The sequence below is a fragment of the Musca domestica genome, unplaced genomic scaffold (assembly GCF_030504385.1).
Source record: "Musca domestica strain aabys unplaced genomic scaffold, Musca_domestica.polishedcontigs.V.1.1 33, whole genome shotgun sequence".
NCBI lineage: Eukaryota > Metazoa > Arthropoda > Insecta > Diptera > Muscidae > Musca > Musca domestica.
The window spans coordinates 10,603,500-10,674,751 of NW_026712312.1; the positions used below are offsets into that span (position 1 = coordinate 10,603,500).

Sequence of the window (71,252 nt, forward strand, 5' to 3'; positions counted from 1 at the left end):
AAGCCAACAATAAAAGTATATTAAGAAATTGAATCTGTTGTTTAGGTTCTTGTTCGACATTTGAAACAATGTTTCAGGTTCTAGAACTAGGGTATTTTAAAATTGGAGACATTTTTTTCGCACATGGTTTGATCGACATTAATTATGCTGGAAAAATGAACCGAGCCGTGAACCAAACCAGTGTCCAAAAAATTATTGTACAAAAGCGAAACCGTATTTCAATTAAAAAAATGTTCTGATTGGTTCAACAAGTTGCCTGCATTTTGTCAATTTTGAACCTCATAAAGTATATATTCTTGATCGGCATTCTGTTAATACAATTTTACTCGGATGTGTTCAGTGTGCACATTTTGGTATAGGCCCCATATGAACCAAACCAGTGTCTAAAAAACTGTTGTACAAAAGCGAAACCGTATTTCAATTAAAAAAATGTTCTGATTGGTTCAACAAGTTGCCTGCATTTTGTCAAATTTGAACCTCATAAAGTATATATTCTTGATCAGCATACAATTATATATTCTTGATCAGCATTCTGTTAATACTATTTTACTCGGATGTGTTTCAGTGTACACATTTTGGTATAGGCCCCATATATAAGCATGAAGCGCTTGCTTGGGGTGATCGACACTTGGGTATTTTTTAGTGCCAACCTTGCTTTCCAAAATTCTCCAGACACAATAGTCCAACGGATTGGTATCCGGAGATTTTGGTGACCATTGTGCGCTCATTTTGTAACAATTCTTGGGTGGCGCATGCTGAGTGCGGTGGTGCTGAGTCCTGTTGCTATGTCCAAGGTCTGCGACCAAAATATTTGCGTGCCCAGGGCTTTAATACACCCTCCAGAATATTTTTGCGATAATATTCGACATTTATTCTAATGCCACGGTCGATTAATACGACCGGAGAGCGACACCATCACCATGGCCGGCGCTTGTGTTCTGGTGGCCAATCGAAGGTGTACATTTTCAGCTGACCTCTTTGGCAAGTAAACACGATAATTTTGCTTGTTTACAAACTGGTGACAACTGACAACGAATTTTTTTTCTCTAATGATAGCCACTTGTGGTTTTCCAGCCAAATATAAAGAAATCAAACTATCACGCTTGAATTCCATCACGAATAAATTTTTTCGTGGAAAATTCTCACCAAAATGCTTTTGTACGCTTGTAAGCAATATAATGAGCTACCACTGGAAAAATTTTAACAACTGTCGGACAAGTCGCTTAGAAATGACAACAGTCTGAAGTTTGTTGCAGTCATCTTACCCTGTATATAGGTCCAATGTTTGGTATATACCCCTTATAACTGCACCTCCAGATATGCGGTACTTTTGATGATTTTTGTGTCACTTTTTTCACCGGAGTTGTTAAAAATTCTCCTATGATGGGTAATGGGTACTACCTCCATAGAAATTCACGTCTTAGTGTAGTCCCGATAACGGTACCTTCACGTATTCTGTATATTGATGATTTGTTTGGTGTTCGTAATAGGTACCTCCTTCTCTGGAAGAGAATTTGTTGTAACGGTCCACGTTTTCGTATAGCTGCATTTCTCAACGGATTTTTTTTACATTTTGCAATTTCCTTCCAAATGGTGGAAGGTATTAAAAGTTAGGCCCGGCCGACCTCAGCTACTCTTTTACTTGTTTCTCTTCCTCTTGTGTGGTAACATTTAATGTAAAGAAGTAAAAACGTATCCAATGTAGTGTGTTTCTCTCTCTTTGGAATGTTTTTGTGCGTCATTCGTATTAGATCCCAATTAGATCCAAAGTAGGCAAACATTTAAAAATACCCACATTAAAATTTTTTACGAATACGATTAAAAAGTAGGCACAAAATTAAAAATACCCACGATACATCCTGCGAGTTCAGTCCGAAATCTCAACCATGATATTTCTTCTGAATTTTCCATAAATATCATGTGATTTCGGTCCGACTTCAGTTCGAACGTCAGCAACAACTTCATTATTGCGTCCAACCCTTTGGTGCGAGAACACGTCCGCTCCTCATAACTTTCCGTCAGAAATTGAAATCGGACAGTTCGAACTTATATCAGACTTTGGTATGTTTCGTGCAGGAAACTTTTTTCGAAAAACATATGTCTAGTGTAAATATCAGACATATCGGTCCATAGTTTCAGGTTCCGCCGCCGGACGGCGTTTTAGAATTAGGAAAATTTTTAAATAAAATTTAGAAAAATTAAATAATCGGTTTACTAAAGTTTCGAGTCTTATATGTTTCCTGACGGTGTTTCAAAAACGCCTCTAGATTGTTTTTCTTTGGAAGATTTCGCTTTTGAAATTATGTCACGGAGCACTGTCTAAATATTGTCCTTAGCATTTTGACCAGGGACATTTGCCCAACATTTAAGCACTCCGTCGTGCTGTTAGTTGTTGTGGTCCATTTTACTGCTAAATATAATCGAATGGTCATGGAAAATGCTTGAATTCTTCCCTATCCTTAACTCTGTTCTCAGGCGTGTCGATTGGGTTCAATTGTGTGATCATGAAAATTTTCCTGTTGTTGGTTCATTTGAAACCCTAAATATTTTTCAATCATCTTTAAAAGCAAGAAGCCCGTCTGTTTCTCCAAAATCATATAGATGATTTGCTTGTCTACGATATTTGGCTATATTCGTCACCGAAATCAGTATAAAAAAGCCAGTAATTCCCCGTTGTGTATTTCAGATATCGCCTGTAAGTAATTTTGGTATTCTTTCACACAAAAGTAGTGGTCCGCTGTCCTTAACTCTAAATTTCATGCGAGATTTCGTGTTTTGGTTTCTATTTATCACCTTTATAACGACTGCAAAATCAGGAAGATTTTTAGTTGTTTGTTCCATTTCAACCCCTAAATATATTGCGGATATCTTTGAAAACAATAGGCCAAAACCTTCTGAGCCTAATCCTATCCTTATGAAAATTTTCGTGAGGATCGTACGATAATTGCAATCTGTATATAATATCACCAACCTATGTTACAAGGTGAAAAAAAAATATTACAATAAAAATATACACTTCTATATTATAATTAGCTTTAAAACATGGCATGCGATAAAAAATATGAAAAAAATGAAAAAAATTTCCCAAAATACTACAAAATCTATATTAACATCATTATTGGCATCTTTTTAGGCGATTTTTTAGATTTTATTCTTTTATGTCATGCCCTCTTGACATAAAAGAATAAAATCTGAATTGACAAAATTTGTCAAAATCGGTCCAGCCATTCAAGAGATATATGCATTCCAGCAAACATCCCTTCCCTTTGTATATGCACATTGTATATATTTCGCTATATATATCCGATATATTTACTATCGGCATCTACGTAACGGTCAGGATTGACCTGTTCATCTATTAGTGATTTCGACGGGATTAAAAATATTCGCGGTTTGATGGAAAATATGAAATTTATTTAACACAAATGTTATGGTCTATTTCACTCACTAAATATCATTTGATGACCACCAAAATTGGAAGGCTTCTGCCCAGCCCTAAGCTTTAGCCCCATGCTAACTTCCGCTTCGATTGGTCTATAATTGCGACCTGTAGAGCAACTGCAACATCAGGAAATTTTTCAGTTTCAACCCCTAAATATTGAGCGATCATCTCCAAAAGCAATAGGCTTCTATTCTGGGTCTAGCCCCACCTCCATTCTGAAGATCGGGCCATAATTGCGACCTGTAGAGTGATTACAAATTAACATGGACAGACGGACGGACATACATACATAGCTAGATCGACTCAGCCCGACGAGATACTTTCCTATGTGGGAAACCAATATTTCGAGGTGTTACATAATATTTGGCCCAATCAAACTTATAATACCCCCAATACAGTGTTGTAGGGTATAAAAACATGTGCAATTTTATATAAATATCATAAATATCAAGCTTAGGACACGTGTAAAACCCAAAAATATCCCTACGCTCCTTCTGACACCTCTCCCACAAGGGGTAAACATTTTGAATTATCAATAACACCAAACAATTTTGAAATAAGTCATCAATATTCTTCAAACTTCGTACTTCCAAATACTATTTCCAATATAAGACCAAGTATGAAGATGGAATATATGGGTCCACTCTGCCTGCTGCCTCTTTTGTAAATATATGGTCAACAGTTTAAAAAAAAACATCCTGGGCAATATTTTTTTGCTAAATTCTCAAAGCTCTAAGCAAAAACTCAATAAAGGAAATATTACAAATATCGTTTTTGTTTGTATATTTAATATATTTTTATGACAGTTATACTAAGACTGATTTTATAATAACATTGGAATTCGAAAATATATAAAATGTAGAATAGAATACCTTAAATTAAAAGAGACGATAATAGAAATATATTTTTTAATTGTTCGATTAAATTATTAATTCCACCATTGTTGCTGAGCGCGGTAAAGATACGATGACTTCGCCAAAAAAATACAATGAGTCATCTCCTTAATTGTTTCCTTAAAAACATAACATTTTATTCTTTGCTAGTTTATTGTAAAGTTGTTTCACTAGTTTTTCTTCATGTTTGTCCTCTGCCGTGAAGCCTTTAAGTGTTGCGTATTTTACCGGGAACGTAATTTTTATCAATTGAAGTTTCCTGCAAGAACATGTGTAAACATCTCTCATTTTGGGCTAGTGGGTGACCCGCGATTTTATTTATGAAAGCTTCTAAGCCTTTGCGACGTTCTTCGATAAAGTTTTCATCAAAAATTCCTTCATCGTTTCGGAAGGGCATTTGACGTTTCCATGCTTTTCCAGGTAGAGGGGGCACAACAATCTAATGAGCAACCAGGTTATATAATAAGGAATACCTCTATATAATTTACAAGGCAAGACTTACTTTGCTATCACGTTCCAGTTCGTTTCTTAGCCATTCAAAATCACTATAACGACGTCTTACGCTTGAATCTTTTACTTTGAAAACGGGAAGATTTGTCTGCAATTAAAGCAAATAACTCAATGAATTTGGTTCGGGCAAATAAGTGAAATTATTTAAAGTATTTAGGGACGTATCGACCACTGGCAATTTTGATGAGATTGAAAAATATTTTTTTATTTGTTTATTTTCATTTAATACAGTTACCCTATACAAGAAACAATTGATTTTCGGCAGTGAAATATATATTATATATTATATATATTTTATTTGTTTGTACATAATAATGAATTAAATTCATCACATTGAAAGGTTTCCAATTTCGTCTGAAATTAGGAATATTTGTATCAATCTTGGTAATTCTGTTACCCATAACTCGCTACCTATACATTTCAAAATTGCCTCTGACTTGGTATCTCAAATGTTGAGAATGTTTTTGCCTGCTGTCACATCTGGTCTTTTATTGCCTCTGATCGAGTCCAATGTTCTTTAAGTTTTTCATAATTTCTTAATTGTTGGTGTTATTAATATAATAATATCAATAGTAGTAGCACGTCTAATATTAATGTACAGCTTAGTTTCTCGATTCCCTTGCAGCTAATTTTGTATTTTATTTCTTCCCATCGGTCCGAATAATGGTGAACTCTTTGCGTGCTATGACGTAAAAGAATTATTTAAAATGTCAGACGCAACAAAATTCTTTGAAAGTGGCATAAGAAATGTAATGAAAAACTGAATGTCTGAATTGAATGTTTCTGATTAAGAACATTTGAAAGAAGCCTATGTCTAGGGAAGTATGTTCCTAGCTAAACGTTGGTATGTTAAGAGCAGCAGGAAACATCCAGGGTAAAAAACTAGAGAAGGATCTGAATACATCCATGAGCAAGTAGACAATGTGATTTGAATATGATATTGCCTTTATTTACACATTCACTCCAAAATTGATCATATATGTATATGAGCAACAATTTCACTGATCCTACACTGACGTAGTGCCAACACTTGTCGGTATTGATGACTAATATCTTTCATTACATTCATATATCATTTGTTTTCTGATATGCACCAGCATATTACACACATCTAAATAAATACAAATGCCGGTCAGCATAAAGCAATTTCGTTATCAGTACATTTCGGGGTTACTTTAGATTTTTTTTTTTTTTGCAGTACAAATCACAATTTTAAACAATGCACAGGCCGTTCTAGTTTTATCAAAATGGACGCCCATTAGCATGTGAAGGCAACATGTATATGTGTCTTTGTTGGAATAACTAGTCCATTGCCACTCCCCTTTCCTATGTGATTTCCCTATTGGCCATGGGGAAAGGATTAACTTTTCGACTTACCCTCATTTTGACCTCGTAATCTGTATAACGTTTTTTTCCCGCTGTCATAGATGTCTGTGGATTGACCACATCGATTTCTAAGAAATTTGCAGGGACAGCGTAAGCATCATCTAAAGTCTGCTTCTTCACATTGAGGCGGCGGGTTGCGTCTGTGGTTCCATCTGATTCCACCATCATATCGGTGATGCTTTCAAGGCTTTGTGTTTTTGCTGCAAACAATAAAGAAAGACAATAACAATGACTTGTTTCTACGATTTTTAGATATTGACTTGATTTGATTCAATACTTGTTCTTCCAGAAACTTCAAAAGTTGTAAATCGCGCACTGTAGGATTGCTCAAATACGCCTCTTTATTTTGCTTACGAATCAAGTATACATGTAAGCCTTGCTTATACAATTTTTCGCCACCAATATAGAATGACAAATTCACTGAAATATCTTCAAATTTAATTATACTATGACATACAGGCAAACTCAAGAAAATATCTCTGCCAGAGAATAAAGGCGAACGATTTGTTTTTGTCGGCGGTAATTTGTGAAACGCATTGGACAATGACTTCCCTGTTGTATTAGTTCTGTTCCTTGGCATAATAACAAGCTGTTTCAGCAAATCTTAAAAATCGGATTTAATGTCAACATTTCTTTACACTTTGTTGGCTATTAGTTTCTTTTGTTCTGCGATTTCAATCACAATAATGAATTTTGACACTAAATTTGATAGCTTAGAATTAGAGTGTTGTCGTCGTTTTAATGAGACGAAGCCTTGAATAAGAAAGAAAAATTTTCTAGCAAACAAAAACACTTGATGTTACCATTAATTTTAAAGTTATTTTATGCTCTGTTTCAGATCCTGCGAAAGTCTACTAGTTTTGCAATTTTCTTCGATATCATAAAGGGATAATTGGTTATCGTAATAAAAAATGTACATTCTTGCCGTACTGGAACAGAGCATTTATACTATTGAAGATTAATCCACTGGACTTAATTTTGATTACGGCCATGGTACAATATGGAGCTAGAACATAAATTCAGCCCTGAAGCTATACCCGCTTCCTGTTCGAATTATACAAATATATATGTACCCATGGCATAGTTAAAGAAGGTAGAACAAAGCTACCACCTAAATACAATTTTTTTTCTTTTGGTGCCCTTATTCTGTGTATATTGTTTTGAAAGAAAAATACAATAATTTGAAATTATTTCAAATTTGGTTGCCAATATAAGAGTTTTGTTAAAAATAAACAAAGCAAACTATTGAATATTTGAAAGTTAATTGACACTACAAGACTCCAGCACAGAGTTGCATTTTTCTAGTTTCTTTGAAGTTGAGCAACCTTTTTTATTGAGCCATGTATGCAACAAGAAGTCAAGCGCACTCAGAAAAAAATGTAATCAGCTGGTAGCTGCATCTTACATTTCTAATTTCCCATGGTTACAGCAGCATTTGATCTGACCAATTATAACGGTTAACCAGGGTAAAAATATTTTCTGTAAGATGTAGGCATAGCTAATTACCAAATTTAATGCCGAAATGTATCAAAATATAAACAAATAGCCAACAAATGCTTTGTTCTAGAAACTGTAAGAATCTACCTTGGTACAATGAAGAGAAGGTAGGTCAACTTTGAAAAAAAATATGCAAATAATGTCAGAATTACTATCAAAACAATAAAAAACAAACAACTTGTTGCATTGATTTTGAATAAATAATTTAAAACCGAGAAAACTGAATGAATGATCAAAATTTCTTTTCAAAATCATGTTCTATATATCTCTTATGGTTTATTTCGCGACAAAAACTGTAGATTTTGTCGATGCATTCGTTGCAATAAACATTTTGAAAACACCCGAATTTGAATATTTTCTGAAAATTTTTTTATTATTGAAAAGAAGACACACACATAAGCAAATGAAGTTGACATATTAAGCCAGAAAAATAAAAAAATTTAAATCATATGGTAGTTCTGCCCTACCTTGAATTCATTGTACCATGGAATCTACTATTTTTAATTTTTTTTCGATAACATAATGAGAACAAGTAAAAAAGCTGTAAGTTCGGCCGGGCCGAACTTTTAATACCCACCACCATTTGGTACAAATTTGGCAATTTCCAAAATTAAAACCCGTTAAAAATTCTGTTAAAATCTTAAAAATACCGAATGCTTATACGACGACGTGGGCCTGCATAGGCAACTTTTGTCATAAATTATTACAATATTTAAATGCGAAATTTGAAGAAAAATCTGTTTATAATGTAGCTAAAATCGTCAAAATACCGAATATGGGGGGTACCGTTATATGGGGGCTATACGAAGACGTGGACCTGCACAGACAATTTTCTGGCATGGGCTGAAGTATCCATTACGAACTTCACATACGAAATCTGAAACAATCCCTGTAAATAATGTCGCTAAAATCATTAAAATACCGAATATCGGGGGGTACCGTTATATGGGGGCTATATGAAGACGTGGACCTACATGGCTCATTCTTTGACTTTTGATGAAGTATCCATTACGAACTTCAAATACCAAATTTGAAACGATTCCGGTAAACAATGTCGCTAAAATCATCAAAATACCGAATATCGGGGGTACCGTTATATGGGGGCTATATGAAGACGTGGACCTACATGGCTCATTTTTTGATTTAGGATGTAGTATCCATTACGAACTTCAAATACCAAATTTGAAACGATTTCGGTAAACAATGTCGCTAAAATCATCAAAAAACCGAATATCGGGGGGTACCGTTATATGGGGGCTACAGGAAGACGTGGACCTGCACAGATAATTTTCTGTCTTAGGCTGTAGCATCCATTACAAACTTCAAATGCCAAATTTGAAATAATTCCGGTGAATAATGTCGCTAAAATCATCAAAATACCGAATATCGGGAGGTACCGTTATATGGGGGCTACATGATAACTTGGACCTACATGGCCCATTTACGAACTTAACCTGCCTACTGGGAAAAAATACATGTGTGCAAAATTTTAGCCTTCTATCTCAATTTGTTCGAAAGATAGCGTGATTACAACAGACAGACAGACAGACAGACGGACAGACAGACAGACACACAGACAGACAGACGGACATGGCTAAATCGTCTTAGAATTTTACGCTGATCAAGAATATATATACTTTGTTGGGTCTGACATGAATATTTCGAGGAGTTACAAACGGAATGACAAAATTAATATACCCTCCATAGTATGGTGGAGGGTATAAAAACGGTTCACATAGTAGAAACATTTACACATTACATTCTTGCAATTCTGGAATAGACCAAAAGTGTAAACAAATTTTGACATTCAATCTGGTTTTGCAAAATCTGCCAGATTACCTTGTTATTGCGACATGGTTGCAGGCAAGGTAGATCTAACAGGTAACCGCATCGGCGAATTGCTACAACAAAGCAACTTTTGTGGTCCCCTCAAATGTCAAAATTGGAATTCGAAAAACATAGATTCGCCATGACATTTATAGGTTGCGGCAAATTTGTTTCAACCAATCAGAAACGAGGTGTTTGTTTACATTTTATTTTGTGTGCATCTCGTCGTAAACGAACGTCGCAATAAAAGTTTTTATTGTAAAACAAACAAGAGTAAAATAAGTATTAATTGTAGTATTGCGATATTTTTTAAACCAAGAAACTTATAATGACTATATTTTACTGGTTTAAACCGAAAGTTTTCCGGAACTGCAAATGACAAGAGTCCAATTCTTGCACTACTTCCCGTGATGTGCTTTGGGAATCTTAGATGTTGAGACTAACTTAATTCTTAAAGCTGCACTCCATTCTAACCTCCTTCCTTCATTTTCTTTTAATTTTTTTACTGGTTTCACTCTTAACTTGCTCTTAAATTATTTGAAATATTATAAAAAGGTACTTTTAGGGAAGACAACATAAACAAATTTGTTGTTGCATTCATTTAGGGCGAATTCTTCATTACAACAATTTGTTTTGACATTTAATGGTGCCGTCAGCTGGACTGATGCGATTACCTAGTACATCTACCTTGGTTGCAGGCGTTACGTGCAGCCGATTCTGGAACTGTTCAATTCTTGTCGATAATAATACTTACAAATCGCAAAGAAGCTATCGGCAGTAGTATCGCTTGTTCTCTCTGTCACACAACAACAAAAAACAAAGGTTTCTAAAGATCGAAAACTGAATAATTTCATGTAATTTATTTCATGCATCTCAACTATACAAAACAATCAATCTCAGTCATATATAAGTGTCCTAAAGAATATTCTTCCTACTACAACTATGGAAACGTCCGAGTCCGTGGATATATCAGCTGCTTCCGACGCTCATGATTATCGGCTGCTAACGAAAGCTAGTGATGAATTCGATTTGTGTGTAATGAACGTAATCAAGCCATATTTTTTTACTGAATACGAACATCTACTTTTTAGGGGCAATTATGATGAATGCATCGGAATTCTGCAGCAGTTGGAGAATCTAAAAGGCAAAGATTGCAAAATTCACCACAACCAAATGGTAGCTAAGTTTTACAAGGGCAAGTGCAAGGACTACATGGATTTACTGAAGTCTTTAAAAGAGCTGAACAGTAGCGAGGTATGTATGAGTGTCGGTTGGCCAAGTAAAGAGCACTAATATGCAAGTAATACACTCTTAAATATATAATAACGGATTTAAACCCCCCAATTTCCTTCTAAGTTGAGTTTAGGGGATATGCTCGATCAAATTTAAAATGTTTATTATTTATTCATCATGGCTTATGTTGAGTTTAGGAACTATACTCGGATTGGCCTGAAATACGAAAAAATACGGGATTTATCTGCTTCTACTTACAAAATGGATTTCGGTTGATAGCTTATAGAAATACTTACCAATATACGTGTATTGTTGTACCGGAAATTTGGGAAGAAATCCAAAAAATCGAAAAATCGAAAATGGGCCATTATCGGATATTAAGGTTTATAAACTACATTATAGTCTACAATTTTGCCTTTCCAAAAATCAATGTAAATCGACCTCTTGTCGTTCCAAAGATATTAATTTTAAAAATGTCAGTTATGGAAAGAAAAGTCAGTTTATGTAATGGACATAAGAATTTTGCTTACTTGCTTTGTTTTGTTTCGATATGATAAAAATTTCAAAATGATCCGAGCATAGCCGCTACAATCAACTTGTTCCTTTCCTAAGATATTAGTCATAGAAATAATGATATTGAGATTTTCTCCTCTTATTCACGTCAAACCTTAATAATGTTGATAGTAGCAGGCCTGTGTTTAATATCTCAAACCGACTTCGTGATCCATAGTTCTACTAGTATTAATTTTTTTTATAAGTAAGAGGTCTTCCGTCAAGTATTGAGAATTTGTCTTCTGGCAAAATATATTGGCATATGTAGCTCCATTTGAGTAATAAAATATAAATAAAAACAGAGTATAATTTATTATATATTCCTATATTTGTTCCCATTTTCGTCTTGGCTTACGGTACGAAAATAATGATTTTCTTGTACTACTCGGTATTGGAAATAGCCATCTAATATGACAGGTGTTGTACTGATAATTTCAGTAAACAATTCACCTGAACAATGCTCTTGTTCGTTATCCTGCTAAATATCTATACGCCAGGGATATTAACATCATAGTATTTATACATTAGCAAATTTAGAAAAATGTCGATTAAAAAGATGTCTGTAAAACCTACCTAATATCCAACGTACCGTACAAAAATACTCATATTACATATTATGGAAATAATGTAGCACCATGAAATGTTTTCAGAAAGATTACATTCCTTCAATTTTATCCTTTTCCGGTTACCCATGAATCACAATAAGAACATTGTTGTTATACAAGTTGTCAATCGAAAAAATTTAATAAAAGGGTGTTTCATAAAAGTTATTTTAGGACAATGGTAAATTTAAAAATACCAGTGAACAAATATATTTTCTAAATAAAAGTCGTAACAAGAAGAGTGTCACTTTGAAGAAATATAGAATGCCTTCAGACCAGTTAAATTAGCGGTCATATTATCATTATCGTAAAAACCTTCACAATTTCTATATTTTGCTGGTGAAAGAAATGATTTTTCATCGAAAAACAAAGAGGTTTTAATATGCATTTTCAGAAATGGTTACTTTTGTATAAATATATATTTCTACCTTTCCTTTCAGACCTGTAAAAGTTTGTCTTCAAAAACCCCTAACGTTGCACCATCTTCCCCAATGCCATTATACAACATGGCGGTGATTTACTACCACCGACACATGTACCAAACTGCTATAGATACTTTGAAACCGGTTGTTGATAAAATAGAGACCTACGATTCGAATATAATGGCAATGGTTGGTGTTCTCATGTTACGTCTATTATTGGCTACTAATCAGCCCCGTAAAGCGTATTTTTTCCTGGAAGAGGTGCTGGGGCATTTGAGTATTAACATTACTACCATGGCAGCAGATGAAGGTAATATTCAAGAATCTGCGCCAAGATTGGAAGAGAAGTTTAACAAGCACTTGAAGTTGTTGTCGTTGCTAACGCATCTTGTAAATCGAAAGATTGTTCAAGTTCCGGAAGATGGGGTAAGCTCAATGAACTTTATATGGAAAATATATATCTATTTATGTTATAGTCCCCAGAATTTGCAACCCTTAAGGCACACCAATATTACATTATGAAGGACTTCCAAATGGCAGCTAAGCAATTGAAAAAAATCAATGTGGACTCCTACATGGGCGGGTAATGTGTACACACAAAAATTGTGCTTTGTCTAACTTTCAGAACTCCATATTTATTTTTAGCATTTACAATCACGAATTGAATACTCTTATAGCCAACAATATGGGTGTGATACATTTGCGTGTGCGTCACTATGCCATTGCAGCGAACTTCTTCCAAAACGCCATAAATTTTGATAAGCATATAGCGTCGAATCTACGCAGTGCCGAATTACACGATATGTGCTCAGCTAAATCGTGTGAAATATTATATAACTTGGGCATTGCGATGTTGCATTTAAGAAGACCGAAGGAGGCTTTTCAATGTTTTTTGGTGCCTTTAAAAACCTACCATAGTAATCCTCGACTGTGGTTTAGAATTGCCGAAGCTTGTATAATGGAATACGAAATGGTAACAAAATGAAATCTCGCCAATGTACTGTATGATATAATTGTTCTTTTTAGAAGAGATCAATTGATGAGAAAAGTAGGATACGCACGGAGACAAGATCCTTATTTTCGAATAGGATAGACTATTCGTAAGTTGATACCAATCAGTGTTGCTTATATTCCTGTTACATTCTTTATTTTTTTATTATTCAAAGGCAAAGTAGTCAATCTGCTGCGGTGCCAGAACCAACAATGCCTTTTGCGGCTTTAAGCTTGCGTAATGCGTTAACTTTAACACGGGTTTACATGGCTCAACTCTATACACCTTCTGTATCTGAAGAAATTAATGAGACGACAGACAGCCAAGAATCCAGTTGGCAAAAGACAAGGGACAATAATTTCTGTAATCCATCAGGACCTGTAACAAGAGAATCTTTCGACACAATGTTATCATCCATATACGCAGCCTATAGTTACGTGAGCTTGCGCCTAGGTGATTACGTTACGGCATTAGAAATGGCAGAAGAATTATTAAAAATGGAAAATCTTTCAGATGCTCATAAGTAAGTAAGAAGCCGACATCAACGGTCAAATGATTGCAATAGAATCAACAATATATTTATTTTAAGAATGCTGGCTCATATGTATGCCGGCGAGGCATTTATAATGATGGATAATTTAGCCGATGCTCGACCACATTTGGAGCCTACTTTTGTTTCGGATTTAAATACGTTCGATTTCGAAACTAAAGACTGGCAAGTCAAATCTTTAGATGCCGCTCAAAACGTAGTTCGATATAACTTGGCCGTAGCATTGACGTTGCAGGGCGAACTGGAAATGGCGCGAAGTCTTCTAAATACATGCACCCATCCCATAGTTGCTCAAAAAGTTTTTAATTTGAAGAAAACTCAAGCAGCTATTATTGCATCTACGATGCAACAGCAAACCACACCACTAAGAGCTATGTAAAAGAACTTAAAAATAAAGTATTTTACGTTGCAACTCCATATGGATTTTAATTATTGTAAAGAAGTATTAGCGGATGGATCCTAAGCTAATCAGTATGTTGATACAATCATAACAACATTATGAGTCAATAAAAACTCGATGATGTGTGGGGGGTATAGATTTCTATTAATACCGAACTGTTCAATCAAGTGTTACTGCCTGAAGGCGATTAGATAATCTTTACTCTCTTAAATAGTGGCGGTGATACTCTGGTCCGCATGCAGTCTTAACTGAGGCATTGTACAATGAAGACATTTCTCGTTTTGTGTTGTTTGGCATTTGCAGTTGCAGAGTTTGCAGATTCTGAAACTAAAGGCAGTACTCCTTATGTCGATATTCCGTTAAAGGCAGTTAAATCCTCGGTAAATAAAGTGTGCAATAAAGTAAGAGCAGGGCAATGTATACGCTAATTTACTTTCTAACATTTTAGGCGGATCGTATACGTGAACATGGATATCCGGCAGAGTCTCATTTTGTTGAGACACCGGACGGTTATGTCTTAAACGCGTTCCGGATTCCCTATTCGCCTAAATTGAATAATGCTGGCCAAAAGAAGCCAGTTGTATTTATTCAACACGGCCTATTCGCTTGTTCAGATTGCTTCATTCTCAATGGCCCCGACAATTCAATAGCGTATAACTTTGCCGATAACGGTTATGATGTTTGGCTTGGAAATGCCCGTGGCAACATATACTCCCGCAACAACACGAAGATTTCCTTAAATCATCCCGACTTTTGGTCGTTCAGTTGGCATGAAATCGGCACAATTGACATTCCCACACTGATCGATTATATACTTGAAGTGACGGGCGAGTCGAAGATACATTATGTTGGCCATTCTCAGGGCACAACAGTGTTTTTCGTTATGACAAGTCTTAGGCCTGAATACAATGAAAAAATTAAGACAGCCCACATGTTGGCACCGGCTATTTTCATGGGAAACTGCACCAATGGGCTAGTTACAAGCTTGGCACCTTACGTTGGGAAGCCCGGAAAAGGTAGTGCAATATTGGGAAACCAAGAGTTTGTATTCCACAACAAGTATGTACAACGTGCATTAGATACGGCCTGTGGTAGTAACCCAGCATTCCCCAAGTACTGCAGAACTCTATTCTTCCTGTGGGCTGGAAATGAGAATACCAACTTGAATACGGTAAGTTGTAAATAACCATCGTTAGCGAAACTAATTTATATGTTCTTCATTCAAAAGACACTTCTTCCCCAAATTGCCGAGACCCACCCAGCTGGCATATCTTCTAACCAAGGCATTCATTATATACAAGAATATGTTAGCAATGAGTTCCGCCAATTCGATCATGGTCCAAAGAAAAACAAGAGAATATATGGCCAGGCTGAGCCTCCAGCATATCCTCTCGAAAATATTACGGCTGAAATGTACGTGTACTACAGTTTGGCAGATGCCTCAGCGGATCACAGAGATGTGGAACGTCTGCCATCATATCTATCCAGCCTGAAAAACATGTACTTGGTTGAAGATAGTACTTGGGACCACATTGATTTCATTTTTGCACTCAAGGTTAAAGGTACCATCAACGATAAAGTTATAAAGTTCTGCAACGATTACGAACTACTTCACCAATAAAACCAGTTACTTTGAACTGAATTATATCAGAAGATTTTCCATTATTGGTCTGATATCCTTTTACTTCTGCTATGGCTGCTAATCAAATGGCAAACAAAACTACTTTTCCCAATGTAAACACTATTATTTGTAAATAAAGTAGAATCAGCAAGGAATTATATACTAATGTCTCATTTTAAACTAATGCTCTTTAAGCAATGTGTCATAGATATAGCTTTCTGGCATTAACACTTGTCTGCAATGACAGATCGTCCATTACGTTATAATTTCGACGATTTAACAAATATTTGTAAAAGCTTTTGTATAAGACCCCCTAAATTTTTTTTATCAAATTATAAAAATGGAAAGAATATTTGTTTTTAGAGATAATCAATTTTAATATTTTTTAATTTACAACTTTAAAAAATATTTATAATCTAAATTTAGATAAGACTAAGAACATTTCATCAATCAAACACTTTAAAATGTTGACAATGGAGCGTCAATAAAGAGCAAAAATAGTTAGTTTTCAAGCTATATGCAAATAGAGTTACGAGTCTTCGATGTTATTCCCCACCACAGTGCATTTTTTTATTTTTTTTTCAAAATTATATTCAAGGCCTATAAATAAAGGTCGACCAGGAATACTAATTTTGACAATAAACTTAGTAAATTGAAGAAAGTCGAATTCAATTGACATATACTATCTGATGCAAATTATTGTTTTAATTTTGAATCATTCGACATTTTTTTGCTGAATTTGGAAAAAGTTAGTTATGGCTATGGTACAATAAACAGATAAGGTAAAGCTACCAGCTGGGTAGTGGGTCCAACTTCTGCCTATTTTGTGTATGTATTTACTATTTTGAAAAACAACAAGTAAAAAAGCATCTAAATTCGGCAGGGCCGAACTTTTAATACCCTCCACCATTTTGAAGGAACTTGAAACATTTTCAAAAAATTCCGTCTAAAGAAACAAACGTTATATGGAGGCTATAGAAGACGTGGTCCGGCATAAAAAGGTAAGGTTACGCAATTATATGTTTACAATTTTTGTTCAAAATTATTTATTTGTCAACATCCCATTGTCAAAATATATATTTATAAATCTTTTGTGCGTAAAGATGGGAACCTGTTTTCTATGCAGTAAAATTTGGCATAGAAAATGCAGAGAGGGATATGCTTATTTGCATTTGGTCGTACACCTACATAAAGAGCTTTTTTAATGGCTACGTATTATGACTGGAATATTTTACAAAAATAATAAATAATCTATTAATTTGGACATTGAACATTTAGGTCAGTCTATAAGAATAACCTGTTGAAAAATATTTCCAAGATCTTCTCAATATCTGCTACATGGATTATGTTTAAAAACCAAAACTTACGCTGACAATTCCATATTTCATAGTTCACATTTCAATTCCATATTTCATAGTTCACATTTCATATGGGCTAATATTTTATATTATCCTTGTAAGAGGGACGGGACAGAAGGAGATGAAGGGGTTTAAGTAAAATAAGTAAAAATACAAAATAAGTAATTCCCTCAGGAAATGGTAGGTAAAATTATACACGAAAACATGAACCTACATAGACTTTATTCTACCACAAGGGGAAGAACTCGTTCTAAACTCTAAGTACAGAATTTTAAGCTTTTGCGTTAGAAACTGTGGCTAAAACATTCAAAACTTCGAATATGGTGCAATTAGAAAGTAGAACGGCTTCGTAAATCTACAGAGATATAACCCTGAGGCTATGCCCGCTTCCTGTCAAATTTGCATGCAAACAAGTTGTTTTCATTCATTCAATATTTTCTTAATTTTTAAAATCAGTTAGACAGCGCGAAAATTGTATTAAATGCCAGGATTTTCTTTCAAAAATATGATCTAAATAGTTCGATTTTTCAATTACATGTCAAAACTGGCGAATAGCTTCAATGTGTGTCGGGCAATATACGCGTCTTCCAATCATTGATTTTGAAAATATTTTCTGTTTATTTTTCAAAACAATAAATATATACACAACATTGGCAGAAGTCGGACACACTTAGAAAAAAATTGTAATCAGCTGGTAGCTATTGTACCATGGGTACAATTATATGGATACTATATGGCCTAACTCATCTGTGAACTTGATCCGCCTTCAGACAAAAGATAACTCCATGTTAAATTTTAGCTTTCTATCACATACCTCTAGCGTGACGGACGTGATCACATAAATAATTTTGCTATGCTTTCAGCTTACAATTGATTTATGCTATTATTATAGTCAATAACGTAACTATTCGGAATATATTCGCGAATGGGCACAACATTATTTGACTTTTTCCAAGGACCGATATTTCCTTGGACTATTTTCACTACCAAAGGATCGGGTGTAAATTTGATCGATTTTCTGAGGTGTGATGGGCATGAAACATGCAACTCTTCATGTGTGACCTGAAGCTCATTTTTCTTTCAACATCACCGTAGGTACCCGTAAAATAGATAGGTTCCCAGCCATAAATCATTTCGCATACCCAAATTTTCTGTTCGCAGGAATACAACAATAATTTTGATCGATAATACAATAAAATCATATTACCCCTCATGGACGGGGATTAGAATTGAAATGTTGAAGCACTGACTTGAGTGGTAAATTTAAATCTTATCTCCTGATAAGATTATCCGTGTCGGAAGGTGTTTTGGCACACGAAACATTGATAAGTAGCGGTTCCAGCGTCAGAACCTCAGTGTATGCTAAACGCGCGGAACGACAATGCCGAAACAGTTGTTGATCTTCGCTTTATTGGTGGCTGCAGTAGCAGCTGAAGTAGACGTCGATCCCTACATTGATATTCCCTTTAAGCCGGTGAAGACGTCGGTAAGTGATCAGATTGGACAACATTGCCTATTAATGCGAATATACTGCAATTTTTTTGTAACAGGCTGACCGCATAAGGGAGCATGGATATCCCGCCGAGTCGCACTATGTCGAAACTCCTGACGGCTATGTTTTGAATCTTTTTCGTATACCCTACTCACATAAGTTGCAGAACGAAAACACCAAAAAACCGGTTGTACTAATACAACATGGTCTCTTCTCATGTTCGGATTGTTTCCTCCTCAATGGCCCGGATCACGCCCTGGCATACAACTTTGCCGATAGTGGCTTCGATGTTTGGTTGGGCAACGCTCGCGGCAACATATATTCGCGAAACAATACCAAGATTTCAATAAATCATCCCAAATTTTGGGAATTCAGCTGGCACGAAATAGGCAGCATAGATATTCCTGCAATGATTGATTACATTTTGGAGACGACTGGCGAGTCAAAATTACACTATGCTGGTCATTCGCAGGGCACAACGGTGTTCTTCGTCATGGGAAGCATGAGACCGGAGTACAATGACAAAATTAAGACAGCCCACATGTTAGCTCCGCCCATATTCATGGGCAACGTCACTGACGGTTTGGTCGTAGGTCTGGCCCCTTATGTTGGAACTCCCGGAGTGGGATCCGACATTCTAGGCTCCCAGGTGAGTAATAAAGTAGATAATGTTATTTCTTTGCAATCTGATAGCTTGGCAATATTTGTTATGACGATCAAAGTCGTCATGTCCAAAAGCTAAAGAAGCCAAACGATCAGTAAATATTAGGTGTGTCTGGTTACCCTAAAATTTGTAACAATTGTTACAAATTGTTACTGGAAGCCGTCTGTTAACCCGAAAGTTCTGCAAAAGGGAGCGGTTGGGGAGAGAAATGTTGACAGTTCTTTCAGTGAGAGTTTGCAAATTCTTGCTGGACAAATTTCTTCTTGCAATCACTTGCAACTCTTCTTCTTCTCATTTATCGACATTCAATCAGATGTTTTCTATTGTTTGTTTATTTATTTTTGTGCTTTTAATTTGAAAATATTTTTTTGGAACTTGAAAGACTAATTGTTTTTGGAGAAAAACTTTAAAAAATGTGGAAAACGTAAATATTAATATGTAATAAGGAAATAAAAGACTATTTCCAACATTTTTATTTAAAAAACTTGTAAAATTAGTATTGCTTCCTTTGTTTTAATTCTCCTTATGGGGGACAAATTGGTTTGTTTTGACAAATCAGCTGATTAGTTGCAAGCTTCTGCAGGAATACCGTCTGTTTACTTTTCGCATTTTCCTTGCAAAAGAGAATAAAACTACCTTACTCTCTCAGAAAGAAGTTACTGGACAATTCCTGCTGGAAAAGTAACCAGACACACCTATTGCAAATCTGTATATTACGTATATGACTCTGTATATGACTCTGTGACGGAGAGTCATATGATCTAAAGTCAATGGAAGATTTCATTCGTAATTTGATAGCACTAGATTTCTTGATAGATTGTTAGATTTCTATTCAATAATGAACTTAGGTTACAACTAGATGAACGTCCTCGAACAAAACATGTAACGCATGGTATTAATTTATACATTCACGATTGCAGGAATTCATTCCACACAACTACTACGTACAACGACTGCTCGACACGGCCTGTGACGGCAGCCCTCTTTTCTCCAAATACTGCGAAGTACTCTTCCTCATGTGGGCCGGTACCGATAATACCAATCTTAATTATGTGAGTTTCATTTTGTTATTCAAGTCGTACGATTGCCTTCGATTATTAATTTTTTACGTTTCTCTCTCAGACAATATTACCCCAGCTGGTCGAAACCCATCCAGCTGGCATCTCATCCAATCAAGGTATTCACTATATTCAAGAACATGTGAGCAATGAGTTCCGGCAGTTCGATTACGGCTACTCCAAAAACATGAAAAAATATGGACAAGCTGAGCCACCAAACTATCCTCTCGAGAATATATCTGCCAATATGTACATATACTATGGTATGGCCGATGGCTCTGCCACTTACATGGATGTCCAACGTTTGCCCGAACACTTATCCAACATTAAATACTTCAAATTGATAGATGATCCTAATTGGGGCCATCTGGACTTCATTTTTGCAAACCAAGTCAAAGAAACGATTAATGATCCAGTCATTGGATTCTGTATGGAATACGAAGCTTCTAATGCAATGCGAGGTTTATAAAGAACATAGACTACAATAAAATATAAAAAGTGGTAAAAACTTTTCAATTTTTTTTAACAGCATTACCTACAATTCAACGTAGCGTACACAAATATTCAATTTCACCACTATGTAAAATGATTTGTACGACCGTATTACCCAAAACGCCACGTCCATTTCTTATAAATGAAAACGTTGTAAAATTTGATACTTTTTTCAATTCCAAATTTTCCAATTACAAACATTCACATGTTTTGTATCATTCATTTCTATTTTTAATATAAAGCAGAAAGTGGTACGAACTACAAAACTAAGTTGTAAAATGACAAATACTAGCCCTGTTGTGCGATTGTCTTCATTCACATTTTTTGAGTTACCGAAAAAACGGTAAAATTAAAATGTTTATAATTTCGGCAATTAAGTAACTTGTTCGGCAAGTTAACGGCCAAAATTAAGAAGTCACTAAGTCCTAACGATTGCAACAGTGCTGCCAACTCTAATTTAGACTTTTCATTCATAATTTTTTGGTATAAATTGTACCGATATTTGTCGGTAACCCAAAAAATGAGTTAGAGAATGCCACTACTGATCTAGACTAGGCGAGACTTTTATCGTTCTCTTTTAAAAATGCCTTATGGAAATTTGTTTTTTAATTGCAATTGTAAAACAAGTAACAAAATAGGAAAACACGTAACAAAGCATTTAACATCCTCCACCATATGGGAAGAAAAAAGAAAATCTACTTATATTAAAAAAAAAAAAAAAAACATTTAAAATTTTTTGACATATCAATGCTCCCAAGCGTTGATGCATCTACCTGTATTCTTCTGCCATGCATGGTACAATAAAACTCATTCAAAACTGTCAAATCTGTGCATATTTTTTTGACGTTACAAAGGTACTATCATGGTACAATAAAAAGGTAAGGGAGAGCTACCAGCTGATTACAATACTTTTCTAAGTGTGTCCGACTTCTGCCAATTATGTGTATGTATTTATTGTTTTGAAAATGTTTTGATATTTTCAAAACCAATGAATGAAATACACGTACATTGCTGCTCGCGCATTGAAGTTATTAACCAGTTTAGCCATGAAATTGAAAGATTGTACAGTTTGGAAATGAGGAAAATGTGAAAAAAAATGAAAACAACTTGTTGCATATAATTTGGAATGAGTCTGACAGGAAGCGGGCATAGCCTCAGGGCTGTATTTCTGTACTTTTACGAAGCTGTTCTACCTCCTTATTGTACCATGGGTACTATAATAAGAAAATGTACGCTTGGGAACATTGATTTGTCACCATTTTTAAAATGTTTGTGCAAAAATAAGCCGAAATTGTGAGGAAATTCCTTTCCCAACAAATTGCACCTCGAAAGAGAAATAAATAGTTTTTGCTAATATGTTCGGAATACCCATGGTAACATTAAGAAGGTAAAGTCATTTCAAATAAACATTTTCTGTAATTTACCTTGTCAAATTTCACTGCATAGAAAGCATGTTCCCATCTCTGATTTGTGTATGCATGGATGGTTTCACAAGTATAAATCTTGACAATAGGTGTGTCTGGTTACCCTAAAATTTGTAACAATTGTTACAAATTGTTACTGGAAGTCGTCTGTTAACCCAAAAGTTCTGCAAAAGAGAGCGGTTGGAGAGAGAAATTTTGACAGTTTATTCAGTGAGAGTTTGCAAATTCTTGTTGGAAAAATTTCTTCTTGCAATCACTTGCAACTCTTCTTCTTCTCATTTATCGACATTCAATCAGATGTTTTCTATTGTTTGTTTATTTATTTTTTTGTTTTCAATTTGAAAATATTTTTTTTGGAATTAGCAAGACTGATAGTTTTTGGAGAAAAACTTTACAAAATGTGAAAAACGTAAATGTTAATATGTAATAAGAAAATAAAAGACTATTTCCAACATTTTTATTTAAAAAAACTTGTAAAATTAGTATTGCTTCCTTTGTTTTAATTCTCCTTATGGGGGACAAATTGGTTTGTTTTGATTTGATCAGCTGATTAGTTGCTAGCTTCTGCAGGAAAACCGTCTGTTTACTTTTCGCATTTTCCTTGCAAAAGAGAATAAAACTACCTTACTCTCTCAGAAAGAAGTTACTGGACAATTCCTGCAGGAAAAGTAACCAGACACACCTAATGAGATGTTGTCAAAGGAATCATTTTGAAAAAATTGTAAACATATGTTTGCATGACTTTACCCTCTTCATTCTATAATGGCAGTACCCTTTCATATTTTTTACATAAACTATTATTGTGCCATGCTTTTTTCTAGCCTTTACCAAGGCCTATATAAGGTCGGTCCAGAAGGTTAACTCGTTCTATGAATCTGAAATCAGTCGACATTTTTCATATGTGTAAATACATAGATTTATATGATTTTTTACCACCTTGATAGTTGGTTGATTTTAAGATATAGACCTGGCGTATTTGAGAAATGCGGACGTACAAAACATTTTACCATTATTTGAATATTTGTGTACGCTACGTACAGTCATGGTAACATTAAAAAGATAAAGTCATTTCAAATAATAATGTCCATTTCAGCATTTTCTGTAATTTACTTTGTCAAATTTCACTAAACAGAAAAAAGGTTTCCACCTCTGATTTGTGTATATACAATGGACTCATAAATATACCTTTTGACAATTAGATGTTGTCAAATGAATAATCTTGAAAAAATTGTGAACATATGATAGCATGACTATACCTACTTGGTTCTACCATACGTCTAATTTTAGACAAAGTAGTTACAAAAAATATGTCCCTGGTCTTTGTTTTTATTTTTAGTACATAGATGCCGCGAATTTGAAACCATAAACAATATTACATCCATTGCCACAGAATATTGAAAGATGATTGAAATTATGAAAAAATGAATATATGTAAGCATGTTAGCATATTATGGTAGAATAATATAGGTAACAGCAAGTGTTGTTGTACAACAATCGTAACAACAACCACATACAAATTTGTTTGTGTACGTAATACAAGTGTCAGAGTTATGTGTCCAAAATGTAAACAAAATAATTAATTTTCAATAAATTATTTTAATTTCAAAAATATAAATTTTTGGAATTTGGATTTTTAAATTTAAAATGCAGAAGAATAGTTTTTTAAAATATTTAATTTTAATGCTTTCACATCATTCCCCTGAATGTATAGTTGTTAGCTTTTGGTCCTAATCTCTCAACACTTCAAGCAATCGCAAGAAAATCGCGGAAAAGGCAACATCACTTTCAAGCTGAGACCAAACAGCATACATACATAAAGTATTCTACATTTTGCAATTTTAGGAAACATTAAATATACGAATATATTATCTTAAGTGATGTCGCTGTTCCTTAACCCCAAAAAAAGTTCCCAAGCCATCGTCTTTGGCGTTTTGTTAAGTACAACGGTGATTTTTTCTATTATTAGGCAAAACATATGTTCACATTGCCCAAAAAGGGTATATCTATTGTATATCAAGAAATCGAATTAAATCACAAAACGTCATGTCGAGTTTGACTATACTATTACTAAAGAGTCAAATCAGCTGGGACCTGCTGTTACCTGTAATAATTATACCTTGGGACAATATTTACCTATTGTGTGACGAAATAACTTTTAAAGATATACAGCACAGGATTTAAGAAAAATATCTTCACATTTCATTCAGTTTTCCTTTTTTTTGACAAATATAAAATAAACATGCTGCATTTGTTTTGATAATAGTTCTGACGTTGCACAACTCTTGTACAACTTTCCTACATTGTCTTTAATAAGGTCGCACAAAACGCGAATTCTAGATATATTCCTCTGTCTGCGAACATTAATATAGTCCACGCTGACGTTTATTCTTAAATAAATTAATGGGTTTCTTCCTTTTTGGCGGATTTTTCACAAACAAATAACCCTATTAAATTGGTGACACAGTAAGGCCAGCTGGAACTAGAATGTTGTTCCATGAAAAGAAGTAATCGAAAATATTTTTTTATAAAATGTTTAATTTGGCATTTCTTCTGCAAATGAACGAATGTTTCGTTGATCTTATTTATTGCCTCTTGGTTTGTGGCATTTTGGTAAGTACTTACTTTATATTTTGTAAGTAGTTACTGGTGTAAAAATGCACTCGTAAAATCCATGATGATATTTTTCTGCGAGCAACTGGGTATTTAAAAAAAAAAAAACGACGTTTCATTAAGAATTGGATTGTATTTTGCATTGGACCTTTGTTTCTGGAATGTAACGTTCAAAAATCCAGCAAATGCAAAGTACTTCGGGGCTTCGATAAGGAAGGGAGAGACGACTTATGGCGATAACATTCTTAACATTAGTCGCGGGGCTGTTGACAATAATCTGCATATCCCCCACCCTCTTCACAGCAAATCCGATTATTTTTATTGCTGTTTATTCTTGATTTGCTTGATAGGCAAATGGTATTTATAGAGGTAGCACTAGATGTCGAATCGTTTAGTATTCTTCGATTGAGTATCTAAAAATGAACATATTTTGCGGACTGCTGGCTGCTTTGCTACTCCAGAGTGCAGTTGGACAGCCAGTTATCGGGCCTGAAGACGATAGATTTTTGCGAAACACTGTAAATAGCACCTGATTCGTACTTTTGTTAAACAATTTAAGAATTCTTTATCCTTGCGTAGGCTGATCGTGTCAGGGACCATGGCTATCCGGCCGAAGTTCATATGGTCGAGACAGAGGACAATTATGTCATTGGTATGTTCCGTATACCCTATTCGCACAAACTTCAAAACCAAAATGAGAAACGGCCGGCTATACTGCTGCAACACGGCCTGACCTCCTGCTCGGACGCTTGGATCCTCAGTGGACCGAACGATGCGCTGGCGTTTCTTTTGGCCGATGCGGGCTATGACGTTTGGATGGGCAATGCTCGTGGCAATACCTATTCCCGCAACAACACCAGACTTTCCACAAACCATCCCTACTTTTGGAAATTTAGTTGGCATGAGATTGGAGTCATCGACATGGCCACAATGATCGACCACATTCTGGAAACCACGGGTGAGAAGGCTATTCACTACACTGGACACTCTCAAGGCACAACGGTCTTCTTTGTCTTGATGTCGGAGAGGCCGGAGTACAATGAGAAGATCAAAACTGCCCACCTGCTGGCGCCTGTTGCCTTCATGAGCAACATGAAGACAATTTGGGCCAAATATACCAGACGGTTCATTGGCCGGCCCAACACCTTCACGCGGTTGCTTGATACCACGGAAGTGATGCACTCAACATTCTTCCAAGAACTCTACAACATATTGTGCACCAATCACCCGGTCGTCGAATTCATGTGCACTAATATATATTACCTGTTAAATGGCGAGACCGATGGCGGCAACATGAATAAAACGGTATCGGCACAGCTTGAAGAAACACACCCCGCCGGTGCCTCATCTACCCAAGTCCTACATTATATGCAGGAGTATGAGAGTGGGCGCTTCTGCCAGCTCGATCACGGCCCGGTGAAGAATCGCAAAATGTATGGACAGGACACGCCCCCTGATTACGATGTCAGAAAAATAACAGCGGATCTCTACTTCTACTACAGCGATGCGGACACGTTGGCTGACGTCATTGATGTGGAATACTTGGCAGCGAAGTTACCCAAAATGCCCACAATGACTCATTTTCCCGGCGACATAATAACCCATGGCGAATTCGCCTGGCATATTCGAGTAAAGGAGCTGATCAACACACCGATTATCAGTGCCTGCAATGCCTACGAGGAATCGAATCGAGTTGATCACTTGGGCGACTAAATCGAATTTTGAGCAAACAATAAACCAATTGCTAATCTCGTCGTTATCGACGCATCAAATTTTAGATTAGGTCAGTTGTGCCATTAGAAAATGTCCGAAAAAATATCAATGGCAAATGGTATTCACATATGGTATTATCTACCAGAGTTTTGAAAGAATTTGAATTGGAATAAAGTCATTATTCTTAAAGTGAAATCGACCAAAAAACACTCTTGTCTAAACTATATTCACAAAACTACTTTTGTGGAGCCATGTTAACCAGACTTGGTGTGTCACACTTGGCAATAATATCTTTGGGAAATCTAAAGGCGCTCTTAGAGAAATGGCATTAAAGCTTCTAATTGAGAGTGGTATACAAAACTTGTAAATAAGATTCTAAGTTCGGCCGAGGCGAACTTTTGGTACCCACCTTTGAGAATATGCGTTTCGAACTATTTTTGACAGTCTTGTGTTTGCCAGCAGAACTTAATTGTAATACAGGATTTTGCTATCACGAAACTTGGCACGTTTCATACGCAATGAAATACGTGTACATTTGTGGCTAATAAATGAATCTTATTGGAATTTGTACGAAAGGTATTTGTACGTTAGGATTAATAATAATAGAAGACATTATTGTTTTCCCCCCCAAAGAGTTCTTATCTTTCATATAAGAAGTTTCATTCATGTTTAGAACTTTTTGTTTAAACGTTGACAGTTTACCATGGTGAAATTAAGGAGGTAAAGTCATTTCAAATAACCATTGTCCTCTTTGCTTTTTCTGTAATTTACCTTGTCAAATTTCACTGCATTGAAAGCAGGTTCCCATCTCTGATTTGTGTATGTATGGACAATGAGACGTTGTCAAATGAATAATTTTGAAAAAATTGTAAGCATATGATTGCATGACTTTACCTTATTAATTCTACCATGCATTTTACACATATTTTTGTATTTTTCTGTTTTTTGAATTCGGAGGGAGAGTAACTTTGTCGATACAAAAATTTTGATAAAAATTTCCTCTTTTGTTTCCAGTTTTCTGTCGACATTCCATCTCGCGGACATAAACGTAACCCAAATGGGATAGACAACCAAATTTAATTTCGTTTGAATGCACATGCGCCATTCAACATTATATCTTTCAGTCATACCGTTTGTACACCTCGAAATATATATTCTTGGTCAGCATAAGATTCTATGTCGATTTAGCGAGTTGTCCATCTGTCCGTCTGTGGAAATCACTCTAGGTTCCGAACGAATTGAAGTAGGTTGATACAATTTTACTCAAATGTGTATTACGTCTGCAGGATTTTTGGTACTGAAAAGGTCCACGTTTTGGTACAGCCACCATATAACGGTACCTCCTAATGTCCGTCTGTGGAAATCACTCTAGGTTCCGAACGAATTGAAGTAAGTTGATAAAATTTTACTCAAATGTATATTATGTCTGCAGGATTTTTGGTACTGTTTACTGTTTCAAATTTGGTATTTGAAGTTCGTAATGAATACTACAGCCTAAGATAGAGAAGTGTCTGTGCAGGTCCACGTCTTCGTATAGCCCCCATATAACGGTACCTCCCGATATTCGGTATTTTGATGATTGCTACAAATTTGGTATTAAAAGTTCGTAATGGATACTAGGAATGGCACACATTTCATCGAGAGTGATTTGAATGGAACAAAGAGCAAAAATTTTTTTCGCTCAGAAAATTGTGTGTGGCAAATCAAGTATATATTTCACAAATCAAGTATATATTCAAACGATGGTAATGTTTGCCGGGGGGTAAGGCAGGGAATACCTAGGTTTCGGATAGAGCCACCAATCCTCATCAGTTCCCTTGTTTTTATCAGGGATATTCCCCAGAAGTTATTTAAAAAAAACTCCTATGACAATAGAAGAGGAACCAAAAAAATTAAATAAAACTAAAATTCTTCTAGAAAATCTTACAACCGCACTTATAAACATTTTCATCTTTCTCTATTTGTTATGCTTTCGTATTGCATTACCAACAGACATGTGTGTCCACATGACAGAAAACATACGAAACTCACAAAATTTGATCGGACCTAATTATTTTTTGATCAGAGCTCGTAGGTATTCAACAACCGACGTAGTCAGTGCGGGGAATGAGGGCCCCAAATGGCACATTTTTAGATACTTCTAGGGAATTCAACTCAAATATCTCTTTTGTTATCTGTTGGAATCGCTGACTTACATCGAAAGTTATGAGAGCATTGAAAATTGTGATCCTTTGTAGGGGAGGCAACAGAGGGAGTGAGCCGATGAGTGAACCAGATCTTTTGTTAGCATAAATCAATACAGAGCACGAAGGTGTTCTAGCACAAGCGGCCAATTCAACTTAGTTCAATCAATGTCCATAAATTATTTGACACCATTCATGTTAATAAATTGCAAAACGTAATGAAAATGCCTTTTTATTTTCTCTTAAACAACCTCTTTGTATGATTTTGCTCAGCTCTGATATAGCTATTTCGATGTGTGAAATTCAGGAAGAGAAGTTGAACTATTCATTTATTAAGAGAAGTTTAATTATTCAAAATTTTGACCGGTGGTCCAATATATTAATATATATATATATATGGTGTGGGCCAACATTATTAGTTTTCACACCTGCACTGATATAATATTAGGATTCGCAAAGTTTGTACAAAACTTAGTGATCAAGAAAGGATCAAGGATTCTATAGGGTAAATTATTTTCTGTGAACATTTTGAGCATATGTGGGGGGGGGGGGGGGGGGAGTCCATCTCCGAACTTCATCTAAGTTTGACAATAATATAACGATGTGCCAAGTGTGGACCTTCGAGAAAAATTCCGTATAATGCGCTTGGGATCCTGATGATGTGGAATACATATTTCATTTATAGTATTGCCAATCAAAGGTCTGATGGTATTAATATTAGAGGAGTTATCAGACGGAATGAATGGTACAAAATCCTCACCCGCTGAGAGTGCCCTTGGTTATATAAAAGTTGAGCGACCAGTGGCGGGACCATTCTTCAATTTTCGTAAAAGACCATGACAAAGGTAATATTTTTCCACGAACAACAACCAATAAAATACAATGTTTTATAGCAAAATGCTCTAAAAATATCTAAAAACAAACCATTTCGGAGGAAGCCCGGGTACCTAAGCCGCTCTGACAACGTCGCCACTACATTGCAGTGGGAGCCACATCAGCCGAATAACCCATTACTTGATAATGTTAACATACAAACTTTTGTTTTGCAAGTAAGTTGAAGATAGTGAGCCATTTCTTAGAAACGTACGAGAGATAAGTAAAGTCGCCGAAGATTGTACAATACCTGAGGTTGTGAGTCCGAGATTCGGCGTCTACAAACGAAAAACATTTATAATATACGATGAGTTCTTAATGAACATTAAGCCCACCTGAATGTACGTTCGCTTTGTAGTTTTGTACTCGTCAATATATCTGTGTATTTACATATTTATTTTTATTTAACATACTATCGTTTTAGAAGAATAAATACTTTAGCTTTCGGAATTCTATCACATTTTAAAATCAATAAAAATAAAATTATTATTTGGCCTCTAATCGTTTAATTGAAGATTTCGTTTGTACGGACCTAACCGTATTCATAGGATAAAAGATTGCTGACCACATTATCGAAAATTATTTGGCGCACTCCCAGGCCACAGATGAAGTCAAAGTGATTCCATTTTTTGTGTGGCAGCTTATAGATGGCTTGTATAGACCTGAGCCGACGAATTAGCCTCCAAATATCTTCCACCGAAACTATGTAATCGTTTTCGGCGTAGTAAATGGTTGTGGGAACTGACACATTCTCCAGACAATAATCGGGGGGTTCCAGTTGATGATAACGCAAAAAATTCTGTTCTGGACCATAATCATACTGGCGGAATTTTTTCGACATATATCCCTGGAAATAATGCATGATCTGCTTAAAGGATCCGCCAACGGGGAAGTTGGCCATTATGTCTGGCAGCAGCGTCTGTAAGAAAACCACTCAACATTAAAGATTGTCGTTTGAGTCATATCCGTTACATTACCTTGTTGAGAAGCTCTGTGTCATAGCCTGCAGCTGGCCATAGCCGACTCACACAAACCAGGGGTCGTTCATTTTCCAAACAGGCCATGGAGAGCAGCTTCTTAACATACTTATTTGTAGACACCATTTCCACTCCCTCCAGCACCTTGGACACATAGTTTCTCGTGCCCAGTAAGGGGCCAAATACTTTTGCCAACGCCCCCTTGGTGTTGCTCACGTACGCAACGGGGGCCAATAGGGTGGCGGTCTTAAATACGTCGTTATATTGGGGCAACATAGAGTTTAGGACCAGGAAAACAGTGCCCCCTTGCGAAATGCCAACAAAGTGCATTCTCTTCTCACCCGTGTACATTCGAATGAAGTCAACCATGGCTGTCATGTCGAAGACGCTCATCTCATGCCAGGAAAAGTTCCAAAATTCTGGTTCGCTTGCATTGAGAAACACATTGCGGCGTGAATAAATATTGCCCCTGTTGTTGCCCAGCCACACGTCAAATCCGCTTTTCGAAAGCAAATATGGCAATGAGTTCTCCGGTCCATTCAAGAGCCATGCATCCGATGACGCATATATGCCGGCCAGCATCAAAACCGTTGGTCGTCTCAAGACGCGGACTCTTCCATTCGAAAAGCGCTGGAGAACTGGTATGCGATGCAGTGTCAACACATATCCGTCTTTAGTTTGCACTTTGTGATGTTCAACGGGAAAGCCGTCATGACGTATACGCCTCACCTGAAAATCGAAATTTATTTACAAACTTGTATACGCCAAACTTGACCCAAATTAAGACGTGTGTGTGTGTGTGTGTGTGCGTAGAAATTTCAACGGTCGTGCTGATATGCGATTACTATCTTAAATGTTACAAGTGTCCGTTGAATACTCTCGGAGCGACGTGGCCGGCCATGTATTTATCAACAACTCGGGATATTTTACGTGACTCACGTCCCTCCATTCATATTCAAGCAAGCCAACAATGTTTGTCGTTCACGCGAAAGACATTTGATTTTTCAATGGCAGACAAAACACACTCACATGCATACAGATTTATCCAGTTTTCGTACATGGCTACCATCATCGACAAACAAATTTGAATAGATTTCTCCTGAGTGGTCGGTTTGCTTTACGACTCACCAAGATATGAGCAAGTTTGCTTGGAGACACTGTGTCCTCGAATCAAGAGCAAGAGCATTCCAAAAGGATCGAATGCGTCCATTCAAAGACCCTACTTGATTTATATGAATAAGGAATGGTAATGATACACCCTACCATGGGGGGAACTCCAATCGTCCAATAGCATGAAATTTAGATAAACAAGCTATTTAAAAGCGGTAGATATAAAGGAGAAATTCCAATTAATAGGCCTACATTCGACCACTGAAAGGCCGTGCTGTATGATTGCATTGGATTAGAAAGTGTCATAAACTTCGAAGTAATCTGTGATCAAGAATATAAATATAAAACATATACAGTTAACGAAATGTCAAAAAGTCACCCTATTCCTATATTAGAGTAACAGGTGGCCTAAAAAGATTAAACATCAGTTTTCAACTTTAAATATCGTGTTCAAGAATTCGGATCTGTCCTATATACTTCTTTGTACCTCAGCTTACACGAACTTGTGCACCATAATACAAAAGCAGCAGGATTTATGAGCAAGGATGAGGTAAAAATGAAAAAGCATCATGGAATCCTGAAAATATAACTCTAGGGTTTTGAGCACCGCCCCATGGTATGGTAGAGCTACCAGCTGATTACAATTTTTTCTAAGTGTGCCCGACTTATGCCAATTTTGTGTATGTATTTATTGTTTTAAAAAATGAAAACAAAACATTTTCAAAATCAATGATTGGAAGACACATACATTGCGGCTCGCGCATTAAAGCCATTAACCAGTTTAGCCATGAAATTGAAAGATTGAACAGTTCGGGTCATACTTATGAGTGAAAATTCAGGCATTTCATTCATTTTTCGCGCTATATAGACCATTTTAAAAATGAGGAAAAATGTGAAAAAATGAAAAAAACTTGTTGCATATAATTTTGAATGAGTCTGATAGGAAGCGGGCATAGCATCAGGGCTGTATTTCTGTAGTTTTACGAAACTGTTCTACCTCCTTATTGTACCATGCACCGCCCTAGTAGAACATTGACTGCCAACATAGATGATTTTGGGGCACTTTTGCTGCGGCTCTAAAAAGGAGATTAAACTGAGATATGACTCACAGAAATGAGTTTCAGTTATACCAAACATAGATACATATATCGCTATTTCCTCAGGCATAATAGGGTGGCTTGTGAAAATACTATCGCGACATAATAAACTTCGAATCATTTATTTCCGAAGGTTCATCATGGATAACCCAAGCCTAACCAAATTCTTGTTCAACAATGTCATTTTCTACAAATCAGCTCACAGCCCGATTGCCATGTGGCACCAAAGTCCAAACAAAATTTGGTTTAAGCGATGACAAACCTTGAAATGCCAATAATGGCCGCCTGCCAATAAATGTGCTAGACTACCACACGCTGTGTGTGTAAAATCAAATGTTTTGAAAAAATACGGTAATTCAAAGAAACGTAACATTTTGTCAGTCGTGCCTTTAACCAGATGTTTAATTGTGTCGGAGGCTACATTCACTCTACATTAATTAAGTCTGGAACTCCTGGCGTTTTACAAAAAGGGCAGCCTTTGCATAAATCAACGAAAAGAGGCTTCAGTAATCAGTCTTTTCGTTGTTTTGAATAAAAAAGAAAATAATAACCTTTCCGATACACTTCGGCTACAAATGGAAAGGTGATTTTTTATGTTTTATAAACATAATCCTAGCAAGATATTTTTAAAAGCTTTAAAATATACTGCAACCCTTTTGGAAGCACGAAAAAGAACAGCACACATACATACACACACACACTGGCAAGTAGATTGGCTTCCGCATGATGAATTGCATATAAATCGAACACATTAGGGAAGTGACAAATAAAGCTGTTTCTCCCGCCAACTGCAGCCATGGTCTGACCAATCGTTACTTTTGCATTGTGCTGTGCAGCTGTAATGAAGATAATTTGAATACATACCGCATCTGTTATGATGATCTCACGATTCTGCCGATAGGGGGAAAACACCGCATCGAGTTGCCTCCACATGCAGCTGTAGACTAGCAGTAAGACAACAAGCTGCGGTTCAATTGGTCGCCATCGAAAGGAACCTATCATCCCTGTGTACCCAATCCGCCTAATCATCCTTCGCCCCGAAGAATAGAGCGTGGGCGATGTTGTTCTCGTTGATTGTGTGTGTGCGTGTGTGTGTGTGTGTTTGGCCTGGCACAGTATGGACAGATGTTTTCTGTTTTGTCTTCAGGGTCGTTTATTTATTTTCGGTCTACATTCATAGACGGTATCGTAAGTGGCGCTCCCCTCTTTGGGCTCGAATGTTTTAGTTCATTTTGTCACTATATCAATATGACATTCGAATTTCAATTTCGAATATTTGTATTGCGGCAATTTTTGAGTTTAGCCATCGATTTTCATTCGATTATGAAACAATACGTGCACGACCATTCGACTTGACAACTGCAGCAAACACAAAATTAACAGCAACAAAACCGCAATAATAAATACAGAAGCGAACGTGTGCAACACATTTAACCGGTTCTTTTCTACAACAACAACTTCTTTGCCGATTACACCACTGAACGGTAATGACGATGATGATGATGAGGAGGATCAAGGTGCAACGTTAAACCGCCGTTGCCACCACCTTTTGAACTTCTTCACAATCACTGTCTAACCAGTACTTTTCGTTGTTCCTTATAGAGGTAAGCGGAATATGGTCAGTACACGTGCTCGGCCAGCATGGGCTTGCATCTGAAAGACCGGAGAAACTTTTTCCGAGTTATTCCGTTTGTCAGGCCAAGTGAAGAAGCGAACGGTAATGTATGATCAAGTGTCTTTATGCGACTGACTGGGCAAGACCTGGCATTGGTATTAAAGTGAATACCGCCACCACACATCGTTTTTTTTTTGCTTCTTCTACTTAATAAGGTTTTACTTGCAATGAAACAACGTTTGTATGTATGTGATGATGTTTTGTTTTTGTCGTAGCGTCGGTGCCAACAAGGGCGGACATCCCAGCAAAACAAGTCATAGATTTATATACCACCCCAACACACATAGTATGGGGGGTTTATTAAGTTTGTCATTCCGTTTGTAATTCAACGAATACAATACCATCCGGACCGCAGAATATTGGCTACACTTAAATCGGGAGACACCGTTATATGGAGGTTATAACTAAATATAACCTCCATATAACGGTGTCTCCCGATTTAAGTTTTTTAGTGGTTTAAGTCATATTTTATCTATCGGTCAACATTTCCGTTAGCACGTTAGCCCCTATACAATCGTAACTCTTGATATACGGTAGTGTAAAGTTTTTAGACACATTTTCACAGGCTTTACCTACTACGGCCTTACACTGTCTGATATTTCGTATTTTGATGATTTGAACAACACTTGTTGATGAAATTGTTTCAAATTTGGTAGATGAAACTGGCAATTGATAAAAACAACCCTATAATAATATGTCTGGTATTTTGAAGACTTTAGATAAATTCTCCAAGCGATTTGATTGGCAGTTGCAGTTTAAAATGGAACGAGTACAAATATTGAATTCCGATACTATTATTTATTATTATTTATTTTACTAAAAGTTCGGCTCTTTTTATACCCTCCAATATACATGGTATTAAGTTTTGCATTCCGTTTGTAACTCATAATCATCATTTGCATCCTACAAAGTATATGTATATTCTTGATCAGCGTAAAATTCGAAAAAAAACAGATCAGTCTTTTGTCTGCTGGCGGGTCATGGTCGAATATGGGCTATGAAAGTGCTCCTTCATATGCAACAGTAAACAATTGGGTTGCTGAATTAAAACGTGGTGGTAGATGAACCTCGTACTGGACGTCCAAAAACAGCAATAACAACACAGATTGTAGCCAAAGTGCATAATATGGTATTAAATGATCAACGAATAAAAGTGCGCGAAATTCCTAATACCGCATTTGTTAACGCATTTGTCAACAAACGATCAAAAACGCATAAAAATGAACATTTCTCAAGCTTGTTTGGATCGTTTTAAGCGAAATAAAATGGATTTTAAGCGTCGTTTCATAATTGTGGTTGAGGCATGGATAAAAAATGTCCTGGCTTACAACACAAAAGAATAATTTTTCGTCAAGACAACACACCAGAGCACAGGAGTGTTTTAACAACGGCTAAAATCAACGAATTAAAGTACGAGTTGCTTGACCACACACCTTATTCTCCTGAGTTAGCTCCCAGTGACCTTTACTTGTTCCCAAATCTTGCTGTCAAGCGTTTTACCTAAAATAAAGATGCAATTACAGTTGTAAACCACTGTTTTGAAGACCTTAAGGAAAACTATTTTAATCAAGGGATAGAATTGCTAGGAAAGCCTTCTTTCATTGATAGTCTGAGAAGTTTCCGAACCGCCCTCGTACTGATTAACTGATTTTTTAGTTTTTATCCTCTTAACTCAGTAGGAAAACGTTGAAAATATTAAGGTTAGAATAGATTGTCTGCGACGTTTTTAGAGTCACAGCAAAGTAAATCTCGAAGTCTGTGGCAACAAATACAATTTAACAACGACCCCGTAGAAATCCATTATTGTAAGTAATGCTAATGTCAGATTTATATGCCCAAAACTTAAAACAAAACATGTTTAATAACTTATTTTATTTTCTAAAATGTATAATTTTGAAATTGCAATTATTGGTCTGTTCCAGAACTGCAAGAATTTAAAAGTTGGTACTACGAAAACCGATCTTCTCTTTATGATATCGAAGAAAATTGCAAAACTAGTAGACTCTTGCAGGTTTTGGAACACACCGTATAAGTGAAAATAATTGAAATGTTTAATTCGAATGCTTTAATATCATTCGTAGTCGCTTCGTTCAACTGATGTGACTTCAATTCATATTCTTAATGTAGGTCCAGTTGATTGTCACAATACATATTGCCAAAAATACGGTATACAGATCAGGGCCAATTTAATTAAGCTGAAAAAATTGCATCATTAGAACATCCTTGCAGCTTCTGGAATTTGTAATTTAAACAGTGTTTTTTGGTAGCAGATGGTCTTTTTTGCATTTTAAAAAATATAGTTTCCATTAAAAATATATATATACTTCTGTAATGTGGCATACCTTCTTCGACTTCAATTCGGTCGTATATGCCAAAATACAGATCGAAAGGAGATATATAGACAAATCTTAACCGATCTCGTAGAAAATTGGCAGAGGTTTATCTGAGATGTATCTGATGTCTTGTTCCGAAAACCATTGCTATGGAGTGGCTGAGGGGAACTAAATATCAAACTATGGGTCTACCTCGCTACCTTCTCCATATTACAATCAAATGCACACCAACAAGAGGAGAGTAAAGCTCCGATTTGAGTTCTACTTTGAATTTGAAAAAAAAATTAAATGTTTTCATACCGACTTGACCGATCGATCGCTCGCTCGCTCGCTTGGTTTTCTGGGTAATTAGATGTTGACTTATCGTGTGGCATGCATGTATAGGTACATTTGTGCTGTGTGATAACTGTGTGAATAATGAATGAACGGATAACTGTTTTTTGATTTCGGCATGTGACGACTTGGTCTGGCCCTCTTGTAGCCGACACACCGTCCATGTGGGAAGGCGAAAACCTGTTGCCTCCGATTTTGTCCGACACTAAGCCGCTCGCCATTCGGTGCTTGTGAGCAAGTTCGAAAGAAGCCCAGATGTAAACAAACATTACAACACGTTTCTTTATATGAGTGTTTTGCTTCATTTAATTGCCGGGCGGCTTGAAACGATCGCGGCCCCTGATTCACAGGAAACAAGTACAAACAAGAAAGTAATAAACCTAGTTTTGTGTGTCAGTAATGTGCAACGCTTTGATTTTGGTTTACGGCATTTATGCACAAATCGGTACGTTGGGGTGTGGGTTCCTTTCCCTAACACTCGTTTATGAAACTAGATAAAACCCTTCAAATACTGATCACTCCTTGGTGCAATAATCGTAATAGGTACCTTGGACCGAAAAATGGTGAAATTATGTCAAACATCCATTGAGAAGGCCATACCAAAACGGTCAAGTCTATAGACAATTTTATACTTCAAGGATTATAATCTTCCAAATTTGAAATAATTTCGTAGGTAATTGTGACTAGGATTATAAAATTACCGAATATTGGTGGGTATCGTTATGTGTGCGCTATAGGAAAATGTGGACCTAAATATCCAATGTTCTGCCACCGTTTATAATGGCTTCTATCATTATAAACTACAAATATCAATTTTTAGACAAATCCGTGTAAAAATGTGGCAAAAAATATTATAAATACAGAATATGGGGAGGTACCGTTACCGTTATTTTTTAAATTTAGAATAATCGTTCTACTATTGAGCGACTGAACAATTTAGATCATATATTTGAAAAAAAAAAAAAAAACAAGTTAAAAGGCAGTAAGTTTGGCCGGGCCGAACTTCGAATCCCCTTCACCATTTGGAACAAATTTGGAAAATTGTCAAAAAATAAAATCCTTAAAAAATTCTGTTAAAATTTTAAAAACACCGAATATAGCCGTTATTTTGGGATCCATACGTCGTGGACCTACATAGGCATTCTTTGTCATAAGCCATTACCATATTTAAATTCGAATCTTGAAATAAACGGTGAAGCTAAAATCATCTAAATATGGTATATAGGGAGGTACCGTTATATCGGAGCTGTGCGATCCTGGACCAGCATCTACAATTTTCTATCACAGGCGGTAGCATCCAATACAAACTACAAATACGACAACTCAGACAATTTCGGTGGGTATTGTATCAAAATCGTCAAAATACCGAATATGGGGAGGTACTGATGTATGGGGCCTATACGAAGACCTGGACCTGTATAGACAATTTTCTGTCACAGACTGTTCCCATTACGAACTCTAAATACGTAATTTGAAACAATTCTTGTGAATAATTTATCTAAAATCATCAAAATGCCGAATATTGGGAGGTACTTTTATATGGGGGCTATAAGAAGACGTGGACCTGCACAGACAATTTTCTGTCTTAGGCTGTAGAATCCATTTTGAACTTCAAATAAAAAATTTGAAACAATTCCGATTAATAATGTCGCTAAAATCATCAAAATATCGAATATACCGTTATATGGGTGCTATACGAAGACGTGGATCTGCACAGACAATTTTCTGTCTTAGGCTGTAGAATCCATTTTGAACTTCAAATAAAAAATTTAAAACAATTCCGGTTAGTAATGTCTCTAAAATCATCAAAATATCGAATATACCGTTATATGGGTGCTATACGAAGACGTGGATCTGCACAGACAATTTTCTGTCTTAGGCTGTAGAATCCATTTTGAACTTCAAATAAAAAATTTGAAACAATTCCGGTTAATAATGTCTCTAAAATCATCAAAATATCGAATATACCGTTATATGGGTGCTATACGAAGACGTGGATCTGCACAGACAATTTTCTGTCTTAGGCTGTAGAATCCATTTTGAACTTCAAATAACAAATTTGAAACAATTCCGTGAAATAATGTTACTAAAATCATCAAAATGCCGAATATCGGTAGGTACCGTTATATGGGGGCTCTATGAAACGTGGACCTACATGCCCCATTTACGAACTTAACCTGTCTACTGGAAAAATAAATATGTGTGCAATATAGCCTTCTATCTCAATTCGTTCGAAAGATAGACAGACGGACATCGCTAAATCGACTTAGAATTTTGCGCTGATCAAGTATATATATACTTTGTTGGGTCCGACATGAGTATTTCGTGGAGTTTCAAACGGAATGACAAAGTTAATATACCCTCCATAGTATGGTGGAGGGTATAAAAAAATCGATGAATTTCATTCATTTTTCCCTCTATTGAACTCTTTTAAAAAATGGGGAAAATATAAAATCAATGAAAACAATTCGTTGCATATAATTTTGAAAAATTCTGATAGGAAGCGGCCATAGCCTTAGGGCTGTATTTTCGTAGTTTTAAGAAGTTGTTTTACCTTCTTATTGTACCAAGAAAAAACAAACAAACAAACACAAAGATAATTTCAGAGTCTATGAAGCCATCTCACTGCGTTTGCTTTTTAATAATAACGCGTAGCGCGTTCATACTGTCATGGTATTAATATAAGCATAGTGTCGATATTTTGTGCAAGAATCTTAAACTTGTGTTAATTTTTACTCGAATCTTGCTGCAATACACAAAATAACGGCACCATTTTAAAAGAGATGCATATTCCCACTTTACTATTTATGCAACTTTTGCCATTTTGAAAAGTAACGGAGCAAAGCAACTGTAATCTATCATAAACGCCGTTGTAAGCCCTCAAATATTTACGATCTGGTTATTGAGCGAAGCTGTAAGCACGCATTTGCTCATTTTAGTTGTTGACACACACACACACACACACATAAATCAAGGCCACGTAGCATCGTAAATTAATTTGCTTAACACAAATTTTGAAAATCGGAACGGATACAACCACACAGTAGGGAAGTAAAGTGTCACAATTGAAACTACAGTTGTCAAATGATGTGCGACACAGGGTTTGAATGGAAAGAAAAGTACTTCTTCACAAACTTGTTATCACGAGTCGTCCGTTATTTTTTAAATGTTTTAATCGGCAGTAGGATATTTAACACGATACAGTGAGGGTTGTCTGGTTACTTTTCCAGCAATTATTATCCAGAAACTACGCAGCGAACTGTCCAAATGTATGTCTCTTTTGTTAACAGACTCAACAATCCCATGCCGATGTGCAATATCAGTGTAATTTTCATATGTCAAGAAATGTAAACGCGTCACTCGAAATGCCCAATTTGCTTTGAAAAAATATGTTTTTTTAAATTGTCATAATCTACATGGTACAAAAGAGTAAAGTAATTAACTGATTGACTTAATGATTCATCAGCGCCCAGACGAAACGGCTGAAGCTAGAATCTTGAAATTTTGGGCGAGGGTCACTCTTAGTCCAAATGGGGTCAGATAAGGCGTACTAGATACTCATTAAATACTCGAAAATCACTAAACGGTACTAAATTTGGTACAATTGGAATTTGGGGGAACTGATGGGGCTGGAGTCCTTAAAGAGAGATGCATATTTGCTTTTGCATTGTTCTTTTGAAAATTCGTTGAGATATGGAGGTGGTATTGGAAATATGTAGCGTAGATGTATGAAAGGTATTGAATGGCACTGAAATTTTAATTGTAGTCGATGCTGGTGTGTAGGCTTGAGATATGAAGTGGTTTTGGAATGACGTACTAAAAAGTGGAACTAAATTTGGTATTTGGACAAGGAATTGTGTTGGAAAATATTCTATTTGGGGTAATTCTCTTAACATAAATTCAGTCAATATAAATTCCTTATACCACATACGAAGTAGAGGACACTTGCTAGTTATGAATAAATTTCATTTTCTTTCTTCTTGATAACTCATGCTGCATTTCATTGGAATTGGACATACGTATCGTGTTTGCTGCACCAAATATATGAAATCGGCCGAAAAAAAATTATATCCAAATCTGAACTGATTTCAATATTATTTAGCAAATTTAATTTTTTTCCAAATTCCGCTACGCATTCCAAATTTGGAGACTGCATCTGTAATCGATCAATAGATATGTGCATTTAAAATCTATTTTTGGGACTTACCTCGTTAAATTCGCCTCATAAAAACATACTTTGTGTACATATGTACTTTTATTATGTGCATATTATACATTTTAGTGTCTGAAAAAATGCTTCAGTTAATTGTGAAAAATTAATTTTAAAATCTTGTGTAATCAATCAGTCTGATTCAAATAAATGATGTTTATTTAATATACTATTAACTACCTTCCACCTCTGTCGGACACACATACTCAGAGAATAACTTAATTACTTATAAATGCATCTTCAGGTTTGGTTCTTGCTACCCTTTGGTGCCTTTATGAAGGTTTTTGTCGAAAAACACTTCAAATGTCCAGGTAGTAACACAAACGGAGATTGAAGAATAAACGTATTTTTGTAGGTGTACGTCACGAGTTACGAAAAACAATCGAAAATTTATGGCGACCATAAACGGTGTAGTTTATGCCCTTAAATAATTGCTTTCAACTCGCTGGATCATCAAGCAACCATCCATTTTCGGACAATTGTTCAATATCAGCCATCCGAATATGCCCATTTGTCGTAACAAAGACGCCACGCAAATATTTACTTTTTAATGCGTTGTCGTCGGACAATTCGGAGGCAGAGACGACCAGTGGAATAAAGAAGGCTGATAAGGGAAGTGTTCGTAGATTAAAAAAAAAAAATAAATAAAAATTTTAATGCGTCGGGCCACCAATTAGTCGTCCAAAATTGGCTAGGACTTAATTGACTTGGCAATGTAGTTGCATTGCACCTTCTTAATTTGGAAGTCACCATTATTGCCACTTCATATGAATATAGCATTGCTACTCTAACGAAGTTTTAATGAGCCTCTAAACAATTAGGAATGTATCTGTTTGAGGAGGTCATGTTGACATAAGCTGTCCCTCTCCATTCTTTGATTGTGAATTTGAATTTTAAGAAAAAATGCCCGGGTTTGAAATTACTCCCTCCTCCAAGGGTCATAAGCACATATTACACTTCTCGAAACGACAATAGTAACAATTCAATTTATTTTGAAAATAGTTTGTACGATCACAATCCTGAGCCATAACATCAGTTGAACCATTTTTCGAAACAAATTGGAATGTGATATGCGTTTTTAATATCGACAACATTTCAATTTGTGTATTCATTGCATCTACTCTACTTGGGTTGTGAACAATAATGTCATTTCGATCCGTAGCTTTTCCAATTTGTTTATTTCGTTGTGCCGACAATTTCAAAGCTTAATACGACGGTCGTAAATAGTAAAAAATATTTCCAACCAAAAGTTAAGAACACACGTATTTGGACATGGCACAGGCTAAGTCTGGCATTAAGTTTTATAGTTTCATAACTCGGCCAATAAGTAAAGACCAACGCATTGAAATATTTTCGTTGAAATTGTACTTTCTATAAAATAACATAAGTACGTCGGTGTACACGATGTCTGGTAGGAATTATGTTATTGCCGGATTTTGTGTTACTAAGAGCTATTTAACAATGCATTCCCCAACCATTCATTTGCATTTGCAGTTTAAAATGGAAATGATTGTGGATTGTTTCAAAATGTCGTCCCGCTTTTTTACTTGTCTTTATTTGTGTGGCTCCTTGTTTCAAATTAATGTACATTGTTTTGAATAATATGCAGTTTTTTAAGTAGATTATTCAGTTATGCTATAGATTAATTATTAAAATTCACGTACTAAAAAACATTTTCACGTTTTAAGAAAAATAAATTTTTCGTGTTTAGCCTTTTTTAATAATTTTCCAGCATCACCATTATTACCAAATAATGGTCTTCGTTTTTTTTTTTTTTTTGGGTGGCAGCAAATTAAAACTCTGATTTATTTTACTTACATTCAAGGGGTATTTACAAATGGTCTTCTTTTGCTGTTAAAATTAATTGAAAATAAATAATAAATATTTGATTACTTAAGTCTGGAGTATTCCCCCATTGGATTAATTACATATTACTCTCTATTACAGAGAGGAATGATTTCCAAACGAAACTGACAGGGTTGTTATATTTGCTGATCGCTTACTATATCATGATTTCATCCCGGCGAAGGGAATGAATTGTGAATGCCCGACACTTACAGAGCTTGCTTTTTACAGATGTCGTCAATCAAAAAGCCGGAAAAGCCAAGTGACCATTCCTTTCGCCAGATTTAAATCATGATAAATTTGGTCTCATCGGTCGGTTTCGTTTTGAAAAACATTGCCCTCTGTAATAGATGATAATATGAATGGGGAATACTCTAGACGTAAGCAATCAACTAATTGAAAAGGAAAGCGCTATGCTATGCTATGCTCCAGTGTTAACTAGTTTTGCAATTTTTATATCCTCGACATATGTTAATAATACGGAGGGTACATTAACCTTTAACTGCTGACAAATTTTATAACGTGGTGGTAAATTTTACCCATCTACATTTACCCAAAAAAAACTTTGTTTAAAAATATTTTTTGATAATCATTTGCTTTGTAAATATAAGTAAACAAGAGGTTTTTTATTTAAACAAAACATTTTTTTATTTGGATTTCATAATAGGTTCTACCTTCTGTGGCAGAACATGCATGGTCTACAGGAGATAAAAAAAACTGCAACAAAGTTAAAAGCCATAATTTTTATTTTTTTTTTTAATTTTATTGAATTTTGTATCCATTCTTGGGTGCTGAGTCCTGTTGGAATGTCCAAGGTTTGCGGCCAAAATGTTTACGTGCCCAAGGCTTTAATACACCCTCCAGAATATTTTCACGAAAATATTTGGTATTTATTCTGATGCCGCGTTCGATTAGTACGAGCGGAGAGCGACCGGCCACACCATCACCATGGCCGGCGCTTGAGTTGTGGTGGCCAACCGAAGGTGCACAATTTCAGCTGACCAGCTCAAATGCTGGACAACGAATGTTTTCTCATTGGAGAAAACAAAATTCGGCAGTTCACCACTTTCGGCCAAGCGAAGCAACTCTTTAGCTCTTTTGAGTATATTTTCTTTCTGTTGCGGCGTAAGTTGTTGCATTTTTTGGAATTTCAATGGCACAGAAATTTTTCTTTCATAGGCTGAAGTATCCACTACGATGGGATGTAGTATCATTCACGTCGCTTAAACCACCAAAATACCGAAAATTGGGAGGAACCATTATATGGGAGCTATATCAAAACGTGGATCTACATGAACCAAAAAGTACTGCAAACATAACATACATTTGAGTACAATGTTATCAACCTACCTCATTTCGTTCGGAAACTGGAGTGATTTCCGCGGACGGACATCGTTAAATCGATATAAAGGGTGTTTTTAACGTAGATAGAACTTTAAATTGTAAAAAGTAACACAAAAAATTAAATTTTGATGAAACTTTTTTATTTGTTTCAGTATATTTGTTTCAGTTTGTTAATAAGCAAAATTGCCGCATATGGAGTGAGACCAATCCACAAGAGACCCTACAAACTCCATTACATCCAGAAAAATGCACCGTATGGTGCGGTTTTCTCGCTTTCAAAAATGAGGCCGGAGCTCGCGTTAGGTAATGGAGATCCTTACCGCAACATGATCAATGATTTTTTGTTTAAAAATATCGATGACATTGATCCGGAGGAGATGTGGTTTCAACAGGATGGCGCTACGTGACATACGGCAAACTCAACCATCGACTTATTGAAATCAAAATTTGGCGATAAGTTGATTTCGAGAAGTGGACCTGTCAATTGGCCTCCAAGGTCGTGCGATTTGATACCTCTCGATTATTTCCTGTGGGGCTACGTGAAGTCACTGGTTTATGCTGACAATCCAGCAACAATTGACGCCTTGGAGGCCAGCATTGTTCGTGTTATTTGTAACATACGGCCAGCAGTGCTCGAAAAAGTGGCCAAAAAATGGACGTCCCGAATGCACTTCGTCAAGAACAGCCGCGGTGTCCATATGCCCGAAATCATTTTCAAATGTTAATGTCACGTATTGATCTTTCGAATAAAAAAAATTGACTAAAATTTAATTTTTTGTGTTATTTTTTACAAATTCAAGTTCTATCGGGCTTAAAAAACACCCTTATGCTGATCAAGAATATGTATACTTTGTGGGGTCTAAAATGTATGTTTCGAGGTGTTACAAACAGAATGACAAACTTGATATAGCCTCCGTACTATGGTGGAGGGTATAGCAATATTGTAATATTGAATGAATTTCAGAGTAAGCAGAACTTACACACACACACAGCAGCAAATGTGGTAAAACATAATATTCATAGTATGGATATGGATACCATTAACCAACATCTTGACACGGTCGGTTTTCACTCTCGCATGTATGTCAAATGCAGCAATTGAATGTTACTTTGTGTGAGAAGAGAGCAAGAGAAATGTAAAAAAGAAATACGCTCACGAGAGAGCTTCAAAAGAGTTGCCACTTTCAGATATTCCCACAAATAATTTATCCCTAGCAATTTTAATTTTTAAAGTCTACGGTATCGGCGAAATCTAAGCACCCCTTCAGTCCATTTTTTAAATGTAATTTTTTTATGAAATTCTAACTATACAGTTTGTTTTTATTTTCCTTATCATTTATTTATATCGTTATTATTGAAATTCCCAAAAGTAAAGAATTTCGAACTAATAAAAAAATAGTTACAATTCACAAAAAAAAAAACATTTTTAGTCGGAATTGTAAGTGAACGAAACTGAAGCCCTAATCTTGTATTCTGAAATTTTACTACGACATTACAGTGCTTGTTGAGGGAATACTCCAAAAATATCTCCGATGTGCTGCAATGCTAAGAAGAAGAACTTGACCTAGAATAAAGTTTTCGTAAATATACGAGTAATGGCACACAATAAGCACTCAAGCGAAACTTGAATCTAGAATTATTGATGATTGGAAACCTAGCTTATTAAGACATCAATTAAGTGCAAAATATTTCAAGGCTATTTAACAAGTATTGGCATACTGGTCACATATCTCTTATCGAAATTGCTTACGTTTAAAAATTAGCGAAGGAATAAGTCGCATTCGTGCAATACATGTGTTCCACATTTGTGAAAGATGTCAAATGAGTACGTCCAGCCTTGAAAACCATCTTTATTTTTATGTTTATTCCCAATTCACACAATCAGAGAGAAGTATGAATTCATTCGATGAAATATTAATTGGTTTCTACAATTCCTGGTGTTCTATTGCTATCCCCACAAAATTCCTAGTTTCAAAATATAAAGATATGGCAACTCACAACAATGTAAACGGGGAAATGATAGAGAATTCTCAACAAGTAGGTAGTTGTGTGTTCGGTCGAGCTACCACTCATGTGCTAGGCGCATTTGCTTTGCAGTTCTTAGCTGGAGTTGAGAAATCTTCAGTCATCAGTTCTAAAGAGCCGCATGATCGAAAGAGTCGCGGGCGGAGATGCGGGAAGTGATTCATTTGTTTTCATTAATTTACACTGTATTTAAATAAAAACGCCAGAAGAGAGACGAGCCAACGTCACTCGGACTTTCTAATTAAAAAGTACAAATATCGATAGTCAGTTACAAGGTTATAATAGCAGCCCAGCTAAAACCGGTGACAAGAAACGAAAGTAACTTCCGCAAAAGAAGTGAAACAAAATACGATTCGTGAACGCCGCGGAGTGGAGCGTGAGTGCATGCGTCAATAAAAGTATTGATTGAAGTTCTGCCTCTTAGTGGATAAGTTAAGCTGAAGTACAAGTGTTTCTGGGATTCAGTTGTCAACGAAAAGTCACAGGCCTCTGACCGAGTTGTTCCATCATTTCAAACGTTCTCCGTATTGTGTCTTATGCTACACACTTCGGCGATAAAAAAGCCAAGATTCTAGAGCGACAACCAAAAAGTGCCACTGAAAATGGCGAGCAGCTGCAACAAACATCAAGATCTTCATGATCATAAAGCAGATCCACAACATCGCCATCAGCATCTGCAACAACACACGTTTACCACCAATAGCCACACGAAACCATTTCACAAGAGATCTTTGCTTGTGTTTGTAGTTTTGGCTCTTTCAGTATCTCGTAAGTACAAGCGAATGCCTGCACATTAGAGTGTGCAAGTTCGGTATTATTTACGTACACATTTCAATAATCGGACACGAAAAATATAGAAAAAATAATACCATCGACGATTAAAGCTCTTTCAGAGGGAATGTTTTTAACATATGTAATGTCAAATTTTCCATATGTACAAGTTGTACATATCTTGTGATACAGTTGTGAATACGTACTTTTTGGATCATCGAAAAGTATACATTAAGTTCAAAATCAATTTAAGTTCCAAATTGTAGATTATAGACATTGGATTTACATGGTGATAGGAAAAACCTCGCCACAAATGGCCTACTCCGATGGTGCAGAGTCTTTCCTCACTGTAATGAAATAATGGCACCGCATTCGTATTTTTATGTTTTTCAAAATTGCAAGATGTACTATACCTAATGTATACGTGTACTATATAATGACGCTTTTCCGTGCAACTTTACATTCAGAGGAATGATCATGGTTCAATGAAATAAAGGCAAACTCATTTCAAACGTAGCATTCACAGCTCTGCATTTTCTGTAATCTACATTGTCAAATTTCACCCTCCACCATTAGGTAAAAAAAAAACATTTTTATATAAAATTATCTGAATTCAAACGTGTTCCACTTTAAACTATAAATACCAGCAAGACCGTTTGAATAATGCTGTTAAACCTTGCACAAAAAGTGGGTGAGGCCGTTATATGGGGGCCATACCAAAATAGAAGCGTCTATAGACAATTTTATACTACAAGGTTTTGCATCTACCAAATCTTCTTAAACAAAAAAAAAAAATTGAAAGAATTACGTCGTTAAGTGTGACTAGGATTATCAAAATACCGAATATCTGTGAGTATCATTATATGTGCGCAGTAGGAAAACATGGACCTAAATATTCAATGTTCTGTCACCGAAACTAGAAATAATTATGAACTATAAATACAATTTTTTAGACAAATTCATGAACAAATGTGACAAAAATCATTAAAATACTGAATATCCGGAGGTACCATTACGTGGGGGCTATGCGAAAACGTCGACCTATACATACAATGTCTAGCCACTGACCTAGAACCCATTATGACGTACATATAAAGTTGGCAACATTGGTATCTATCGGTCGATCTTAGCGACAACTTTGATTTCGTCGCTGCCGACAAATATCGTTAATTATAGAAATTTTAAACATTTTAATTTTATCGACTTTTGGTGTTAACTCAAAAAATGAGTTAGTTAATTCCACTACTGATTACAATTTTTTTGTAAGTGGGTCCGACTATTTATGCAAATTTTGTTAATGCATTTATTGTTTTGAAAAATAAAAACAAACTATTTTCGATACCAAAAAAAATTCGCACAGTTTGGTCCTATTTTTATTTGCTTTTAGCAATAACATAACGGTTTCCTGGTAAAAAATTCCTTTACCAAATAATAATTTGAAAATGAATTTTTGGCAATAGATTCTGCACTAAAACGGAGAGTGTACGCTGTCAATTTTGAGAAATGGTAATACATAATAGAATTTGTTAACATAATCTATCTTTGAGTGTGGTAGAAGGCTAAACATTTACAAATTTTGTTTTTCCTACAGCCCTTATATAACCGCACCTCCCATCATTCGATATTCTGACGATTTAACCACATTTTCTGAAGGATTTGTTTTAAATTTAATATGTGTACCTTGTAATGTGTCCTACCTCCGGTGGCAGAACATTGCCCGTAAAGGTCAACGTTTTTCAAAAGCCCAAATATATCATTTATTGTTTATATCGTTTATTGTACATATCGTTTATTGTATATATCGTTCCGTACATCCCATCATTCGATATTCTGACGATTTAACCACATTTTCTGAAGGATTTGTTTTAAATTTAATATCTTTACCTTGTAATGTGTCCTACCTCCGGTGGCAGAACATTGCCCGTAAAGGTCAACGTTTTTCAAAAGCCCAAATATATCATTTATTGTTTATATCGTTTATTGTACATATCGTTTATTGTATATATCGTTCCTTTTGCCAATGCTGTGAATGGAACTCACAACCTTCGCCCGCCCATTAATTTCATTCAGCTGGTAATGCAGAAGGTATCTGGTTTACATTACCGCCTAACGAGTTTTGGCTATTCTAGCTTCTAGATTTAGGCTGGATAAATACTTTTATTTTAATTGTAGGCCTATCCTATGTTGCAACATGTTTCACAGCTACAAAAACCAGTAGTTGAGCAGCCGGTTGTTGCCACTGACACTGGCTCGTTTTCTCTTTGCATCTCGTTCGTATTTATCAGCAGCGTCCGAGAGTGGGGTAAAAAAGCTAGACAACGAGTTGTCGATACTTGGGCGATGGCGTTGAACGCAGCTCAGAATGTTTTCAAAAGGCTTCTGCCCCGATGCGTTAAAAAACAATGACCTAAGGATCGAATACTTACTTATCTGTGTGTATTTGAATATTATTTCCGGCATTCTCTTGCATTTTCATGCGTAAATATGTACGTATCGTCCGTTTCCTCAAATCATATCAAATAAAGTTTTGAAATTGTTTTTCAAGAACTGTTGTTGTTGTAGCAGTTTTAACATGCTCTGTTGTTTACATTCTAACTAATCCGGCTCTTCCTCAATGTCCAGATTTAGGAATTCTGGTACCTTTATGGGCTGTAGCCAGAGATCCTCTGGACGGAGTTGGGTAGGTTTGGCTGGACAATTAAACAGGTGCAGTGTATTGTGCGGGCCTGTATCGCACGCTGGGCAGGCGTTCCGCACATCTTCGTCAATTCGTGCCCAATACGAATTGAGACGGCTACACCACCATGAACGTAGTTGGGCCAAAACTACCCTGGTTTGCCTAGGCAGTCGACGTTCTTCAGCTGCAATGGATGGGGGGTGGACTCCGAGGATGGCATTCATACTGTAATTATTAACTACCTCTGCAACTGCATCTAAATGCTTATCAGACCCGCTTGATAGGGTTCATGATCTAGGGGATCTCTCTTATATCGCTGGACCTCTCTCTCGCTAGATCATGTAGGTCCTTCCTGACACGCCTGGTTGGGGGAGTTCTATCCACCATATGGTGGTTAGGGTGACTCCTACGATAACACCCGAGCAGGTACTGCAACGAAAGCATATGAATATGCTGACGTAAGGGAAGAACCTTCGTCTCCTCATGTAAATGGTCCACAGGAGTCATGAGGAGGCACCCTGTTGCAGTTCTCCCTGTTACATGTTCGTGTTTCAAGAACTGTTGTTGTGTTCAGTGATAGAATTTATGTATAACTTCTTAAAACAGTAGCCCATCGACCCAGCATGTCTTTTATATTTATAGATCCTGTTGCATCTCCCCGTATTCTTCTACCTTGCCAATTGGGCCAAAGATGAACATTTTTTTGTTTGTTTCGGGAAAAGCGGCCCGGGAAGCTTGGAAAAGTACGCAGTAACAGGCCCTAGGAAAAAATTGATGTTATTATTTAGAGTGACTTGTATTTATTGTACCATGTTCCAGAGAAAATATTCTGTGTTTTAAAAAACAGTAGATGTTACTATTAATTCACAAATAATAATACCACACACCTTTTTAAATCGCTCAAATTTAAAAGTTTTCACTTTTACGGGGGATTTAAGAGAAATAATGTTTTGAATAATATGCTCGAAAAATAATGACGATGCCCTCTATACGACAATTACTATACCAAAAAACATTCTACAATACATAAAACTAAAATTTATTTTGGCAAAGTACAATTTTCAACCTCAGCAAAACCACACAAACGCTGTAAAAACTTAATTCTTTAAAGTTCATACTTTTTTTTAGCATTTGAACGGTTATAATGTTGTTTGCGATTTTGCCCTTAGACGCTGTGTGCCATGGGACTGTCTTCGTTCATGTTTATTTTTTATCATTTTGAGCCACAATTATTTTTTTTATTACAACTTATTTTAAAAATTATAATCTCAATTAACTTCCGACTTTTGGAGCTCTTTGTGTAGCCCTCATTGTCTGGCTGCCTCTGAATAACATTAATTTAAAAACTACAACCAATTGTATTTTGTCCCAAGTGCAATTAAAATGCTTCCAATCGCTTATCCGCTATCGTGGTTTCTACTGAGTAATGGTTTATGTCTTCCCTCGAAAAGTCCGATGCATTGCGTAACCACGTTTACTGCTGCTATTTGTTTTTGGATTTTCCAGTATGCACCCCACTAGTTCGCTACACACTGAAAGATAAGACAGAAGGACACGCTGCAATATTTCCTATACCAGGGGGTGGGGCTTCTAGAGCCTTGTGGCCACATGTTATTAATGCCCTTTTTGTCTGTTGAGTTTCGGCGTGAATCTTATGGAAGTCACTTTATTCTCATTGATTCATGTATAGACTTGGTTGAAATGTGGTAAAGCCCTAAACTAGGGGGTGAGGCAAATGCCACCACTCGTGTATTTGGTGATCCCAAATCTATGGCATGCAGAACATGAGGTCATTGAAAATTGACGAGCGTATTGAAAGAAAATTAAAAATATATGCACTCCGTAATGCAGCAATGAGAAATTCAAAATAAATCTTCCGAATACTAAGGCCCCTGCCCACACTAGAGAATTTTTATGCAATATACTTTATGAAATTAGGTGTTTCAGTTTCTAAAAGAGTAATGTGCGTGTGACAAAAAATGTCCTTTAAGTATTGTCTTTTTCTTCGATTCTTATTTTTCAAGCATTATAGAGTTCATGCTTTGTAGTATTTAATAATGGAAGCCAACAATTTACCAAAAACCGCTGTCACTCACAGATAATATTGGTTTTTATACCTTACAACGCTATGTGTTGAGGGCCAAACATATTGTAACACCTTCAAATATAGCCCCTAGATGGCCGATCAATCTTCTTATCTTGCCGAGCAGAGTAGATTACTGCGTCGATAATATAGTAATACTTGGTTTTAGGTAAAGTTAATTTATGAACTTAAGGAAATCGGGAATAAATGTCTCCACAATGAATGGGTTTATTTGCAATCACGCTACAGGTCCCAATCATGGCCTAATTTTCATGAAATTTTGCATATGTTTAGGAGAGTCAGAATAGAAGCCTGCTGTTGGAGAAGATAATCATAACATTTTAAGAAGAAAACATGCACCAAAAACCTCCAATTTTATACATCAAGGATTGTCACCTACCATGTCTTCTTAGATACCAAATTTGAAACAATTTTGTGGGTAAATGTGACTAGGATTATCAACTTGAACCCAACTCCGTCGAAAAATGAGGCAAAAATCATTAAAATACTATATATACTATGTTTCACCACGGGAGCTAGAACCGATTACGAGCTACAAATACCAATTTTTGGACAAATCCGTGGAAAAATGTGACAACAATCATCAAAACACATATTATCGGAAGGTACGGTTATATGGGGACTATACCAAAACTTGGACATATACATACAAAGTTTCGCCACCCATTATGGTCTACAAATACCAATTTTTAAACAAATCCGTGGGAAAATGTGGTTAAAATCATCAAAATGCTGAATATCCGGAGGTACCGCTATATGGCGGCAATACCAAAACCTGGACCGAAACATATTATTTTCAATACCAACCATCCTACAACAATAAAAATTGTTCTGCCATATTGGGAAGCGGACAGACAAACAGAAGGACATGGTTAAATCGACTTAATTTTATGCTGACTATTATAGGGTATACACCGAATTTTAAGGGATGTTACAAACGGAATAACAAAGTTAATATACCCCCTTTCCAGGGTGGAGGGTATAAAATATACCAAAATTATGCATATTCATGAAATGTACGAAATGTTCCCATAACAGCGTGAGTTTTTGGGAAATATCGGTTCAGATCTAAACGTATTTAGATGTATTTATATACCCCGTCATTCGGAAATTGGAGAAAAAACTCCAGTAATGTTTACTTTTATAGAATTTTAGGGTATCGGTTCAGATTTATTTATATACCCCGTCATTCGGAAATTGGAGAAAAAACTCCAGTAATGTTTACATTTATAGAATTTTAGGGTATCACATGGCCGGCCCCACATGTTTTGGCTATATTATAAATTCAATTCAATCGGGATAACCATTCATATTACGCATTTCGATATGTAGGCTTTTGTACATTTTTAATTTACAGTGGTAGCTTTTGGGTGCAAATCGGTCTCATAACGACATATCGATACTTGAAATAGCAGAACATATAATTCTAAAAATAAAAAAGATAATTTTGATGTTTTTAATTTTGTTGAGTCTATTATCGGTGTAGTGTAGTGTAGTGATTGTAATGTGAAATCAATTCTCAGTGCAGACTGGACAGTGGCCCTTGCTTCAGGCCTTATAACTTCACTCCACTCCTGCTCTTATATCTTTTTATATTTATTTCATTTGCTGCCGGCCGACGCCTGCATTTCTCGCCCATTCGAGCATCGAACAGAAACACTCTACACCACAAAGAATATCGTATGGGTATTTGTTGTCGCCGTATGTTGTTGTTTTTGTGCTGCTATTCCCCATGGACTGATTGACAACAATACAAAATTGAAATTCTAAAGATTATCGAAAGAAATTCGTTCCACACACACAGAGACGCCCGGTATGTCATTGTTGTTAACGACTATGCGATAATATTATTCTTAGAATTTATCTTTTCATTTTATTTTCAAAACAATGCCCATTTGGCCAAGCCATAGTGAATGGAATAGATGAGGATCTACGGAGTTGCGTATGTACCTACGTAGGTATGTGCCTACCTTTCCTTCCAGTTTTCTTAACAACAACAATTGTAATTTGCATGTAGGTACTTATAAACATATGCTGACATTTGGTACATATGTATGTATGAAGGTGTCAGGCATTTAACAACGTTTTTTTTTTTTTTTTCAATAATAAGGTTATTCAAAAACAGAACTGTGGTAGGATTTTTTTACAAAAAAGTGAAATAATTGCTCTGTCCCAGAGCCTGCATTATTCTATTAGTTTTGCAATTTTTGTCGATTTAATAAAGGAAAATCGGTTACCGTAAAAAAAAACTTTTACATTCTGGCCGTTCTGGAACGGGACAAATGCTTTTAGCTTTCTTCGATTTCAGCGGGTACTTTCATTTTGTCACTAAGTTACCGACGGAGGTACATGCGTAAATCGACTTGACTATTTGCTTATCATTTTTTCCTTCTGCATGATGCATTACACCTTATTAAGTGAACTAAGAACTGCTTAAGGTAGCAGCAAAGTGCATTTACTTTAATATTTAATAACTTTTGAATATACAAAGTTCATTTAACTAATTTTTTTAATTTTGCAGTTAAATGTATTTTATGCGAAGAATATGCGGAGACAACCACCGCTGATACTCCGATAACAGTTACAACTACAATATTCGACATCGATTCCGAATTATCTAATAACACCACGGACGCTTTAGCGCAGGCAATCACCGCTGACAAACAAACTTCACCACAATTGGAACCGGATGTGTACCATGATGTTGGACTGGACATAGTGGATTCACAAACCGACATTCCAGCGCTAGAAAATAAAGGTGAGTTTGTTAGGGTATGTATACGGAGTTGATGTCGACATTTATGTGGAAATGTAAACCTAATCAGCTTGGTTTACATTTCCACATAAATGTCGATAGCAGGGACTATATAAGTTCGAACGCGAAGACTACTCCTTGACAACAATATGACTGTAAACTTATTAATTTTTCAAGAATTGTGTAATTTGACTTTCATTAAATTTCAAATTAAAATTATGTATTTCGGCAGTTTACTGATCAGTTTGGCTAACGAGCCAACTTTTTATAGGTCATCCTAAGTAAAAGCCAAGGCCTACAAAATATCGGCCCAAAAAGACTATTTTTGACAACTATTTGACAATAATCTTATTTTTCCACCACTGGGATTTGACTCTCTTTGAATCACAATATGTATTTTGAGGGGTAACTTGGTTGTCAGACGGGCCTTCTGGGAGACCTTATGTAGTCCATGTTAGAAGCAAAACTAAAAAAATGAATTGAAATGTACAAAATTTAATCTTAGACGGACATAATTAAAACCATTTTATCGCTTTTTTTTCCACTTTCTCTTAACCAACAACTTCACATGGCAGTTGAAAATACTTGCTCGATTTGTCAACATTTAGTTGGTTTTATGGTATAAGTATAAATGTTACAAGGTAACTGAAAATGCTATTCTAAGCAATGCAATTGGTGAACTGGCAGTGAACAACATTTTCTTTTTTCTTCTCCTATCATCCTACAATCCGATATAATCTGATAAAATTAATGTTATTTTCAGATAACCAGACATTTGCCGAAGAATCAATATACACCGAAGATTCGGACGTCAATAATGATATATTCGCAGAAAACGATACAACTCACTCGCTATCATCCATTCTTGTACCAAAATCATTCGAAGTCAGCCCTGCAGATTCTACAGAATTAGAACAGATCATAAGAAAATCTGTAAAAACTGAAATAGAAATGGAGCAGGGACTGGAGCCATCGCCCGTGCTAGAAATACTGAAGGATATTTCCGAACCCGAAATCAGGGAAACTCTAAGTCAAGACTTAAATGAACCGGCATTAATGCGGAACAATGTTGAATCGACAACGGAAAAGTCGGATGAACTCAAAGACTCGTCGATATCCGAAGGTAAAAACTACATTGACTTTATAATCTAGCCATCACTAAGAGAATATTAATTTCAGATCAATTGACACAAAATCTGGAATTACATGTGGAAGTACCGAATGAAGACAGCGCACGTGAAGCTCGTAACTTAGAAGATCAGAACAGTAATGATACTTCCGAATCATTGCTATCGTCCCTGGAATCAGATAATTCAAATGAATCGAACCATGATCATCAAGTGCTTTCTTCTGAATCAAACGGATTTCAACGGCAAAACGAGAAAGCCCCAAAACATTCACAAGAAGATATAGAATATGTCAAAGAAAACACGGAAAATCAACAAGTCTTTGATACAAACAATGATCGACTAGAAAATCATGTTGGAAAATTGGCTACTAGCATTGTACACCCAGCAGAATCTCGAAGAGAAATCGAAGAACCTACAACAACAACTGCTTCTGATGTTGCCCTCTTAGAAAACGAAGATTCCATTGGGAAATCTGATGAAAATGACGATGCCCTATCAGTAGTTCTTGATGAATCTCTGTCCTCTACTGTACCCATTAATGAGGACGAGACGCTTAAGGAAATCGAAGAAGCTGCACAAAAGACATCTTTAGATATAATAGCTGAGGAAGAAACTACAGCAATGCCTGATGATTCAGAACACGTCGTAATTAAGAAGGTTCTAGACGTGAATGATATTTTTATAGATGTGCCTGAAACGACAATTCAACCGGAATTGGTGACGGAAAGAGAAGCCGAGGTTATTATTGAGGTACCTCATCCCACTGTTATTGTAGAGGATTTTCCTGCTAAACCTGAAGCTAATGAAAATGAGAATAATGAGGAACAGATTATGAATGCTGATATTTATGACGGAGATGGCCACAATAGCAACGATGCCGATATTAAAGTCGATAAGGAAGAAGTTGAGTCCGCATCAAAACATTACAACTCTGAAGAGGAAGATCAAACAGATATTGATGTCATGTCGAGTACTACGGAGACTATAGATTTTAACGATTCTTCAACGGAAAATCAAAATGCTGGAGATGATGCAGAATTATCAGATAGTGGTACTAAAATGGAATCGAAGGATATATCAGCCACAATCGAGTTCAATCGTCCCATCTCGGAACAAATATCAGAGGAGGTACCTACCAATCATTTTTATATTGCTAGTACCACAGTGGGCCCTCTTGAAATTACGGAAGAAATTCCAATGGATGGATTTAATAACACCAACCCCGTAAAAGGTTCACGCTCTGTGAACACTGCCCTCATAGACGACGATGCCGTGGCCACAATGTTCGAAACTTATCCCCCTCAAGATGCGGGACAAACTTTTAACGGAAATTTGGCTGATGAGTCAGCTGGCATAGGCAAAGCTTTGCCTGTGTCTGTTAATGATGGTTCGAATAGGTCCACGACCATAATAATACTTAGCTCAGGCACAGCATTCCTATTCATCGTTATATCGGTAACCATATTTCTGATTTCCTTTCAAAGGCAGCATGGCACTTTGGACATTGAAATGCAAGAACGCAGTTGTGGAAAGGACAATCTAGAGGAGGAAGATGCCGAAACGTTTGCAAAATTGTTGGATGTTGAATTGCCGCCATCGGTCGCCATAGCCTTGGAAGAGACTGAAGAATGTTTGTAGTATAAAAATGACAAATACCTTTGTTGTTATGTAAATACTATTATGAGACGATAGGTGCAGTGCCACCCTCTGTGGCAATTAAATGCGTTCGGTAGATAATACCGAAAGTTAAACTACGATTTATATCAAAAACATTTGAGAATATTGACTGAAACATTACCCGCTCCCAGTTGTGTAGTGGAACCCGCATATATGACTTTTGTGGCCATAACATTAATAATAGCTCATGCACCACTCATTATTAATCATAGAAATCCATTGTTATCCTGCAAATATACTCACCTACATACACACATATTTATATTCACGAACCAACGACGAAAAATAGCCTTCTATTTAAATATCACCATTTTTATTTTATTTTAGAATGTAAGTTGTTTATGTTAATTATGCTTAGTGTCTTTTAGTTAATAAACAAACAAAATATTATGAATGATTAGGTTTGATGATGTGATGTTTTTGTTGCCTAACAGATTCGGCTACAAATCAAAGGCGGAATTATTGGAAATTATCGATAGTGAAAAAATAACACATTATTATACCCTCAGCCATATGGCTGCAGAGGGTATATATCATTTGATTCGGCCAAAACGTGCCTAGTCGAAATAACGGTTTTAGACCCTAGGTCTCTTTGGACCAAATCCGTTTCAGGACATTTGGTGTCGATCTAGCGATGTCCGTCCGTCTGTCTGGCTGGTGCGCACGATAACTCTCGAAGGGAGTATCCGATTTGGTCCAAACTTGGTATATCGTAATATTATTGCCAAACTTAGATCGAGTTCGGAGATGGAAAATATCGGTCCACTCCTTCTGGAACCTGCCACATAAAATGTCAACATTTTTAAAGAAAATAATTTTTTGCACAGAGAGAGAAAGGATAATGTGGTTTTGCTCCAACTTTGCGAAGACTAATATTTTCATCAGTGCTAGGTCGATCCACTACATCAGGTACCTCCCCCACAAAGGGTCCAAATTTTGAACAATTACAACTTTTATAAAATGAGAAGTAAGAGTCCGATTGTCCTCAAATTTTACACATCTCAATAATTTTATTAACCCAAGGTCTGGTGTGAATATAAAATATATCCACTCCCTCTGGTACCTCCCACACAAAATGTCGAAATTTAAAAAAATATATATATTTTCTGCACAGAAAGACAATAGAACAGGTGCGAAAATAGACAATGTCCCTCCACTCCATTAAGTACTTCCCCCACTAAGGGTCAAAACTTTGAATAATTACAACTGTTATAAAATGTGATGTAACAGTCCGGTTGTCTTGAAATTTCACACATCCCAATATTTTTATCAAACCAAGGTCTATTCCTTCTGGGACCTCCCCCACAAAAGGTCGAAATTTTCAAAAAATAATTTTTGCATAGAAAGCGAAACGATAATCCGATTTTGCTCCAACTTTGCAAATCCTAATATTTCTATCAGTGAGTCAAAGTGTCCAAATTTTAAACAACTACAATTCTTATAAAATTTGATTTAAAAGTCCGATTGTCTTCAATTTTCACAATTCGCAATAATTTTATTAACCCAAAGGTCTGGCGCTAAGATAAAATAAATCGGTCCACTACTTCTGGTACCTCCCCCACAAAAGGCCGAAATTTTCCAAAACAAAAAAACATATTTTCTGCACAGAAAGAGAAGCAATAATCCGATATTTCTCCAACTTTGCAAATCCTAATTTTTGCGTCAGTTCTGGACCAGATGCAAAAATGAATAACATCGGTCCACTCTATTAAGTGTCTCCCCCACAAAGGGTCAAAATTTTGAATAATTGTAACTCTTATAAAATGTGATGTATGCATCCAATTGTCTTAAAATTTCACACATCTCAATATTTTCATAAACCTAAGATCTGGTGTTAAGATGAAATATATCGGTCCACTCCTTTCGGTATTTTGAATATCCATTAAGCTATTAAAACGCGAAATGTACATCCGATTCCATTTAGACTTGGCACATCTGAATATTTCAATCTATAAAAACGGTAGATATCGGACCATTCTTTCTGGTACCTCCCCTCAAAGTTTTGAATAACCAAAACGTTTATAAAATCCGAAACAAGCATCTGGTTCTAATTATATTTAATACATCCCATTATTTTCACTATCAAAAGATCTGTTGCGAAAATGGGATATATCGGTCCACTCCTTCTGGTATCTCCCCCACAAAGGCTCAAAGAAAGCGAAATAAGCATCCAACTCTCCTCAAAATTCACAAATACAAACCTTTTTGCTACTACAATATCTGTGAACCCCTTCTGGTACCTCATTCACAAAGGGTCACTTTTTCAACACTTTTATCTGTAATAACATGCGAAACAAGCCAGCGATTCTTTACAACCTGCTATATCTAAATATATCTCTCTTTTCCAGAAACCTGAGAAGAATATGGAATTTATCATTTTCCATAAAGTGGATATAAATGTTCTTCTTGTAATATTGCTCATACCATTATTTTTATATGAATTAGATGAAACATGTAAATGGAATGCTTCAATCGACTATATTTGGTAGCTCTCGCACGTTAACATTTTCTAAAAATTATCATATATGTTATGTAAAGTGCAGGAAGTTACCAATATAGTCCAAACCTGGCACGTCGCATTATTTATATCATATTTATTTAGGTACGATGCGAAATGGCCCATTCTTTCGGAACCTACTCCATAAGGGGTTAAACATTTGAATAATCATAACAGAAGTCAAAATATTTTTAAATAATCGTACATTGGCTGAGGGTATACTTCTGTCGGCAAAACCGACAAATACTCTTTAACTTGTTATACCCTCCACCATACTATGGAGGGTATATTAACTTTGTCATTCCGTTTGTAACTCCTCGAAATACTCATGTTAGACCCAACAAAGTATATATATTCTTGATCAGCGTAAAATTCTAAGTCGATTTAGCGATGTCCGTCTGTCTGTATGTCAATTCTTTCTAACGAATTGAGATAGAAGGCTAAAATTTTGCACATATGTTTATTTTTCCAGTTGACAGGATAAGTTCGTAAATGGGCCATGTAGGTCCACTTTTTCATACAGCCCCCATATAACGGTACCTCCCGATATTCGGTATTTTGATGATTTTAGCTACATAATTCACCGGAATTGTTTCAATTTTGGTATTTGAAGTTCGAAATGGATACCCACAGCCTACGACAGAAAATTATCTATGAGGTCCACGTCTTCGTATAGCCCCATATAACGGTACCTCCCGATATTCAGTATTTTGATGATATTAGCGACATTATTAACCGGAATTGTTTCAAATTATTTAGAGTTCGTAATGGGAACTACAGTCTGTGACAGAAAATTTTCTATGCAGGTCCGAATTCACATGTAAGGAATATAAATTCATTATACATTGATCGACAAATTAATTGTCCTTCCAAATTGTTAGCCTTTTTTTCTTATCTCTTGATTTCTTAGTCAATATTGGGAAAAATAACAGGATGTGATGTTTGTCAAACTTTTTGTTTTTCATAGAAATAATCTTTTAGGATCCAACACAGGATATGAGTTTTTGATCAGCGTAAAATTCTACGTATGTCTGTATGTCAGCCTGTGGTAATCGGTATTCCAGCATGTTATGTCCGAAGTTATTAAACATAAATTTATCAAAGTTATATAAAATTTCTGTAAATGTCAACTTATACATCTTTGAAGGACATTTATATCCCCTTTTTAGTGTGAAATGAATGATAATTGAAATAATTGTGCAAAATATAGCTCCGAATTATCTGATCAAAATATTAATTTTTACCCACGAAGTTTTTTTGAAAACAGAAAATTTAAAATTGAAAAATTAAAGCTAACAAATTATTTATCTCTGTTTAAAGCGGGGGTAGGCAGAGAACCTCAACATTTTTTTGTGATTGTATATGTTTTGAAATAACAAAATATTGCAAGTGTTTTTTGCCTCTTTTTACAGAGTGAGAAATAATTTGTTGTTATCTTTAAAATTTCAATTTAAAATTTTCTGTTTTCAAAACAACTTTGTTGGTTAAAATTAATATTTTGATCAGACAATTCGGAGCTATATTTGCACAATTATTTCAATTATGATTCATTTTAAAATAAAACCAGTAAAGAAAGTCCTTAAATCGGGCGGGGCCGACTTTATGAAACCCTACACCACTTTGCTAAGTTTGTAGAGCTCCACATTACAATTAAAAGATTTTAAGGGGGAATTTAATCATACACGCTATGATTATAATTGTAATTTAAAGTTCAAAGGACTAAATATTCCGAAGCATTTGTATCTTTTAGATTCTGACTTGTATTGCCCATTTGGTTCAAAATTAATTTGAAATCAGATAAAGATATATATGGGAGCTATATCCAAATCTAAACCGATCTCGATAAAATTCAGCAAAGATATTTCTGAGTTGTATTTGATTTATTTCCCTGAATATCGTTGTTACGGAAGTCCATATTATGGCTGTGGGTAACAAATACAACAAATCGGATGAACAATATATTTGGAAGATATAGCTATATCTGAACCGATCTTCAAATTAGACATACTAGCTTCTAAACTCAATTGGGCAAATATTATAAATGACTATCCTTTGTGTTTTATTATTGTTATTTATTTGTGTTTAATAATTTCGGACATAACATGCTTACCATCCAAGTTGACCCTTTTGACACCGATTACCACAGGCTGACATACGCACATAGTCGTAGAATTTTATGCTGATCAGAACCTCATATCTTGCGTTGGGACCTAAAATATTAACCATCCTGTTATTTTTTCCTAATATTGACTAAGAACGTACATATCATTTTAGAGAAATCAAGGGATATTAAAACAACATCTAATAATATGAAATGAATTTCTATTCCTAACATGCGAATTTTGACAAATAGAATTCAAACGAAAAAAATAAATCTTAAAAGTTGTAATTTTCACAATTTCGGAAATATTTGTTTCAAATATGTAGTAAGATATATATTAATGTGCTGCAATATTTCTTACGGTGTATTCATAAAAATATCCGACAGCACATTTTCATAGAACGAGAATTGAGGCCCTGCTCTAGATTCAGAGCTGTTTGTGTTTACATTTCATCATCCTGCCATACCTTAAATTATATATTTTAGGAATATTTGTTGTACATTTTGAATTTAATAGTTGAAATTTCAAAAATATACATTTGTGAACAGTGAGAATTTGTTGTTTTCTTTATTTGTTTTTCTGATCAACGAAGACTATATTTTTTTAAATGAATAATATTTCTTGGCGTTACTTAATACCCGAAGGACCGTACCAAAATGTTTTTTCCCAGTGTGGTAAAAACTTTTATATGGCCGTAGTACCCACATTCACTTACGAATTTAACTGAAGGGTGCGCCGTCTATTTTGCTCTCACAGCATGCATCTTGTTCTTGTCCATCGTGGGCCGGGCCGTACTTTCAATGTCCTTCACCATTAAGTGTAAAAAACATTTTTACATACGTTTCTGCATTTCAACGTGTTTCACTTAAAACTACAAATGCCAGTGAGATCGGTTAGAGAATGCAGTTAAAGTTTTCAAAATACAATAAAGTGGGTGGAGCCGTTATATGTGGGTCATACCAAAGCACGAACCTATGTAAACAATTTTCTACTTCAAGGGTTGTCATCTATTGCGTGTCTTAAATGCCAAATCTAGAATCATTTAAATGCCGAATATCCTTGTCACAACTTTGAAACAAATAAATCCCTTTGGTCACTTCTTTGGTGGAGATACACAAGCAGCTTGAAACATGGCAGTGATGTCAGAGCAGCACTTGAATCCTGTCATCGTTTTCCCAGTCATTTGACATTAATATGCCATGTCATAATGTTAAGCTGGTTATATAAGGATATACGGATTAGGCCCAGTCCTATCAGGTGTTGACTTTGGTAAGAATTATATATTGTAGTTGTTGTTATTTCTGGTATATATCAACACTACTAGATTCACGTTGTATTTAAAGGTAATACAAACCAAAACTGTTTTAATCCATCCATGTAAAGGGCTACGTCCACTTTTTAGTGGGTTTATAAAAAATTTGTAATACCTATTATATTTAAGGGTAGTCTACCTCGTATTCAACTTTCACAAAATATCCGAAATCGTATCGTATTTGAAACTTTCCAACAAAGAAAACACGCCATGCCATGGCTGCCAAATGGCAAATATAAAATACTGAACTGTTTGTTTTTTTTTTTTTTTTGGTTTTGGCTCAACAAACAAAATAACACCTGCCTCATTAATACAAGCGAAAACCACCACATGAACTACGTGTCGAAAATCCTAAAAAAAAGCCCGTGACTTGCAATGCGCGCCCAATCTCTTCCGAAACACAGCTCAAAGCTCAATAAAAAAAATCCCAAAAACAAGTTTTCTATCTTTTCAACCAACCATCCTCACTTAAAAAGCAGCTGTCCCATTTCTACATGGAATTTGAAATATTATGAATTCGAAGCCGATTACTCACACATGTGGAATGAAATCACCTACAGTTGTTTTTGTTGCAATGATTCCTAATTGCTTAAATTAAATTAAAAAAAAAAACAAATGTATGGATGAGTACTTTTTAAATTAGATTGTCGTATGTCTTGACCCTTTTTTAGCTCCAATACTATAAATATACCTTCGTAACCCAGCAGTTGGAACCATCACATGCCACACCGGCTTGCAGGTGTGAAGCTATAAAGTGCACCAATAGAACTTCGTGAGAATTTTCTATTTCATATCTTCATATGGGGAGTGTTTTGTTACTGTCCTGTCCACGCTGGTATCGTGTTCAAATAGATTTCCATGGCATGCAGTTTCGTATAGCTGGGTAATTTGTTGCTCCACTGACTTAGATTTCAGTCCAAGTGATTTCTGTTCTCGGTTCGGTGTACCGTTTCGATTTCAACTCTGTCCAAGCATAGATAACTTCACCGTATGTTAGAAGGTGGGAAAGATGCGACACATACCTACGTTGCATGTAACACGCCATGACATGCTTTAATGCCGAATGGAAAGCTGAAGGAATGAATCACAGATCTGTGCGTAGTCACGTCAATTTAACTTGTCGTTCTGTAGGCTTCCACCATATTGCAGCTCATTAAATTCATTCTTTAAGACCTCATAAAGACTGTCTGTCCGTCAGAGAGAGTACGGATTAATATTAATACATTAAAAACTAGATGCATAAACATAGCTGTCACCATTTACTCAAAGGGTTGCAAAAAATCATTTTTTTCAGTTAGCAAATTGAAAAGAGGGTTGTCTTGGAAATCGCAAATCTAATCCCTTTTGATTTCTAAAAAAACAAAGTTGGAAAATATTAAATGCTTCATATTCATATTAAAATTCAAATACAAAATGTTTGCATGTTTTGTTCTTTATAATGGCGTACAAGAGAAATCCGCTAAATGCTTCCAGGTTTTCATAAAGATCCTGTCTGTTTACTTTTCAATTTTCTTATAAATGAGAATACAATTGTCTTACTTTCCTGGAAAGAATTTGCTAAAAAAAAATCTTGCAGGAAAAGAAACCAGAACGAATTGAGGAAGAAGGTAGTAGGTAGGTTATGTTCATAAATGGGAATTGATATTAACGACATTATTCAACGGAATATTATATTTGATCGTCCCAATAGACCCATATACATTGTTCATCCGATTTTTGTCTTCCGCAGCCGTATTATGCATTCTGTAACAACGATATTTGGGGAAATATATCGAATACAGCTCGGAAATAGTTCTGCTAAATGTTATCGAGGTCGGGTCAGATTTGGATATAGCTGCCATATATATATATATCTTTATCGGATTTCAAGTTAATTGTGCAACAAAAGTCGTAATACAAGCTCGAATTGAAAAGATATAAATGTCTCTGCAAATTTAGTCCTTTGGACATTAAATTATAATCATAGCTGGTACGATTTAATTCTCACAAATTCCCCCCATAAAATCTCTTATTTGTTATGTGAATATCTACTAAATACGCAAAGTGCTGTAGGGTATCATACAGTCGGCTCAGCCTGACTTTAAGTTTTTCTTTAACATTTTTCAAGTTACTTCCTTAAATGGTGGAGGGTATAAAACGTTCGGTCCGGCCGAACTTAAGTGCTTTTTTACTTGGTCATCATTGTGTTCTCCATACTTGTTATTTATATTTTTGTATTACAATGAATACACCCGAGGAATTGCCTGAATTTTACCAGTACGATCCTTTTTTCAATTTCCTAATACAAATTCAGATCTGCAAATTACTAGAAGATATTACTATTTTATCCCATTTTTTTTAAAGGTTCCAGAACAAACCAATTGTACCAGGCTGTAATCATTTGCAATTTTTGACTTTGTTAATAAAAAATGTAAATTCACAGATTTGTAAATCCTCATTGATGAGCTCGGTCGTTACCTCTTAATTCGCGCCCTGCATACATGAGTAGCAAATATACACAAAAGCTGATTTCATTCATTATGTTTTCTCTCATTTTTGGGATCTGACTCAAAAAGATTCATTTTGCGCCAAAAAAGTTCTCAATTCGTTGTTAACAACCATTTTGGGGTTGGAGCAATAATGACGGTTAAAAAAATGGGCACAGTGTATGCACGGGAAAGCGTTTGAATAATAGGGTAGTTGTATGAATTCTGATTGCGATTTGGAATGCGAAACTATATAAGTTTCCCAATGCCAAGTCTAGAAATGCCTTCGTTTGCCACAATGTGATTTATGCGGGTTCGTCGCATGCGCGTCTGCTTTGCCCAGTTGCTTCATTTTGTTTATGGTACCTACCTGTCAGTTGGAGTCTTCTAAAACAGATGATGCATAAAAATGAATCAAACAGCCGCTTTGCTTGGTTTCAATTTTATTTTGCGATTGATGTTAAGTGTGGCGGTTGCTTTGGTGTGGCTCAACAAATGCGAAAAACAAGTTTTGTTGAGCCGCGCCGCTTTATTTTGGGGGTTAGGGAGTGCAAAAACATCTGCCATTGAAATTCCCAAAATGTATGGCCATTGAAACACAGAGCAGACATGCGCATGTGTATATACCCATTGGATATGTATCGCATCAAGGCATGAATGAATCAACAATATTCTGTGAAGTCTCGTACTAAACTATATTATATATGGACTACATTCACTATATAGATATATATATAAAATGCAGTGAAACAAGTTAAATGGTATCAGTCGGTTTTGCCGGTAGATTTATACTCTCAGTATACACTTATTAAAATAATATATATATATATATATATATATATATATATATATATATATATATATATATATATATATATATATATATATATATATATATATATATATATATATATATATATATATATATATATATATATATATATATATATATATATATATATATATATTCCATTGTCGCACCAGACCTCATGTTGATAGAAATATTGGAATGAGCGAAATTCGGAGATCGGATATATTTAATAACAGATATAACAAGTAAAATAGTATCAGTCGATACATTTATACCCCCAGCCTTGGGTTATGATTATTCAAACTATTGACCCCTTATGGGGGAGGTTCCGAAGCAGTTGGCCAATGTTGACCAATTCCTATCTGACCTAAGACTTATAAAAATATTACAACGCGACAAATTTGGACTATATCGACTACTTCCTATACTTTATATGAAATATTTGCAATTTTTGGGAAATGTGGAAATATGATCGAGGTAACAGATATAGCGGACCGAGGATTTCCATTTTCATACATCATCTAATACAGGTATAAATATTGTTATGTCCAAAATTTGAAGGAAAATTTGAATTCAATGCGAATTCATAAATTTCGATGATGGAGTGGACCGATATTGTCCATTTTCGCACCTGACCCAGCACTGATGCAAATATTAGGATTTGCGAAGTTGGAGCAAAATCGGATTACCGTATCTCTTTCTGTGCAAAAATTGTTTTTTGAAAATTTCGACCTTTTGTGGGGTTGTTACCAGAGAGTATAGTAAAGTATAGGAGTGGACTGGCGGTATATATGTCTGCGTTTTCAGATTTTACTGTACGAAAATGTGCGGAATTTTTTAAAGCTGTCAAACCTCTGCCGACTCTAGGATATATATTATCCTATTGTCGGTAGGTCCACCACACTCATTTTTGAAATTGAACATTGAATTGAAAAACATTCCAAAATCAGTTAAATTGTTATTTAATAATATTTTGAATTATTTATTTTGTATTTTTTTGAAAATTTTTGTTTAGTCTAATGCCCAAAAATTCAAGTTTTTTACCCACATGTCGACTTCAGACCTAAATGTTCTTTAAAGAGTTCAAAAACACAATTGAAAAAAAAACACATATTATGAGTTCATTTAAATTTAATGCCTCCACCAATTTTTTCTTAAAAATATGAATTGTGTCGTTCGGCCTGAAGGACTTTCACAGAAAAAAATGTTAATAGAATAAATCACCTTTTTAGGGAAATTTTTACAAACAAAGCTAACATGTTATTCAAAGCTAATATACATTTCCCATTGCGTTTAATTAAAAAATCTTATTTATTGCCGAACATATCTCCGAACATGTTACATGCCGAGTATATAATGAAAAATCATAATGAACAAGTAAAACAGCAGATAAGTTCCACCATTTGAAAAAGAGATTGAAAAAATTAAAAAAAAAAACATCCGGAACTTCCTACGAAGACGTAAACCTGCTTACGAAATTTTTTGTCATAGGCTGTAGTACCCATTACAAACTTCAAATACCAAATTTGAAACAATTCCGGTGAATAATGTCGCTAAAATCATAAACATTCCGAATATCGGGATGTACCGTTATATGGGGGATATACGAAAACGTGAACCTACATACGATTTTTTTTGTGATAGGTTGTAGTACCCATTTGAAATAATTCCGATAAATACTGTCGTTGAAATCATGAAAATGCCGAATATCTGGAGGACAGACAGGCAGACGGACATCGCTAGATCGTCTTAGAATTTTACGCTGATCCAGAATATACAGAGTGAGATAAAAAAAAACTGCAGTAGGTAGAATATGAGACCGGAAGTGGCAGGGTCAATAAAATTTTACGACTTTTTGCCTCGGTGCATTATGCGTTGTAATATTTAGTTATGATGCGTTTAGTTCAAATATGATGTGTCTATGTCGTGTGTTTGTCCCTAATTCTTCTCACTTGTGTTTTTCCTGAGGATTGAATGACCTTGGCGCCCTTTGTTTGCTGTTGCACATTTTGTTGCCTATATTAAGGCTTAGACGTTGTTGTTGCATGTGCCCTTAGAAAGAAATTTGTCTCGAGTTGTTGTTTTTCCTAATTAGCGTAGACATATACCTACAGTCGGACGTATGCGTTTGATCCCTACATTCAGCCATCATCATCACTTGAGGGTAATAAAAAAATGTAATGAGACTCATATTTTGTTTTTGGTTTTTTATGTTTGGGTTTTTTATTTCACATTGGAAATGTTTGAACCGCTGTATGTGTGTGTGTGTGTGTGTGTGTGTGTGTAATTGTGCGTTGTTTGGGTTTTTTTTTTTTTTGAGCCAACCCTCACTTGGCATCATCCCACTTGTGCCACTTGTGGCACATATCAAAAAGTTATATAAAAAAGAAAAGAAAAAAAAAAATTACTTGAAATTATTCGAAGTTACTACATTCAATCCATATGAGAAAACTGTTTGAATTTATGTTTGGTGACAAGATGTAACATTTTGAAAATTACAAGGGCAATCTGATCTTACGTGTACTTGTTGTATTTTGGAAGACCTAGGATGAAAAATGTTTTGAAAAATACATATGTATCTGTTAGTGGAGGTTTCTTAGGTTTTCTATAGAAATGGCCAATGTTAATATAGGACTGAGTTTTTTAAAAAATAGGTTTAGTATAAAATAAGAAATTCAATCGCAAGCATCACCATCAAATTTTTCGAAATCAAAATGGCACAAAATATTTGCAAATTCTGCTCCGAAACGTTCACTGTTAAACGCGAATATTTGAGACACGTTAACAAGCATTGCAGCGGATGTGGACAGTTTTTTAGTAATACATATCAATTAAAATTTCATCAAAAGAATTATGGATGTCCACCTGTGCAAAATCAACCATCTAATAACTCAAGATTAGACAATATAGAACATGCAAACTGCAATAGTGTTACCCTACCATTGATGCGGAATCAATTTATAATTGACCAAATCACAGGCAATAATCATAACATTCCATCCCAACAAAGTGAAGGCGGAAACAAGTTCTGCAATGAGTGCCATAAAGCAGTGCGAAATATGTCCGCTCATCTTCGTAGTGATGAACATCGGCGTGTAATTCGCCAAATTTTTGGTGAAAATATCAATATTGTCAAAAACTCATTTGGCAAAAATATACTAACCTTCGAGTATATTAATGCAAAAAACATTTTGCTGCCAAATGAATTATTAAGCGATGCCAAAGAAACGATTGTCAGCTTGGTCGAGAAGAACTTTACGAGAAATACGCCTATAAAATTCAATATTGAGCTTATAGGAGAATATGTCAAGCCCATAAGTCAACGTGATGAACCATCAACATCAAATATGGTTTTAAATACAAGTCAAAATATGTTTTGCCATATGTCAAAAATGTCGTTGATAACGGAAGGTGACAATATAAGCCAATTATTCCACGATCACGCGAATCGTATAATTAATAAAATGTCTGAATTTCAAGAAAGAGATTCTGGCTGGGCTTTAGAGAAAATCGTAAAGCTGAATATAAATATATATAAAGCTAATTTAACTCGTGGCTCTCAGTTCTTGAAGACACCGCTCTCTTTATCAAAAAAGAATGCCTGTCTTAACATTAGAAATTACGATGAATTTTGCTTCAAATGGTGTATTGTGGCAGCTTTATCGGAACCAGCAGCAGCAGCATGTGATAAGTCTAATCCGCAATCATATAATATTAATATAACCGAAGAGATTATATACTTGCCATCCGGGGAGATATTGAATTTTAGAGGACTTAGTTTCCCTATGGCGATAAAAAATATCAAGGATTTTGAGGCCAATAATGAAGATATTAGTATTAATGTCTTCGGCTATGATGGAAATCAGATAGTTGGACCCTACTATCTTACCCCAAAACGAAGGAATCGTCATATTAACTTGATGCTTCTTCATGAGGGCGACAAGTTCCACTACATATTGATCATGGATATGTCACGGTAAGTTAAAATAGCATAGTAATATTACTATTAAATATGATAAATAATGAATATATCTATTGCTTTCTAGGTTATTACGTTCGCAAATAACAGCACATAGAGGTAGATCAATCATTTGTGATGGCTGCATACAAAGTTTCACCACGGAAGCCGTATATGCAAAACATGAGAAGGAGTGTGTTGGGGTCGTAACAGAGATGCCTAAAGAAGGAGAAAACATTATTCGGTTTAAA

The 71,252-nt window shown here is 35.6% G+C and overlaps 9 protein-coding genes across 12 annotated transcripts in view; 7 read left to right on the forward strand and 2 right to left on the reverse strand.

Annotated features, from left to right (window-relative positions):
* LOC101889280 (elongation of very long chain fatty acids protein AAEL008004) overlaps nt 1–33 on the forward strand; it is a 14,130-nt gene extending 14,097 nt beyond the window's left edge. The window contains exon 6 of the mRNA XM_059125450.1: nt 1–33. This exon is cut by the window's left edge and continues 636 nt beyond it. The gene's annotated coding sequence lies outside the window, so the exon portion shown is untranslated.
* Nucleotides 34–4,208: 4,175 nt separating this feature from the next.
* Nucleotides 4,209–49,093, reverse strand: LOC101889104 (sorting nexin-12). 3 transcript variants are annotated; one of them, XM_059125471.1, is made up of 4 exons: nt 49,090–49,093; nt 6,223–6,431; nt 4,838–4,933; nt 4,209–4,774 (listed from the first exon to the last, which is right to left on the reverse strand). In XM_059125471.1, the coding sequence occupies exons 2-4, from the start codon at nt 6,397–6,399 to the stop codon at nt 4,544–4,546; spliced, it is 504 nt and encodes a 167-aa protein (XP_058981454.1). In that variant the 5' UTR covers nt 6,400–6,431; nt 49,090–49,093; the 3' UTR covers nt 4,209–4,543. The 3 variants fall into 3 exon arrangements, with proteins under 3 accessions (XP_058981454.1, XP_011294857.1, XP_005176083.1); XM_011296555.3 differs by lacking the exon at nt 49,090–49,093 and adding an exon at nt 6,492–6,736; XM_005176026.4 differs by lacking the exon at nt 49,090–49,093 and adding an exon at nt 6,509–6,735.
* LOC101895762 (CCR4-NOT transcription complex subunit 10) lies at nt 10,345–14,322 on the forward strand. Of its 2 annotated transcripts, none has more exons than XM_020038989.2 (8): nt 10,345–10,586; nt 10,647–10,809; nt 12,383–12,790; nt 12,841–12,947; nt 13,010–13,337; nt 13,394–13,464; nt 13,531–13,878; nt 13,945–14,322. In XM_020038989.2, exons 1-8 carry the CDS (start codon nt 10,498–10,500, stop codon nt 14,282–14,284), a joined length of 1,854 nt encoding a protein of 617 aa, XP_019894548.2. In that variant the 5' UTR covers nt 10,345–10,497; the 3' UTR covers nt 14,285–14,322. The 2 variants fall into 2 exon arrangements, with proteins under 2 accessions (XP_019894548.2, XP_005176125.2); XM_005176068.4 differs by having other exon boundaries at nt 10,346–10,586; nt 13,391–13,464.
* LOC101888922 (lipase 3) lies at nt 14,381–16,081 on the forward strand. The gene is made up of 3 exons (XM_005176025.4): nt 14,381–14,685; nt 14,754–15,476; nt 15,534–16,081. Exons 1-3 carry the CDS (start codon nt 14,569–14,571, stop codon nt 15,924–15,926), a joined length of 1,233 nt encoding a protein of 410 aa, XP_005176082.1. The 5' UTR covers nt 14,381–14,568; the 3' UTR covers nt 15,927–16,081.
* Nucleotides 18,611–21,006, forward strand: LOC101888746 (lipase 3). The gene is made up of 4 exons (XM_005176024.4): nt 18,611–18,770; nt 18,835–19,425; nt 20,361–20,492; nt 20,563–21,006. The coding sequence occupies exons 1-4, from the start codon at nt 18,666–18,668 to the stop codon at nt 20,965–20,967; spliced, it is 1,233 nt and encodes a 410-aa protein (XP_005176081.1). The 5' UTR covers nt 18,611–18,665; the 3' UTR covers nt 20,968–21,006.
* On the forward strand, nt 25,400–27,100 carry LOC101895588 (lipase 3). Its single transcript, XM_005176067.4, has 2 exons — nt 25,400–25,542; nt 25,604–27,100. Exons 1-2 carry the CDS (start codon nt 25,444–25,446, stop codon nt 26,735–26,737), a joined length of 1,233 nt encoding a protein of 410 aa, XP_005176124.1. The 5' UTR covers nt 25,400–25,443; the 3' UTR covers nt 26,738–27,100.
* LOC101888569 (lipase 3) lies at nt 30,171–34,789 on the reverse strand. Its single transcript, XM_005176023.4, has 3 exons — nt 33,842–34,789; nt 30,771–31,499; nt 30,171–30,712 (listed from the first exon to the last, which is right to left on the reverse strand). Exons 1-3 carry the CDS (start codon nt 34,004–34,006, stop codon nt 30,326–30,328), a joined length of 1,281 nt encoding a protein of 426 aa, XP_005176080.3. The 5' UTR covers nt 34,007–34,789; the 3' UTR covers nt 30,171–30,325.
* LOC101888402 (serine-rich adhesin for platelets) lies at nt 46,803–58,250 on the forward strand. Its single transcript, XM_005176022.4, has 4 exons — nt 46,803–47,510; nt 54,816–55,052; nt 55,813–56,172; nt 56,229–58,250. The coding sequence occupies exons 1-4, from the start codon at nt 47,345–47,347 to the stop codon at nt 57,815–57,817; spliced, it is 2,352 nt and encodes a 783-aa protein (XP_005176079.2). The 5' UTR covers nt 46,803–47,344; the 3' UTR covers nt 57,818–58,250.
* An 11,235-nt stretch (nt 58,251–69,485) lies between these two features.
* Nucleotides 69,486–71,252, forward strand: part of LOC131803778 (uncharacterized) — a 4,679-nt gene continuing 2,912 nt past the window's right edge. The window contains exons 1-2 of the mRNA XM_059125461.1: nt 69,486–71,019; nt 71,090–71,252. The exon at nt 71,090–71,252 is cut by the window's right edge and continues 2,912 nt beyond it. Of these exons, the coding sequence (XP_058981444.1) occupies nt 69,758–71,019; nt 71,090–71,252 (1,425 nt within the window). The 5' untranslated portion in view covers nt 69,486–69,757. The remainder of the gene's footprint in view (nt 71,020–71,089) is intronic.

What these genes read in the sequence shown, in the direction of transcription:
- LOC101889104 (XM_059125471.1), bottom strand. Translation starts at nt 6,399, where the DNA reads ATGATGGTGGAATCAGATGGAACCACAGACGCAACCCGCCGCCTCAAT. An exon ending in ATTACGAGGTCAAAATGAGG is followed by an intron (nt 4,934 to 6,222) that starts GTAAGTCGAAAA and finishes CTTTAATTGCAG; the next exon opens with ACAAATCTTCCCGTTTTCAA. An exon ending in AACTGGAACGTGATAGCAAA is followed by an intron (nt 4,775 to 4,837) that starts GTAAGTCTTGCC and finishes GTTGCTCATTAG; the next exon opens with ATTGTTGTGCCCCCTCTACC.
- LOC101895762 (XM_005176068.4), top strand. Translation starts at nt 10,498, where the DNA reads ATGGAAACGTCCGAGTCCGTGGATATATCAGCTGCTTCCGACGCTCAT. An exon ending in AAGAGCTGAACAGTAGCGAG is followed by an intron (nt 10,810 to 12,382) that starts GTATGTATGAGT and finishes CTTTCCTTTCAG; the next exon opens with ACCTGTAAAAGTTTGTCTTC. An exon ending in GTGGACTCCTACATGGGCGG is followed by an intron (nt 12,948 to 13,009) that starts GTAATGTGTACA and finishes ATTTATTTTTAG; the next exon opens with CATTTACAATCACGAATTGA.
- LOC101888922 (XM_005176025.4), top strand. Translation starts at nt 14,569, where the DNA reads ATGAAGACATTTCTCGTTTTGTGTTGTTTGGCATTTGCAGTTGCAGAG. An exon ending in TAAAGGCAGTTAAATCCTCG is followed by an intron (nt 14,686 to 14,753) that starts GTAAATAAAGTG and finishes CTAACATTTTAG; the next exon opens with GCGGATCGTATACGTGAACA. An exon ending in AGAATACCAACTTGAATACG is followed by an intron (nt 15,477 to 15,533) that starts GTAAGTTGTAAA and finishes TTCATTCAAAAG; the next exon opens with ACACTTCTTCCCCAAATTGC.
- LOC101888746 (XM_005176024.4), top strand. Translation starts at nt 18,666, where the DNA reads ATGCCGAAACAGTTGTTGATCTTCGCTTTATTGGTGGCTGCAGTAGCA. An exon ending in TTAAGCCGGTGAAGACGTCG is followed by an intron (nt 18,771 to 18,834) that starts GTAAGTGATCAG and finishes TTTTTGTAACAG; the next exon opens with GCTGACCGCATAAGGGAGCA. An exon ending in ATAATACCAATCTTAATTAT is followed by an intron (nt 20,493 to 20,562) that starts GTGAGTTTCATT and finishes TTTCTCTCTCAG; the next exon opens with ACAATATTACCCCAGCTGGT.
- LOC101895588 (XM_005176067.4), top strand. Translation starts at nt 25,444, where the DNA reads ATGAACATATTTTGCGGACTGCTGGCTGCTTTGCTACTCCAGAGTGCA. An exon ending in ATAGATTTTTGCGAAACACT is followed by an intron (nt 25,543 to 25,603) that starts GTAAATAGCACC and finishes ATCCTTGCGTAG; the next exon opens with GCTGATCGTGTCAGGGACCA.
- LOC101888569 (XM_005176023.4), bottom strand. Translation starts at nt 34,006, where the DNA reads ATGATTAGGCGGATTGGGTACACAGGGATGATAGGTTCCTTTCGATGG. An exon ending in AGATCATCATAACAGATGCG is followed by an intron (nt 31,500 to 33,841) that starts GTATGTATTCAA and finishes TTCGATTTTCAG; the next exon opens with GTGAGGCGTATACGTCATGA. An exon ending in ACACAGAGCTTCTCAACAAG is followed by an intron (nt 30,713 to 30,770) that starts GTAATGTAACGG and finishes GTTTTCTTACAG; the next exon opens with ACGCTGCTGCCAGACATAAT.
- LOC101888402 (XM_005176022.4), top strand. Translation starts at nt 47,345, where the DNA reads ATGGCGAGCAGCTGCAACAAACATCAAGATCTTCATGATCATAAAGCA. An exon ending in TTTGGCTCTTTCAGTATCTC is followed by an intron (nt 47,511 to 54,815) that starts GTAAGTACAAGC and finishes TTAATTTTGCAG; the next exon opens with TTAAATGTATTTTATGCGAA. An exon ending in TCCAGCGCTAGAAAATAAAG is followed by an intron (nt 55,053 to 55,812) that starts GTGAGTTTGTTA and finishes TGTTATTTTCAG; the next exon opens with ATAACCAGACATTTGCCGAA.